The sequence below is a fragment of the Coturnix japonica genome, chromosome Z, assembly GCF_001577835.2.
Source record: "Coturnix japonica isolate 7356 chromosome Z, Coturnix japonica 2.1, whole genome shotgun sequence".
NCBI lineage: Eukaryota > Metazoa > Chordata > Aves > Galliformes > Phasianidae > Coturnix > Coturnix japonica.
The window spans coordinates 27,696,052-27,768,140 of record NC_029547.1 but is presented as its reverse complement, the minus strand read 5'-3'; the positions used below and the strand labels follow the sequence as shown (position 1 = coordinate 27,768,140).

Sequence of the window (72,089 nt, the reverse complement as noted above, 5' to 3'; positions counted from 1 at the left end):
CAGTTAAGAGGTTTGCTTATTTTACAGATGTTCTTGCAAGAATTCAAAAAAGAAAAAAAAGAACAAAAAAGAAAAGAAAAAAGAAAAAAAGGAAAAAAATAAAAAAAAGAAAAAAAAGGAAGTATCTTAGTCTTGCTTCTTATTTTCTTTTCAATAACATCATTTTAAACTAAGTAAAAGTAAGATCAGTATTCAAATCTTTACCTGTGAATAACCAATTTCCTAATTTTTTATTATGATTTACTAGTACATATTAGAAATTATTGACTTAAAATACCTACCTGGAATGCAGAGAGTGTTAGCAGGAAGCTTTTGTTAAAAAGATGTATGTCTGCAATCAACATTTTGAGAGAATAAACCCAAATAAATCATTGTTCTTTTTACTGAGCTGACTGAAGGCTCTCCTCTGTGCATGCACTATGACTAGAAGCTACTCATAGCTTCTGTTAATTACTCTGTTGGGTTTGTTTGTTTGTTTTTACTCCATAGTCCATAAGTAAGACTTTCATGGTTTATTTTTATTTTATTTTATATTTTATTTTATTTTATTTTATTTTATTTTATTTTATTTTATTTTATTTTATTTTATTTTATTTTATTTTATTTTATTTTATTTTTTCTGCATCTGAACTGTCCTCAGGGTAAACACTTAATTTTCTCTTTTGATTTTTAAGTAATATATGTAGTAGGTGCATCAGGAGGAGACACCGTCAGACACAAACTTTTTGAAGGAGTAGTTTTTGAAAAGAGGTTGATGGATATACATCTCACTGTATAACCTGTGCTGAGCTAATGGTGAAATGGTATTGTAAAATTAGATCAGACACTAACCAAGCAAACATGAAAATACAAAACATTCTGTGCTCCTCTGGAATATTTCAGTGACTGCTCTTTCATCTATTTCTTCTGTTACATACAAAATGGGCATGCAAGAGGAGTGGCAGCAGCAAAGGGATTCTAGCCCAATCTTCTCCTTGTATTCAGCTTTGTGAAAAACAAACTGGCATAATTTGACAGAAAATTAGGCACAGTAGTCCACAAAGACTGATCAGCATTATGGTTCTTATGTAGAGCTGAAGCTCTACCTTTTTCCACTTAACCAATGCCTATTTGGTGCAAAAAGGATGCAGGTCCTGGTATTCAAGTGTTGCAGGTGTTGGTTGGACTGTAGATTTCTGTAATTGTTTAATAACTCAGTTATGAGTTTGTTGTAGAGATGAGATTATTTGAACAGTTGTTGTGCCATTGTGCCATTGGCACTATACCAATCCCAGATAATGTGCCTTAATCTTTTCACCTTTAGGGATGAACAGTCAGAACAGCCAAACTGTAGTTCTTTATCCCAAAACTGAGAAATTCAGCAAACACTTTAAGGAAGAGCAAAAGACATGTAATCACTGGTAAGTCATCTAAACATAGACATTGAGGCTATGCTAAGCGAATTTATCACTGACTTCAGTTATCACAGATCCTGGTAAATTACTATATCACATAGCCCATCCCTCCTGGTAAACCTAAAACATTTTCCGGTTCACACTTACAGATCCTTTACTCTTCAAAGTGTTCAAATATAACTGTCAGTAAGACTTCCCTTCAAACTTAAGCCTGGTTAAAGCATGTAATATCTGCAATGTCACAAATTAGCAGGAAATTTTGAAATATCCTATTCAGCAATATTTGAAATGATCCCACTAGTTGCCTTTATGGTTTCACACATAAAAGACTAAAGAATTTTCAATGCCCAGCTGAAATATCCTAACTCTTCGGTAAAGAATCACTACCTCTGTGTGTTAGTGCACTGTATGTTAAGCCAGTAATGTCTGGCACAGCTTTCCTGTAAATCTGACTTGTATAAATCAATTAGCTGGCAGAGACCATCAGAAGTTATTTCATGTGGCTGGAAAAATTCAGTTGGAATTGAAAGAAAAATACTTTAATCATTATTCTTACCACCTTACTAATCTTATCTAGAAAGAATGAAGCAGGAGGAAACTATTCAGGAAATATTTAACCTCACTCACTTTTTACAAAGAATCAGATTTCCAAGTAGGTAACAAAATAAGAGTTCCTTCATTAATAAAGGCCGAAAGTTGGAATCATCCTGTGGTGTCTCACCTCCCAGCTCCCAGTCTGATTAGAAAACCTGACCCATGCTGAAGTTAAACAAAGGTAGACTTTGAGGTAAGCATGAACAGAATAAAAAATGACTGCCTCTACTTCTCTGAGAATATTAGTTTGAGTATCAGCTGTTACTTCAGCCGTTACATTGAAAGATAGACAGATAAAGTAAATGTAAGAAAAATCAAAAGGTAGGTAATAAAACCCACAGAAGTTCACACATACACCACTGAACCATCAATCACAGAAAAGATACAATTTTCAAATGAACCAGTAATTTGACAAATTGAAATAATCAGTTTCTTTGTTAAATCCCTTCAGATTTCTTCAGCACTGGATTTGGAGAAAATTTGAGTCTTCACTTTCATACTCTCTCCAGCTTCTAGCCTTCTTGAGGACAGGAGTGAGCAGTTTGAAAGTAAAGAGGCTTAAGCACTTATTCCTTCTATTTATTTATGAGATCTGTACAGTCATAGAATGGCTTAAGTTGGAAGGAACCTCAAAGATCATCTAGTGCTAGTCCCCCTACTGTGGGAAACATTTCCACCTCTTAGAGGATCAAGTCTGCCCAGGGCCCCATCCAACCTTGCCTTGAACATCTCCAAGGATGGGATGTTCACAACTTTTTTGAGTGACCTATTCAAGTTCCTCTTCACCTTCTGAGTAAATAATTTCTTCCTAAAATCTAATCTAAATCTCCTCTCTTTTAATTTAAGCCATCCTCCCTTGTGCTGTTACTGTCAAACTGTGTAAAAATCTGGTCTCCCTTCTGTTTTTAACCTATCTTCAAGTACTGGATGGACGTGATGAGGTCACTCTGGAGCCTTCTCCAGACTGAGTACACCCAGATCCTTCAGTCTGTCTTCAGAGGAAAGACTTCAGTTGCTATTTGTTTATTCACTGATGAATTCAAGTATGTTGGAGAGTGGCTAGGCAGCCACATCAGCCAGGTCCTTTAGGACCTTGGGATGCATGCTATCTGGTCTACATAGGTAAACGCATGTTCAATCTCATGAGGTAGTCTCAAACTTGCTCTTTCTTTTACAGTAGGAGGGATGTATACCTAAATGTATGGCATATACTTGCAATACATAATCTGCAACTGTTTGTTATTCTGTCTGCCTATGTATCCAATTGTGACATCCTTTAGGAATATGCATCACATGAATTTGGGAACTCCAAATAAAATCAGCTCCAGTGTGTCAAAGCACATTGTATTGTTTTTCTTTTTTCTCCTTTTTTGCCTTCTCTTTTTTACCCTAAGTAGTTCACCCTATGCTGAAGTCCATGGTTCTAAAAGAATGCAGATATCATTAATCAGGATTTTCCCCAACAGATCACATTCAGTTGTTAAATGAACTGTTTTGGAAAATAAAAAGAAAAAGCATAAACTACCACTATTTATTGATAGTGCACAAATTTTCCACTTTCCCTAGAAGAGATCCAATAAACAGAGCTCCAAGGCAGCTGAAAAATGCTGATAAATGCTAGCATTAGCTCTCTTATTTCACCAAAATGAAATGTATATAAATGAGACTAAAGTCAGAAAGCAAGGTTGTTTCATTGCTGTTCAGAGTTCTAACATAAATAACACTGCTCAAGACAGGAATTTAGAAGCAGAGGGAATAACATAATTGTTTATCTAAACAGAACACTTACTCTGGTATGTTCTTCCACAAAAGTTACTTTGGTATTGAATGTGAGATTGTAGTTAGAGAATATTTGTGACTCTGAGAATCCTGAAAGCAGGATTATTTTTGAAAGGTTACTTGATAAAGATAGAAAACTGCAGTGCACATTGGGTGTACACTATATTTTTGCTATGCCTAGCAACTAGCATAGATTATTTTACACATATTTGAAATAGATTAAATCTAAGGAATGGATATTGTTTTTCCTTTTCCCAGCATGGTCAGTCACACACAGATAAATGTGGACAAAACTACTTAAATAAGCAGCAATCTTATATTTTGATTCCAAATACATCAATGCAAAGAGATGCAGCAATCTGGCTGAATGCCAACAGAGAGGATAGGAAGCCTGGTAAAGGTCTTTTGAAAAAGAAGGTGGGCAAAATTTTTTTGGAGGCATTATACTGAAGTGAAACAGACTATAAAGGCTGGAGAGATGGGAATAGGAGAATCTGATAAAGTTCAATGAGAGCAAGTGTAGAGCCTTAAATCTGGGGAGAAATAACCACAGGCATCAATATAGGTTAAGTGTTGACCTACTGGAAAGGAGTTTTGCAGGAAAGAACCTTGTTTTCTGGTGGACAACAGGTTGGCCATGAGCCAGTGGTGTACCCTTGTGACCAGGAGGGCCATAGGTATTTTGGGGTGCATTAAAAAGAATGTGGCAGGCAGGTAGAGGGAGGTGATCCTCCTCTCCCTGTCACACAGAATCAAAGAATGACCCGGGTTGGAAGGGACCTCAAGGATCACGTAGTTCCAACCCCCCTGCCTAGCAGGGCCACCAAACATACACCTTTACTAGATCAGGTTGCCCAGGGCCCCGTCCAACCTGGCCTTGAACACCTCCAAAGACGGGGCATCCACAACCTCCCTGGGCAGCCTGTTCCAGGGCCTAACCACTCTCCTAGTGAAGAACTTCCCCTAACATCCAACCTAAATCTTCCCTCTTTCAACTTAAAACCATTTCCACTAGTCCTGCTATTGTCAGCTCTTTCGAAGAGTTCACTCCCCTCCTGGGAGTAAGTTCCCTTCAGGTACTGAAAGGCTGCAATGAGGTCACCCCGCAACCTTCTCTTCTCCAGGCTGAACAAACCCAACTCCCTCAGCCTGTCCTCACAGGGGAGGTGCTCCATTTTCGTGTCCCTCCTCTGGACCCTTTCCAAAATCTCCACGTCTTTCTTGTACTGAGGGCTCCACACCTGGACACAGTACTCCAGATGGGGCCTCACAAAAGCTGAGTAGAGAGGGACAATCACCTCCCTATCCCTGCTGACCACCCCTCTCCTGATGGAGCCCAGGATCCCATTTGCTTTCCGGGATGCCAGAGTGCACCGCTGGCTCATGTTGAGTCTTTTGTCCATCAGGACCCCCAGGTCCTTCTCAGCCGAGCTGCTCTCAAGGACAACTCCTCCCAGCCAGTACAGGTGCCTGGGGTTCTTCCGGCCCAAGCGCAAAACCTTGCACTTTGCTGTGTTGAACCTCATTAGGTTCACCCGAGCCCAGCTTTCCAGCCTGTCGAGGTCCCTCTGTCTGTCCTGGTGAGGCCAGTTTAGAAATACTGCATTCAGTTCTGGGTTTCCCAATTCAAAAAAGACAGTGATCTCATAGAGACAATCCATCAGAGGGCATCAAAGAAGACTAAGAAGCTGGAGCATCTTCTACATGAGGAAAGGCTGAGAGACTCAGGACTGATCAGCCCAAAGAAGAGAAGACTGAAAAGAGATCTGATCACTGTTTATAAATATTAAAAGTGTGGAAGTCAAATGCATGGGGCCAGGCTCTTCTCAGAGGTATGCACCAACAAAACAAATGGCAAGGAACAGAAACTGGCATGCAGGAAGGAATTTCTTTATGATGTGAGTGACAGAGCACTGAAAAAGTTTGCCCAGAGAGATTGTGGAGTCTCTTTCTCTGGAAATATTTAAGATCCGTCTGGATGCCTATCTCAGCAACCTACTCTAGGGAACCTGCTTTAGCCCAGGGGTTGGACTCAGCAATCTCTAGAGGTCTCTTCCAACCCCTATGATTCTGTGATTTTATGAATGATAAGGTGAATATAAGAACAGTTTTAGATCAAAATCTACAGCTTAGGTCACAGACGACTCCTTAATTGCAAAAACAAACAAACAAACAAAACCACATTTTTTTTTCTTTTCTCCTTTTTATTCCAAAGAGATTTTTTCTGCTTTGTCTTCACAACTTGCTGCCAAAATACAGTTATTCATAGGGATTTACATTTCACACAGTTATAACAGAGTATGAGGGAAAGGAAAAAAGGATTTTAATATATACCATCTTCTGTCCCTAGTTTGACAAAAATTCATTTTTCTTCAGAACATTTTCTGTGACCACATTGCTCATCAGATAGATTGATGCTCTTCCCTCATACTCTGTATTTGGTTATCATGAAAAGTTATGAAGGCACCTTGCTAATACTGTATTTTGGCTATGTATGTGTGTTTCTACAGTGATAAACAGACAGCAGAATAATGAATGTCTCCTAATCGTGATAGCTTTGACCTTGCATTTGCATTTAGTTTTCAATGTTAGTCTGTTACACTGCAATAATACAGTAATCTTAGAAATTACAAATAATGATAAAAAGATTACATTCCAGTGATGTTAATATGAACAGAATATAAGCCTTTTTTTTTTTTTTTTTTTTTTTTTCATGTTTATCTGAAGTATTTAGTGGTTTCAGGTGTCTACACATATGTGAGAAGTTGGGATTCTAATGTTATGTTACAGAATTGTGTCTGCATCCTTCTTTCATTGCATTCAAAAAGTCAAAATGCAAAGTTTTATGTGTATTGTGCAGAGATTAAAACTTTCTAAATAAGAATGTAGCCAGATGACTTCCCTTTTGTTTCAAGATGAAGGTCAGAAGAAATTGTATTAGAAAGGGATGTTTTTATTTTGGAAATCAAATGACTTCATGTTGAAAGTGGTAAGTTTTTCCTTGCTTTCATGTTTTTGATTACTTTTTTTTTTTTTTTCTTTTCTTCTTCTTGGATGTCAGAAACATTTTCTAGGTCATTATTAATTTGAGTGGAAACCGTACTAATATAACTTCTAAAATGTAATTAGAGTTTTTTGTTTTTTTTTCCTAATTAATTCAGAACCTTAGTAAAGATATATATGTGTGTGTGTGTCAAAAGAGAAACCAAAGCTGAAATGATTAAGCTAGTGACTCTGATGAATGTCTGATTACAGAAAGACTATTTGTTACCTGAGATGAGAAAGGGAGATATTTATTATATATATATATATTTTGTTAACTGTCTTTGTTAAACATAAATGACAGGGAGCACAAAACAAAATAATTTTTAATGAGATTCCTGAGAAAAAAAAAAATTAACTTCAGTACTTATAATGAGGATAGATGTAAATAGTAAATATCATTATGAAAAGTTAGTTAGAGTGTGCATTGAAGTCTATTTCAATTTCTAAATCTTCTAACTCCACTATACAACAGCTGGTGTTTATATGACAAGTATGTCCTCCAAGATGCCCAGCTAACTTCATCTTCCATCTTATTTTTCAAGGGACTGGTAATTGTCCAAAAGTCTGAACATTTTTGTTCCCATCAGATCCTCTGCTTTCCAGCCTGTATCCAAAATATAGGGCATCTATCCACAAATAGATTGATCTTACTTTGTCATGATCTAGCTGGAGTGCAAGGACTGAAATAATTTATGTATCAGCAGCTTCTGGACAAACTAATAATGCAATGCCATCTCTCAACAGTTGCTGAAGTTCCTTTAAGCAAAACAAATATTTCCCCCAGATTTAATGCTGTCTCTATTTTTCTTGGTGTCACACAGAAACCTTGGGGATTGCAGCCAGCAGAGGAAAGTTGTGGGCACTTCACAGATATTCTGCAATAAATATGTTGCTTCTGTGCACTGTGGTGTAGTCACTGACCTAAGATGTGAATTTCTGAGGAAAAACAAACAAAAAAAAGGATGTATTGGACTAAAAATTCCCCGGAACTATGGCATTTTACTGACTGAAAGGGCAGCTGTTTAATAAATCCCATATCTGAAGTCCTCATGGTAAAAGGATAAAACTGTGTGGTTTCCCTGTGTAGAACAGATATACATGTGGGTGTACAATGTAATTTCATCTCTCTTTTTTATGAATTTGAAACAATACGTTAAGGCTGTCCAATTCTGGTGCCTCTCCAGTGCTTGATATATCTCATTTTCAAGGATAGTTTCTTGTTTTGATTATTTATTCCACATAGCTATTTGCTGAACATTCTTACTACTCTGTGTATAGTTTCAGTAATGTACATTGAACTGGAAACCCACAACAGTAAAAAATCTCGGAATATTTAGAAGGTCAATATACTGCAGCACGCCATCAGGACTTTCAGATTCATTGTCAAGGAAAACTCTGCAATGAGACTAAGTGTTAAGAACAACCAGTGAGTTTGGTGACAAATAGAACCTCAGTGTATTCCATATAAACAGACAGTCATAAGTGTTGTCAAATGTTAATTCTTCTGTGCAGTAGCCACTGCAGTTGACAGAACTGAATGCAGTACTTAGTTGTAGTCTAAAATAAACACTTAGATCTGTTATCATTCACCAACTGGGCGAGGTCTGATTTCACAGGCTATGATTTTATCTTGCAAATACTCTGTTAATACTACTACAAAATAATTGCTTTGTGTGCATTCTTGGATGAATCTTAACAGGAGAGGTGAACACTGACTATGTATTAAACTTATTTTCAGGCTAAACATCTTGCATCTTGTCTCTTGACCAAGACAGTGAAGACCCTAGCACTGAGCAAGTGTACTTCGTTTGATCAACTCATTACGTGGCAGAAAAAGGACTCTAGATGACTGGAATCATTTTCATGGATATATTTTTTTAAGTGATCTGGTTCATCAGGATATGTTTGTTTTTACTGGGCAAGTGCACTAAAATTAATCTATCTATAGATACAACTGTACGAAGCAGCATTAATTGTTTTTGTAAGAAAGGAATCAAGATTTATTCAAATATATTTATAACAGAAACTTTAGAGCTTATTCAGACTTTGCCTCTACTCAGATATTTGTTTCTGTTTGTCCTTTCACTACTTGCTCAAATGGAGGCAAAGGATTTCATCCGCATCAGTGCTTTTTCAACACAGTAATTGCTGTGTCCTACATTCTAGTCTTGTTATTTTCAATGAATGCCCCAATTTTTTTCAAAAAGTTTTTTTTTTCTTTGAAAAAACCTTTTTGATAACAGATGAGAAACTTCGTCTTTTGCCTTTAGTTTTCTAGCTGTGACACTTGAAAATCACCATAAATTGGAAACAGGACTCAGCCACTGTCATTTTTATCCCTTTTAGAAGTCCCTTTTATCCTGACCTTGATGATTAGTTCTGTGCCACTAGAGAACAGTATTTGGATGAATTGGATATGTAGCTACAATTTTAACTACAACAATTAAAAGCTTTTTTAATGGTGAGTTCCTCATGCCCAGAGTACACAAACACATGGGAAAAGATCTAGAGAAAATATTTTTGAATATGAACATTAAACAAAGAAGGTATATTTATTAATGGATGTTACGTGTAAAAATTAGTAATCATTATACTCAAAGGCTGTAATTTCGAACTACTGTACAAAATATGAGGTCTTAATGTATGGGTCTGAATATTTCTTTGGAGATGACTAGTTATTTCGCACGTCTTTCCCCAACTTCACTCTAAAATCCTTCAATCATGATCCGTCAGACAAAAGAACAGGATTACTTCGCCTTTTGCTTCAGCACAAAGGGCCAGGCTATCAGCCAGGCAGCTCCCCACATCCTACAGGGCTACAGCCTCACCTGGTTCATAGTTTCCAAGTCTAATTAAATCATCCTATATGTTCTTGTGATATTCCTATCACTTTACCATCTCTCCTAAGACATGGCATTTCATGTCCTTCTTCCTTGTTTCTGAAGTTAAAGACCACTTCATGGTTTTCGTGACTTTCAGACAAATCTTTCAGCTTTGGTTTTAGCTCAGTACAATTACAAATCACCCTGCTGTGTGCAACCACAGAATAGGTGAATATTTTTAGACAGAAAATCTCAAATGATAAAAACAATTATTTCCTTCACTTACTGCATTATTTCCTCTTAATACTTTCCCCTTTCTCAGACACAGCTGATAATCTCATTACAGATTTAGATGAGCTTCTGTGCTATCCTGAACGTCTGCCTCTCTGCCACAGATTTTCAACAACTAGGGAAAAAAAAGACCTCTGGTAAGTGCAAAAAAAATACTCACTAAATTCAGGATCCTCGTAGAGTTTCATAGTGATAGACAAATTAACGATGTCACATCCACATTGTTTACAAACTGCAAACACTCTTTTCTATATGGGAATTTTCTGATTTTCCTCTTGCGTAAACAGTGGAGTCCGAAATTTGATCTGCTCAGGAGACAGAGATTTGCCAAAGAACTGGGAAAGAAAAGGGGGAAAAAGTGAAAATGGAAAAGTTAGGAACCTTTTATGCTCTGATTCATTTCACATGTATCTACTGCTTTGAATACTGCTTTAAGAAACCTGGCATCAAAATAGTTCTGTTTTGCCTCTATCTGCAAATCTCTTTGACAAATCAGTCAGACAGACACTATAAAACTCAGGATGAATAAGCTTCTTCAGCAGTGGTATTTCTGGTATTTCAGTGTTTATATAGAGAGGGTTCAGTTCATGTGATGTACTGGAAAGGAGGACTGAGGCTGAGTGTTTTTCAAACATCTAGTTTCCCACAGTGAATTGTGAGTGTTAAGTAGGTAAAGGCAGGGTATGTAGAAACAGTATGTTTATCCAAACTATAGGATCTTTTTTCTTGTCGTATTGTCAAGCCATGCATCAACATGGACACAATCTCCAAACAGCTTAACATGATATTATTTTGAAGAAGTCCTTGAGCGAAGATCTTCTTTCCTAGCACTTGTAGGATACAGGTAGTAGGAGTATATTTAAACAAAACTTCTGGCCAAAAACCAGAACAAACCAAAACAAGTAAAAATCCATCTCTTAAATAAAAGGAAAACAAAATTGAAGTAACTTCTTTTGGACAATAACTGCTCTTTCATTAAGCTATATCAAGTTCATCATGGAGCAACACTTTGATTCTCGGGCTAGTTGTTAGGATCTATTACACCATAAGTAATGTAACATTTACCAATGGAAAAAGACAGTAACCTGTGCATGATCTCCACATGGGGACCTGAGTGTTCTCAAAGTGGCTGCTGATATTAAAAGTCTATCTGCAATGAATATATATCAAATCGGAATGAATACCCTATGATTCTTCACTGTTAAAACTAACTCAGACCTTTTGAATATAATTCACATTACCAAAAGTTTTGCAAAATAAAGTATAGCTGTGAGGCTGCTGACAAGGCAGAAAATGAGAGAAATAAACTAACACAAGCTGCATGTGAAACCTGCTCAAAATCACTGGTTTTGGACAACTTCATTGTGTATCTACAGGCAAATGAGCTTCATGGGGCTGCACAGAGAAGACACTTCTGTGTATAAAGTTGTGTCTTGGAGGAGGGCTTTTTAATCTACAGATTAGATATAATTTTAGGAAAATGTATCCTAACTTTCTTTCACTGTTTCATTCCACTTATGACTTAGTAACTAAAGGTTAAAGTTATCAAGTGCATAACTACTTAAAGATGCATATAAGTGGATAATGATATTTTTAAAAATTGGTAGCTACTGTGGCCTAGCTTCATGATCAAGATTAACTTGATCTTAATCTGGTTCTTAATTCCACTGAAATCTCTTAGAACCACACGCCAGATACTTCTCAAAACTGGACTAGATGACTATGGGAATCTTCAAACACCAAAATTCAATTTAAGCATGTAAATCAATTTTCTTATCTAAAAAGTATCACCCTTATTTAAATTAAAAGTAATGGTGCACTGCCAGTGCACTAATGTAACAGCAGAAAACTATTCAGATCCCTTGTATAGTGATGCCAGCATATTGTAAGGGAGCTTTCAAATATGAGAACCCCATAGTCCTTACCATTGGCTTTTGAAAGTGTTGTGGCTAACCCTGAAGAAATCCAGAGTATCAGAAATGTTTGAAAAGCATTGCTATTAATACTAAACAACTAAACAGTTAAAAACTAAACAGATTTGATGAATGCTATACACTCAGTTTGAAGTGCAACATGGAAACTAATACCTTCTTGCTCTTATGTACAAATCCTCCCCTATGTGTACGCTAATGACTTTTTAAAAGACTGAAATCACTTTTCTAAATAATAGGTTATAAGATATTTTCCTGAAGATACATATGATTCCAAAGGGAATATTTTGGTCATTCTGTTTAGAAGCCCTCTGGGTGGGCTGATGTGGAACTTTACAATAACAAAAGTCACCTGGAAATTTTCAGATTACTAAGGAAACAAGTGGAATTTCTTATATTTTAAAGCTATCTGTTCTGAAGTTTACAGATAAAGAGTGCTTTGCATTTCAGAAGTGTAGTATTTATTAAAAGAGACAACAGTATGTGCCTCAGGTAATGATTCTTGGCAGGACTACAAAGCACTAAATTGTCTGAAACACTGCTAGTGCTTTATTCCATTAGTAGTTAGGTCAGTTGTCAGTTTTCAGTTGCTTTGGACAGTTCTTTTCTTCTTGTTTGCCTACTGCTTATTACTGTCAGATTCACGATTATGTTCTTCATCCTCGACTTTAATTAATCAAAGCAAATTTTGAAACATCTAAACCAGCAGATCAGGATTACCTTGAGTGAGTTTAAATTGTAACATGGTTTTTGAGGAGTTCACTCTTGATTAAGAGTTTCAACATTTACCAAATCTCTTGCTCACTAATCAGTAGTGATTGTCCACATGAAAGAAAGGCAGCAAAGCACTGTGCCAGGTTCTGCTATCTCAGAACTGCAATAACATACATTACCTGGCAGCCTGAAGAAAATACAGCTATCTGAAAATAGCATCTCCAGTACAGAGACTTTCTCATTCTGGAAAGCAGCAATGTTGTCCTTATGAAGGCCTCTGGCCAATTTAGAGGGAGAAAGAATTCAAGTGACATTTGAGAAACATCAAACTTAACTAGTCAGGAAAGTGAAAATCTGGTTACTACCAGAAGTATGACTAGTTGCTTATCAGTCTGAATGCACAAAGTCTTTATTGCGACAAAAAGAGAAGAGAGATGTTTTGCAGACAAAAACAACTTGGCATTATTTTCTGGTAAGTGAAATTACATTACAAGATAGATCCCTGTTACAAACCTTTAATTTTTACATTTTTTCTTTTAATCACAACCCAAAAGTAGGCCATGATTTCTTTTAAGCACAAACAATTTCACTCAGATCTCTAAAATGTGCAATATTTGTATTCTATAGGGGAAAATCGTAAGGATATATTTTCTTACTACCATTGTCTCATTAAATTCTGAGCCTAATGACCCAGGACACATGATTTAAGAAACCACAGATAGCAGAAAATGATCAGAAGGAAGGTTATACAAAAAACTAGGTGAACAGAAAAATACCTCTTACCTTGAGATGGCTGAATAACACATTTAGTCTTTCATCACGTTATTACACTATTGCCTCATGAAATATAATGCTTACAAATGAGCTTGGGTAGGAAGCAGAAAAGAATTTTGGATGTTATCATCTAGAAAATCTTGTTAGTCTTGTAATTTATTATATTTCAAGATTTCAACTTGAAGTTCTACCATGAAGGGAATTTCTAACAAGGTAAAAGTCTTTGAAGAAGTAGCAATATATCATGCTTAGCTCTTATGCTTATACAATAGACCTGCTCTACTGCCCTATTAGAAATTTATATTTCACTTGCCATTTCACAGGGTTATACAAATAAACACATTTTTGAAGATCAAAGATAAATTTCATATGGGAATTTGAGTATTCAGCATTCCAGAGGATGATTAAAACATTCAGAGCTTTAGAAATGTATTATAAAATGTATAATGTAATAAAGATTCATTCCAGGTGCTCCAAAAGCAAACATAAGTGGAAAGTGCATACCCATTTCTGTTTAAAAGTTGCATAAGACATTATTAACATTATTCTGGTTCTGTGCTCTCTTAGTTCACAAGGACTCTGTGTTATAGTTGATTGATCTATTCAATCTATTTTTAATTAAAACTATTTGTTAACCTAGGCTTAGGCTAATCCCAAAGAATTATAGACACTAACAGACATATAAACCAGAAGAGAGAAAACAAAAACTGAGAGCTATTCATACAGTATAAATTCTCTCTCTCTCTCTCTTTTTTTTTTTTTTTTTAAGTTGTCATGTGTGCTTTGGAAGTGAGAATTAATTCACATGGGCACTAGAGAGTTTGTTTCAATCTGTAGTAAATTAACATAGGAGCACTGGAGGTCTGTAATTTCCCTCCTGGCTTGATTTCAAAAGCTACAGCAAACCAATACAATTGAGTGAGCAAGGATGTTCTGCATTTGTTATTCTCTCTAACATTTCTAAACACACTTCCTTGGTGTATAAATAGTCCTGGTTTTGTTCAGGCCTGCTGAAGTTTCAGCGAGGCAAATAAATACACAATAAGCTTATGGGTGGTATATTTCATGGGTTTCTGAATAATAATGATTTTGGGTGTGTTCTGCTTCTAGCAATGTAAATTAAAAATGTCAAGTCCAATGACCATCTAGTCTAAATTGCTTTTGCTCAATGACACTGTAAAATAAAGCATGATCAGATATCTTCTAACTCTGACATGGATCAATTGTGATCATTTTACACAGAGTCATTCCAATATATAACATAATACTATCTATGTTAAAAAACTTTAGTGACTCATGGAGTCACAGCAGGGATGACAGAATAAGAAGATGCAAGAGAAACAGTAAAGCAAAGAACAAATAATAATAAATGGATACAATTTTTAGGGGATATTAATATCCCCTAATCCTATACAAATTAGTAGGATTTAAGTGTCTACTGCCTATTAAAGAAAGTAATAATAACCTAACAGCACGTACTGTTTTACACATATCACAAAGTTAAATGAAATCATTTGGGTAAGGAGCATGTAACTTTCAGGCCATAGGGCCATACTGTATACATTTTTAAAAATTTAAATATGTTTGAAAGAAGAATTCAGAACAAATTTACTTCAAATTCCATTAGAAGAAGATTCAATTTCTTTAGAAAATGAAGAGTTTAGCTTCTAAAATAACTCTTACTTATATTTCTATGTTTACTGCAAAGCACACAGGTTTCAGGATACCAGTGTTGTCTTATTTCTTGTTATTGTTTAGAGTGGAGAAGGGTGAGATATGTAAAACTATCCCAATCCACAATTATCTTCAAAATCCTCATGTCAGATAGTTGTATTCTATGAAAAATGGCAAACTGAACTACAGATATGGGAATGATACCAGCATTTCTTCCCAGGGATTTTCATGGTAGCAGGACTACATACATGAATTACTTCAGGGCAGAAAGACATAAATACATCTTATGAAAAAGTATCAGGACCAGTTATTAAAACGAATCCTTGTTCTTAGTTATGACCTTGCATAAAACATAACTGCAATACATAATTACAACCGTTAGTGCCAGTAGACCAAAGAAGAACCTGTATAAATATGACCACTTCCTTTTTCCTCTTCTAAAATCATTTAATGAAAGCAGTGCAGATGGATAACTGCAAGATGGTAGAGGAAAAGGAGGTCCTTCCTTCTTGATGAGACTGCTATCAAGGAAAAGCTTTTATGTTGGCCAATAACTTGATTCTGCCCTGTGTTAAGATAAATAGCTTCCATAAAACACCCTCTGAAAACCTCTTTGTCTAGTTATTCTGATCAGGTTTGGAACAACTTGGCAGCAAAATTTTTACTGTTTCTTGCCAACATGCTGGCAGGAAACAGAAACATTTGCCACTAAGAAAGGCAAAGATGCTAGAAGGAGAAGTTATTTCTATATTATTTATCATCTTTCTTGGCATAAAAGCTTTTTAAACAATCAGAGAGAAAGACGAGGTAAATCTGATATCAAAGCAATTGAGAGAGAGAGAGAAAGAGAGGGACAGAGGAGGAGGGAGGGAGAGAGAGAGAGAGGAAGAATGAATCTTAGGAAAAGTACCAGTATTGCATGAAGTACCTTTGTTTACACTCACTGCTCTAAAACAACCTTTCTTAAAACCCTGAATTTCATAAAGATGAACAACCCCTGGGCTTGTTAAGGGAATGTTTATTTGTTTCCAGCAGCCACAAGGACTCCAACTACTTATCTTGTTAATTAACCTTTATTAATTAGTGGAAATGTCCTTTGATTTGCAGCTGTGCTAGCAGATGCACATGACCATGAGACCAGTTGTTTCTGGTAGCCCTTCCTTTCCTTCTCTTTTCTTGCTTGTAGGTGGAGGTCTGGCCTACTGACGACTAATTGAGCCTTCAACTGTATATATCAAAGCAATTTACATGCAAACATTCGTTAATAAAGCACTAATGAACAGGGAATTAAGTATTACAGCATATAATTTTTAAATACCCTTATTACTGATTTGGAATACTAAACAAACACTAATCATGCTTGAAGGCAGATCCAAATAGAAATTTAGTATTAATTTACTATTTATTTATTACTTCACTTTCCACCATATAATTAAAATAATGAATGGACTTAAAAACAACACCCTTCAATGGCAATTCAATGATTTTTTTTTATCACTTAAAATATCTTACTGTCTTCTTGTCTAAATTGTTGAAAATGAAAATCTTCTACTATAAGCATATGAAAAAGGATTAAGAATGCCAACTTCTAGATAGTAAATACTTCATAAAGGAAGAAATATACTGACTTCCTAATATCCCTCTATATGTTTATGGAAGACTTACAGAATTTTTTTATTTCTCTTTTAATTGAATATTTAATAGAATAATTGAGTAAGACATCCATAAACAGATTAAAAATCTGTTTAGTTTTATTTATCAAGGTTAGCTATATAAATTAAATAACTGTATTTGTAGAAAGTTCCCATAAAAGAGGTAATCAAGGCAACTATTGCAGAGCTAGTCTTCCTAAATACACTCAAGACATACACTTTATGGACTCTAGTCTTTCTTCTGAAGAACGGCTACTTTTGGAATAACAGAAGAATGTTGTTCAACATCAGAAATGTTTTTACTCTCAAGGAAAGATGGATGATAAATCCTCCTGAAGGTCAATCAGGGGCCTAAGGTCACAAGAAGAAACCCTCCATTACTCCAACAGAATTATGGCTTGAGAAGAGACAGCTCCAGGGTGCAATGCTGTCCCTATGTAAATGACATTTTTCAAGTTCAAAACAGCTTTTTCACAATCTCACCTCTATTATGTCTTTTTTTTCAGAAAACATAAGCTAATTCTGAAATTTTGTTTTGTTTCGTTTTCCAGTTTGAGAGAACAAATCCCATGGGATGTCTTAGTACCTATAATAATTTCTTAATGCTTGACTAATTCCTTCACCTAAACTGGGGACATGTCTACTAGGTTACATGCAATTAGCAGAGAAACTGTTATCTATGTTGTACCTTCAGTATTGTGGATGTCAGAAACAGCACTGCCTGTGTCAAAAATGTGTGGTATTTCTGCACTGTGGAATTCTGTTTCCTCAACTATCTACATCAAAAGTAAAAAGAAATCTGTCACAGACAGTGGAGAAAATGGAACTCTGAAGTAGAACCTGAAGCTTTCCCAATCTACACAGGAGAAATTAGTTTCTGAGGAATGACATAACACTGGTGGTTTGGCACTAAAACTATCATTTGTTTGAATGATTGTGTATCATTTGAAAAGACAGCTTGCAGTGATTTGATAGGTTCAAGTGGCGCATAAACCACTCCACTGTTGATACAGTTCTTTATTTTTAGTTTGCATTCACCTCCACTGTCCTCCTCCTCTTGATCTCTTCAAGGTTGTTTTTTGTTTGCTTGTGTTTTTGTTTCCCTTTTTTGTTAAAATACATAAATCTTTCCCACAAAGATACCTTGAAAATGAGATCAAGTCATGGGTTAATATTCTGTTGGATGATTTGGTGAATTGGTACCTTAAATTTTTTCATGAAAGAAGGGTCTCAAATTTTAGCCAATACAACCAACTATTCAGACTTCAGACTATCTTCATTGACCTTTTCAGTTTTATGTATTACTTTTAAATGTGTCTGTCAGATACAGTAACAGTCTCACCTATTCTGAAAATGTAAGGACACTTTTTCCTCTTAATACTCCTGGAGTTTTCTGCTCTCAGACCATATTAGAGACAGTTCCTTGAGATTCTTTTCAAATAAGAGGATACGCTTTTGAATAAAGAAAACATGCTGTGCAATGGCAAATTCCCATTTTGTCTTTTAGACTGAAGTTATATATTGAACAAAGACTTCATTGACTGTGTGGCATGTTCTCTAAATTAGAACATGTGAGCTAAGATAAAAACAATCTTATTCTTTATCTTTGTATAGCAAAGATATCACTCCACTCTTCAGCTAAGCTTAAACTGTAAAAACAGGGCCTTACTTCTATAATGTACAGTGTTACTATATACAGCTTTTCTTTCAGGCTTCCTATAAACAGTTCTTCAACACAAAACTCGTATGTGCCACAGAAATGAAGGTGTTCATATAAATGAATGTTCATATAAGAACTTTACTGATTATATAGGGGCTACTCCATAAAGGAGGAAATGAAGACTGCCCAACCAGACCTTTCATTTCTATTATTAATAATGGAGAAAAAAAAATGTCAGTAAGTACACATAATGCAATTGTTCACTTAAACATCTTTGGTCTCTTACAGGATCTAAAAGAACAGAACACCAGGTCTGAAATTGTACACACTTTGCTATTATAGCTGAAGCAACACGCAAAACTGTTTGTACTCCCATTTTCCTCAGAAGACATTGTAAAAGGCCTTGTACAAAGTCCAGTTAGGTGATGACAGTTGACCTTCCTTTGCCCACCCATGTCATTGTTTCAACATAGAAGACCACCATATTTGTCAGGCATGGTTTACACTTTGTGAAGCCATGCCAGCTGTGTTTGAGAATATTTGAGAAAGGATAAAGAATTTACAGCAACTGCACACCCTAAAAGGAAAATCATAGAATCATAGAATCATAAAATCACAGTGTAGTTTGATTTGGAAGGAATCTTAAAAGATCATATGATTCCAGCCATTTTGTCACGGGCAGTGACCCCTTCCACTATACCAGGTTACACAAAACCCCATTCAAATTGGCATGAACATCTCTAGGGATGGGCCATCCAGAGCTTGGCTGGGCAATCTGTCACAGACCTACCACCTTCATAAAAAATAGTTTCTTCCTAATGTCTGAAGTAAATCTATTTTCTTATGTCTTTAAGCCATAACCTCATGTTTATCTTTTTCAACTTCTTGTAGATACACCTAATGTACAGGAAACCTGTTACAAGGCTTTCTTAGAACAAAGAACTCTTGTTGGGGTCTCATGAAAGCAGATTGGAAGAGGAGAATTGTCATCTAACTACAATTCTTTTGATGTAGCCCAGGATATGGTTAGCTTTCTGGGTCGCCAGTATATATTGCTGGCTCATGGTGAGCTTTTCTTCAATTGACACCCTCAAGTCTTCCTTGCAGGGCTACTGTCAATCTATTCCACACTCAGCCTATTTGTTCTTGAAATTACTTCTACCCAGGTACAGGGCTTTGTACTTGGCCTCCTTGAACTTCATGAGGTTTCATAGGCCTACCTCCCAGGCCTGCCAAGATCGATCCAGATGGCATCTCTTCCATCCTGCATGTTGACCATACCATGGTATGTTGAGTCACTAAAAAACTTGCAGGTGATGTATTCAGTCCTATTTTCAAAATCACTAACAAAGATGTTAAAGATCACCAGTCTTGATACTGAAACTTAAGGAACACCCACTCATCACTGATCTCTACCTGGACATCAGGTCTGTGAACAGAACTTTGGGTGAATCCATTCTGTCAATTCCTTCTCTTCCAAGAAATCCATCCATTAAATTTTATGTCTTTCCAATTTAGAGATAAGAATGTCATGCAAGACAGTGACAAATATTTTGCATAAGTTCAGATAGACATGCCGAGGTACTTCACATCTAACTGTCTTTTTAAATGTCTTTTGAGGAAAGAAATTCAGGAACATTTTCCTGAAATCCTTTTTGGCATTTTAGAGGTCTTTGACAATCATTCTGTCTTTTCTTCAGTACCCCCAATCTATATCAGTGGTAGCAGCTGATCAAATTATCTTAGCAAGACTTTGTTGTTTCTTGTTTGTATGCTATTAAAATTATTCAATAAATCTATACCTTCAATAAGTTAATCTCAAAGCATTGCCATTTCTTTTTCTTTTTATTTTATGAAAGCTGCATTATATGTTCTTTACTGGTTAAGTAGGCCTTTCAAATATTTGTAGTAATATTCCTCCACACTATTTGTAATAGAATCTCAGATAATATCTTTCCTCTTCAGATCATAGACTCTCATCTGAGCAGTGTTCCTTCTCTAACAAAAAAGTGAAACTCAGACCTATACTTAATAAAACTGACGCCTTCCTACATTCCAAGTAAACCTATATCAACCAACTCCTTAAGAAATAACAAGTCTTTGCACTGTTAATATTCATCTGCAAAGTCTTTACAAGTACTATTATTAAACTTCTTTTGATGCTTGCTGAGAATACGTAAGAGACTGGTGATGTTGCATAGCCCCATCCTTCTTTTTCAACAACACAGTTATTACGGAGTTAGTACTTTGAAGCAAGCCTTGGAATTAGTGTTCCTATGGCCAAATTACCTCTGTAATGTTACTGTTCTCACTGTTTATGAATACATAGCTTCTAACTCATTTGGTAGAGTTCTGTATTTATAGTAGGAAGTTTTCATCTTTGTATTTTCTAGAATTTCTGTTCAGCTGTTTTGTTGTCGTAGTTGTTGTTTTTAACATGATTAAATTGCCTGTTCTCTCCAATGACTTAGTTTTGTTTTGAGAATTATGAAGGACAAGAACTTTGTGTTCATTAGTATGATGTAGTGGTTAAGTCACAAACATCAGAAACTTCGATTTCCTGTTAGTCATATATTCAGTCTTTTTGTACCTCAGTCTTGCATTTGCATTAGGTCAGTAATAATGGAAAGTTAATTACATTTGAAATTCTGAGACTCTTTTATGCTGAAATAATAGCTATACACAAATTCCCAGAGTGCAGCACCTTTATACTGTCATGCCTCTCCATTCCAAAATCATATTATTAATGTGAATTCTCATGTTACCAGCTGCAACAGAAAATAAACCGGGCAACAAATCAAAATATATGCTAGCCCAGGTTCAGAATTTCCCAAGGTTATAATAAAAATACCAATTAAAATGTAATGCTTTAAGTGGCATAATAGTAACAGAAAGAGAGTGATGGTTGAAAAGGAGATTGACCTCAAACACCATCTCATTTAACTTGTTCATTAATGAAATAAAAAGAATGATAAATGGAATATAAATGGATTTGTAGATTATAAATTTTGGTGTTTTAAAGTTAAAGAAGAATACTAAAGCCCGCCGAGAAATGAGAAAGGTTAGAAAATAAGAAAATGAAGTCCAGTCTGGAAAATATGGAGACTGTTACATATGTGTGGAAAACAAAACAAAACAAACAAGAAAAAGCAACAACAGAACAACCTTGAAACACTGTTATTTTACATTGGAATGTTCAGGGAAAATCCCTCAGGGTGACATGAGATCATAAATTATAAGGAAGATTGCAAAGGAACACAGCAACAAGAAAAGCCAGTGTAAATTTAGGCTGTACATGTAGAGGCACAGTACAATGGACTAGAGAGATGGTAGCATACCACAAATACTGCTTATCGTTAAATGCAAATCTAGGAAAAAGCATTTGGACAAAGGATAATTGTTTATCAGAAGAATGCTTTGAATAGTAAGTATGAGGACATTCTTTATAAATCCTTCCGTTTCTCCTGAGTGGTTCAGTTTTGCACAAATTACATATATATGCCTATCGGTAGTGGAATTAAACCTCAGGTGTATTGTTTCCTAGAGGACTGGCTTAATTTATGGACAATATCACTTCATACTGAAATGTCTCGATACAAAGAAATTAGGGTTGGAACAGATATGAATCAAGATTTTCACATCCAATTGTATGAGCAATGATTGCTGGAGAAATTCTGTCTCATTCATTATGAAGATGAGGTATAGCTGCCCATTTTAAGACTGGCTAGATAACTTAGAATCATAAACCAGCACTAAATCAAGTCCCTTAATGCCACATCCACACATCTCTTAAGTGGCTCCACTGATTGGGAATCCACTGCTTCACTGGGCAGCCTGTTGCAATGTCCAACCACCTTCTTTTTGAAGAAATATTTCCTTAGGTCAGTTTAAACCTCTTATCTTGAGACTGTTTCTGTGCATCCCATTAGTTGTCTCCAGGGAAAAGAGATAAAAATCTTCCTTGCTGCAACCACCTTTCAGGTAGTTCTAGAGAGCAATGAATTTTCTCCTTAGCCTCCTGTTGTCCAGACTAAACAACTCCAGTTCCCTCAGCTCCTCATAAGTTTTGTGTCCAGTTTCCCCCACTGTCTTTTCTTCTCTGCACATGCTTGAGTAACTCAATATCTTTCTTGCAATAAGGGTCTCAAAAGTGAGCACAGTATTTGTGCTGCAGTCTCACCCCTAACACATAAAAATGGACAGAAGTGTATGTATGTTCACAAAAAGTCAAAATAAACTCTTTTGATGTCTCCAAAACAATTATTTTAGTTCAATATTAACCATTAACTGAATTAGACATAGATTTATAAACACCTTTAACGTGGCAGTGTTGACATTTCTCAGCAAATATGAAACAAGTCAAGAAATAAAAATAGATCTTTACCATTCCTCCCATTTGTACTGTAAATGCTTCCTGTTCATGTTCATTTATCCAAATGACACCTAAAACTTATGGAGTCTAAATTAATTCTGAATGTGATGGAGTTTTATGACTAATTAATCTGTTCAGTCATGTTCTTCATCAATTGATTAATATGAAGCTTATTGTCATTCTGAACATCAGCACTGTTGATTTAAGGTTGGTAAAACCTTTCTTTCCTAGTGGAAAGATCTTTGATTTGAATGTGAGTCATACAGCTAGCCAGAGTTAAATGATCAGCCAGTGGAGTTCTAGGGGTAGGAATCATAATGAACACTACTGAGCCCACATTTTTAAGCCAATTAGAAAGAACAAGTATTTTGGTCTTTATAATATCTAATGACCTCAGTATGTTTACCTTATTTAAGCACTTGCTACATATTTCCAGACAGCGAGAATTTAACATGTTTCTACCTTTCTGCCTTTTGGTAATACTTTCCACTATTAAGAAAGTGTAACTGCATCAAGCATGTCATTTCCAATTGTTGCTCAGTCCTTTAGGAAGCTGGACCACATACTCAAGTTTGTAGACATGGATTTAATTACTAATTTTTAGATACAGTACTAGGCTGTTGACCTTTAGGAGAAGTTATTCAAGTTGGAGGCAAACTCTCACTGATGTGAAGACAGTAGTTAAGCTGTCTCTCATAGTATTGGAAAGAATATAAATATTCAGCTATTTCTATTGACAGAGCAAGTCAAACAACTGCATAAGAGATTTACATTGAAAAATAATTAACTTTGTACTCCTGTAAAACCACCAGGCTACATTCCATTGGGAAACCATAAATTTCACGCATAGAAATATCTTGAAAAAACAGTACAAAAATTTCAAAGACGCTGGTGTGCCAGATTTTTTGAGAGGAGAGTGTGATAGTTTTCACTTCTTTTTAGCCAAGCAAATAGTGTTTTTGGCTGTCTCCACTGATGAACTTTATGATTTAGTCCTATACTTCTCTGAAATGCCAGCTCAAATACTTTTGTGCTAATCCACAAAGCCTTTCCTGTATAATCAGTATGGAATGTCCTGGAGCCTTTTTATTACAAATCTTTTCAAAATGAAGTGAGTATAAATTGATGCTTTTGTCCCAGTGTGATTATAGATATTTGAGCTCTTGACAGACTAGATCAAACCCTGTAAACATTTAGACAATTCTGAAAGAATTTATGAAATCCATATTATTTTGTCATGAAGATATGATCATATTTTGTCAAGAACAACTGTTCTTATGCTCCTTTCCTCCTCAGTGAGAACAATCAGATCAGATAACCATTCCAAGTGTTTTTCATACTGCTGGGCTCCGGAGCCTGAATAGGATAAAGCTTCAAAGTTCAAATGCTTGTATGCTTATATCCTTTGGATGAAATCTACTGTAATCTTTTATTTTATTTTATTTTATTTTATTTTATTTTATTTTATTTTATTTTATTTTATTTTATTTTATTTTATTTTATTTTATTTTATTTTATTTTGTTTTGTTTTGTTTTATTTTATTTTATTATTTTATTTATTTATTTATTTATTTTTCCTACAGTCATTGATTCCTTCTGCAATGTTCAATACTTATTTAATTCTGTAGCCACAGGTCATTTCTAAATTAATTATTTTATTTTATTTTACTTTACTTTATTTTAATTCTCACACTGTATGTGGTAGAATCCATTAAATGTCATCAAGCTAACTATTCATCTGAATGTCTTTTAGCTTCACATTGAATCCAGTGAGGATTCCCTTTCCAGTCTGGCACTTTAACCTAAAAAGAGAATAGATTCAGTTTACGGTAAGCCTGAGGCACCTATCTGAATTATAGAATTACATAACAGTGAGGATTAAATAGTTGGAGCTTTTCTTGAAAGACAATTTCTCATATGAAATGAAACAGCTAGTATACAGTCAAATTGGATTTGGGCTGCACAGTGAAAGTTTGTGTCTCTTTTCAGTAGAAGACTGGCAGCTTCAAGTCCACTGGCTTCTTCTGAATTTTCACTAAGTGAATGCTCATGCTCTCTGTTTAAAGCTTTATTTTCCTTACCCGATCTATCATGTTCAGAGGTTGCAATATCCATGTGGGAGCTGAAGACAGCATAACTGCATACTGGTCATGCTTTATAGGATTAAACTTTGGTGCGCTGTATGCTGTTTATTGTCACACACTATTCATTCTATCAAATTCAGTGGGAAATACATGAACAAATAAATCTAAACATGTGTAGTGTATCTCTGTTGACAGAAAGAGAGGTAGGTCTTAAGCATTTTCACAGCACACAGTTCATACTAAGATTTTATTCCTATATTTTCATTTTAAATCCCAACTCTGTCTATACATTTCTGCTTCCTCAGCCCTAGAATAACTAACTGCATGCATTTTCTACTTATGGGACTCTAAGAAAGGATGAAGATAGCTAGGACACATTTAAAACATTCTTCTAATTTGAAGAGGAAAAACTAATGTCCTTTGGTTAATCCATAGCCAGGCCCAGAGGCACTTTGTTGTGTCTGATAAAGTCTGAACTTCATGATCAGAAGACACATTAAGTCCTCCATGGTGATTTCAACTTCTTTTGTTTATCGCAAACTAGAAAATGGAAGACGCTTATTTATTAACGTATTTTGTATAGACTGACAACAGCAAAACTACAGTAGAAAAATAATCTAACCTACATCACTACTTGTCAACAATAAATAGAATGAGAATGTTAAAAATAATATAATAGGGACATACTAGCAGTATTCATACTGAGCAGTTAGAGAAATACACATAGATTTGTTTTTCTTTGACACGTTTACACTTTGCTGGAGTTTAATAAATAATGCACAAAATATTTTCAGGCATGAAATTAGAGTTAGAAAATTCAATCTGTAGAGCTGCTCTTTGGATAGGGCACTATCAAGCAAAGACAAAGTGTACAGCGTAGTAGCTTCCCTTATCTCATTCTTAAAAAAAAAGAAAATTGAACTGTGTTCCAGCAATGTGATGATTTTAGAGGCATTTCAGCTAATAAAATCACAAACTGGGGCCTTCAGGAGATCGTTTGATAAAGCTTCATTTGGAAAGAAAGTGTCTACTCTGTGCAAACTGGAAGTATCACCACCAAGATCTGGTTCCTGATTCAGCCAGGCATTTAAGGACATGAACAGTTCTATAGAAGTCAACAAGATTACTCACCTACTTGAAGTTAACCACATACTTAAGTATCTTTCTGAAATGGACGCCTACGTTTGCATAACAGTAGTAGGAAACATGTTTGCCAGAGAGTCTACAGACCAACTTTGTAATGATTGTAAAGATTCCCAGTGCTTTCCCATGAAAGTTAGGTCTCTCCACCTCACTGACTGCCAGGATAGCTAGGGGTAAATAGGTAAAACAGATAAATAGTCCTTTGACGTGTTCTTTAAGAACATTATGCTGGGGCACAGAATAACCTCTTTTCCACTTGCCAAGAGAGCCAATTTTTTTCCCCCCTATACTTGATTTTATCATATCTGAATCATAATAAGTGATCTTATTAATGTAGGAAATCCTCCTCCTGGGAAGCACCTCTAAAATGAAATTAAAGAACAAGTGCCCATCATATTGCAAGATTTGTTAATGCTGTTGCTTAAATATGCCCAGAATATCCCAGCAGTATTATTCAAAAAAAGCTTGAAAAGAAGTCCCCCTGTCACTGTCAGTGATTAGAATCCTCAGGTGAAAATGCTGAATTTGAAAGGGACAATGGCACATTCTTTCTCATTTAACTTAAATTTGAGCCACAAAACTAAAGAATCATTCTTTTAAAAACATCAGAGACCTGACAAATTTTCAAAATGAGGAGGTTACCTACTCAATTAATGACTAACTTATTCAACTAGGAATATATATATATATATATATATATATATATATATGTACATATATATACATACATATATATATATGTATATGACTTTGTATTGTGCTATATTACATTATGTAACATCTTGTTATGTTATATCATGTTGTATTGTATTACATATATTGGACAAGATACTTGGAACACAGAAAGTTTTACACAGTACACAATTTTGTTTTCTTTAGAAGATGAAAATTGTAAGTTATAACAGAGACTGAGGTGCCGATAGCAGAGAACAGCATTTTGCCAGTAAAAAAAAATGGTTCTTGATAAAGATATGCAACTTCAGATACTCTGGGTTTTATTTCAAGCTGTACTTTGAATTTCCCTCATTGCCATGGAAAATTGATGAACATTTGTATTTTATTGCTCCATATAAAAATATAGGTAAATATTTATATTTTATTTACTTTATTTATTTATTTATTTATAGTAATGTGAATGTGTCTTTTGTGTTTGAGTGTTTGTGTACACTGGGAGCCTACAAACTGCTGAATCTTAAATGGAATACAAACTCTTGTTAAATTAAGGAATTACAGAATCTACAAAATTTGACCCCACACCACTAGTTTTGGACTAACACTAAGGCTGTGTTTACTATTCTGTTTAACATACACCAGCATTTTCCAAAACATACAGTAAACAGAAAAGGGAGGGTGGATTCAGTTGTGGTCAGTGCTGTTCCCATCAGGTTTTCTTCACCAAATGTTAAAAGTGGTGAGCTATGGTTTCTTTCGGGATCTTCCGAAGGTAGAAAGGTAAAGAACATTGCAATGAGGGACAGAAAAGGCAAGCAAGTTGTCACATTTTCTGTGATTCTAGAAATTATTCCCTGTATGCATAGAAATAACCAATGAAAGTGAATGGTGTCTTCCAGTTTTATGCCTCCATACCCCATCTTGTGAAGAGCCACAGCACTGAAGTGATGGAAATGAGATTTACAAAATAAATGAGATATAATTCTTTTGCTGTTTCCTGTCATTCATGACTGATCCTGCTTTCTGCTTGTGGTTCTCAGCCACTGTCTGGAACCCACACTGAACAAGTATGTATTGTCATTGGTTTTGTTATAATCCTTTTCCCACTTCCTCAAACTCCCAATCTTTCTCGCTACAGTTGTCTTCAATACTGTACACATGCCAACAGCTTCTGAAATTTTGTATCAAATAATCTGGCTCTGACAGAAATGTGTGTTCCTTTTTGAGGCCTAGTAAGAAAACTCAGCAAAGCAAGCCATGAGTTTTATCTTAGAACGTGGCTTCTATCCAAAAACATGTCAAATTTGTCAAAAGTGTCTGAGTGAAGCCCTTTATTATCATATGCTGGTGAAATGATTTGCCTGAAGGGGAAACAGAGCATTAATAAAATGAATGAATTGCACATTGTTCATGCAAGACTGTAATGGTATGGTCTTCTGTGTATTGTACATTTCAGTAACCACCCTAGGCCCTATCTAATTAATATTCATGTGCATAAAAGAATAAGCATCAACTTTGAATTGGTAGCACAAATCAGCCATTCCTAGGATGCCTCACAGAATGTATTTCCCAGGCTAGATCATATACTTGCTTGTGTAAAAACATAGCAATATATCATTTTTATATTGTGAGTGGTTCATCATGACATGGTAAAACTGGCAAGCTATGCTTTAAATATTCCTGTCACAATATCAAGATTAACATACACTGATAAACGTGGAGAAAACCAAACATAGACTTTTTAAGGCACCAATTACCATGTAATTTGTTTTCTAAGAGAACTGACGACTATTTTTGAATGTTTCTGTCTTCCTAAAATAATATTGCATCTTTATGAATTAACAGTTGTGCTAGAATTTTGCAGGCCGAATAGTATAAAGGGAAGAGGAGCAAAACTGTGCAGTTTCTTGTATATGAAGAGAGAAAAAGAGAGCAACAAAACTAAAAGAATTATGTAGAACTGTAAGGAAACCTTGGTATGAGAGTGACTTTTCTGGTAAATCTACTTGAAGTCTGATTTCCTATTGGGGAAAATAATATATATATATCTATACACATGCCTATTTAAAGGCATAGAGACGTCAGCCTTTCAACAGACAGCCCAACTCTAGCCATACTGCTGTGGATCAGCATTATTCAGTGAAAGTCCTAATCTGAAACATTCTGAGGAGCTGCCTTTGTACTGGCCCTGATAGCCAAGCAATTGAAAATACAGACAGAAAAAGAGATTTTGTTTCATAAGCCATGTGTTCGTAGAAACTGTTAAACTATTCAGAAAGAAGCTCACACCAGCCAAACTGAATCAAAACAAAGAAACAAACAAACAAACAACACCATTTTCTACCAGTAACACATCAAATTCCCTACCCTGTGTAGGGAGCCCCTGATCAGGGCTCTATGTGGCTTCCAGGACCTTTACTTATTTGTAGTTCATCAGCACCAGGCCACTGGTCTTCTCATCAGCCAAGTTATTCACTTCACATTGACTACCTTGTGCATATGTCCCAGTTCATTGATTAACTAAAGAACTGGAAAGGTTATATCACCTCAAAGAAAATACTGAAAAGTATGTTCCTTTTACCAAATTCAAAAGTATATTCTGAATTTGAATTCATTCCAGAGTAAAAAGTGCAGTGATAATATTGTCATAGCTATTATTGATGCCCTTCTGGTTTCCATAGTTGCCACAGTAATTTTAGCCACAGCATGACCATTGGACTAAGAAGACAGAAATCTGTATGTTCACCTTAAAGAATGCACACACATATATATAATAACAATCAAAAATCTGCTTCTTCTGGTGATAATGCCTCCTGAAGAAGCAGTCTGCTCCATGTGCAGTTGAAAATTAGTTGGTAACTTCCCATACAGAGCTCTGACTCATTTTGGAAACGTGTGCTGATATCAGCATGTCACATGCCAGAAAGAAAGTGATCGAGCACTGGCTTTGGGTAGCTTCATAGACTGAAGCAAATATTTACATTACTTTAGGCAATGGGGAGGTGGGGTAGCACAATGAAAGCCATATTTGTCCTGAAGATTATGTCACTGTTCCAAACACAGCCTCTCTGTGCAAAAAACAAGGAACATTTTAATTGCCCTTCTCCTCCCCCATCATCAAAATATTTTTAGGATTACTTGGCCGTGCAAATTGTTTGATAGCTAGTTGTTAGGAAACAAAAGACACTGTATTCCTGAGGGAAAGAGGCAGCCTTCAGAGCAAAGTTGCACAGAAGGTGAATAGGTACTCCCAAATTTAATCATTTGTTACATCAGCAGGAAGTTAATAACTTTGCCTAAATAACTTGATTGCAAAATATATAAATACTGGGAGAATGCTCCAATGTTAATGGGAAAGTCTGTCTTTTACAAAAAATGTGACTTTCATATAATGAATAAGGGATAAACAACAAATAAGTGGATAACAAATATACTAATAACAAATTAAATACCCTTTTATTAAATACACATATTTTTAATACTTTAAGGCAACGGTAGCACTTAATCTTCAAACATCCGAATGGTCCCCTGGAAATCAGTGTGACTTAAGAGATACCTATGGAGTCAGATTGTCAGCTGAGAGTCTCAGCAATTATATTTCATTGGTTTAACTAAAAGTGAAAAGTAGACTACAGAAAACAGTTTGCAATGTTAAATGCACAAGAGGCATTCAGATTTGTTTAGGCTACCTCTGCAAGTATGATGCCATCATCAAACAGATGATTTGGTCAGATTTGTCTTTACCTATGAGATGCATATCACCAGGTGTACAGAGGACTTGGCTACTGTTCTCCACTCTCTCTCCCCTAGATTTTTCATTTGTTTTTGTTTTCTTGACCTCTTCCCTCTCACCTACACAACTGCATTACTGCAACCAGCACTTCACACTGTATAGCTTAATTGTGTTTTTCTTGGTAAGCCTATATATTGTTCTTTACATACATATTCAGTAAAACCAAAGGAACATTTGAAATAGAACATAGATTTGAAATTCTATTGTGTACTTTGTCTTTTGAAGTTGTAATTCACAGGCAAAATTCAGTCTGCTCTATCAATACATTTTTCTTAACAAAATCACAGCAATATCCTTTGTACATTTAAAGTTTCTTGAATGATAAATACGATGATCACATGAAAGAGTCTTAATGCACCACAGTGTTATGACTGTTAGTTATAAAACTCTGGATCCAGCAATGGCAACTAATTTGCATCTGTGATATGTGTTCTTGGCTCAGGCTGCTGCCTTCTTTCCACATAGATGTCACAAAGAAATTCAATTACAAATAAACAAACAAACAAACAATAGCAACAAAATAGCTCAGGGATATAACACAGTTTCTGCAGCAAACTAGTGAGGAAGCTAAATTGTGCTATTTATTTTCAGACATTTTTATCATCAGGTCTTCTAGCAGTAACTAAGAGACTACTTTTTTTTTGAATTTTTCTGTCACGACTGAGTCAACAAAGCTAAACAGGATGGTAATATCAGTCCTGAAGACAAGGTACGCCTGCTGGAAAAGCATACTTTCAAAAAGACTTCCCAGCAATTATGTTATTAGTAGCATGCAACAGCATACAAAATTCCATGGGGGAAATTTTTACTGTATATATGTTCTCTGCCTGATAGAAAGCTCAAATGTAGTCAGCATTAATCACTTTTTAATTAACATGTGGGAAAAAACATCTGTTTCAGGACAGGGTATTCTTACACTGTTTCTATAGAAAATCGTCAGCTATTCTGGGAAAGACAAACTTTCTGTAACAGAGCACGGTTAAAATAAAACAAAGCCTCCTCTACTGCAAGGTGATGGATGTTTTCAATTGATCCCAAGTTTACTGCATGCACATTAAATCTTTATATCAAAGACACATCCCTTAGGCTTGGTTTAGAAACACTGGCAATGCAGAAAATACTAGCATAGGATTTCTAGACAGCTTAGTGTCTGCTTAAGATTAATAAACAAAAAACTCACAGTAGATTGTACAGGCTTATCTGAGATACCGCTACATGTTGTAACCAGACATTATTTCAGACTGCACTTCAGCTGCCCTCACTAACTAGTCCCCTTCTTCAAAGGGAAACGCAGAGAAAGATTTTGAAACTTCAAACTTTCAAACATTTCACCAGCACTTTGAGCCCTTGAACGGATGCGTTTTATGACTCCCTGTAAAACTCACAGCTCATTTTAACAAGATACACCAGACTTCAGCCTTTTTTATCATCCTATTCCAATTTGCATGGTAATGATAGTGCCCCTTCCGAAGGCAGAGATGCTGCTTTATATTCAGTTGCCTGGTACATCATTTGTGGCCTACTGATGAATACAAGAGCTTCTGATCAATTTTGTGTACTTTCACAGCATTTGTGAAGACACAGTCATGCAAACTTGAGACCAGTGCTAAACCTGACAGCTGGCTGAGAGTTTTCAAAGAATTTTAATTGCTCTTTTGGAACTCAACAAAACTTCACATCTACACCACCTTTCCAGAATCTTTGAAGCACCAGTTTTCAGATGTGAAAGTCTGAGCTTTTATTTCTCTTCTCAAGTTGTTTGTAAAACACAGCACATGCACTTACTACCTGGTTCTTCTTATTATCTGGAAACAATTGTTCTAAAACAGAAAGTGTACTGAATTCATCTTCTGTATTGTCCCTGATTGTGTCTGAATTACAAAGCTTACATAGCAGAATGTCTATCAAAGACAAAAAACTACAGCAGCATGGAACAGGTATTGCTCATTGCCTGTGATTTCACAAATTGTCTCAAAATTGTCTGTCCTGACTAGACACAATCTAAATGACAGGAGAACTTAAGCTACAAAGAAGTAAGCAATAACAAAAAAATAAAACTCTTTTAGCCACTTTTCCACATACCTTTTAAAAAGCAAATAATCTGCCTTTCTACATTTGAAACACACGTAGGATTGTAAAGTGCTTTCAGATACTGTGCCCTATGCTGTGTTATTTATTATTATTATTATTATTATTATTATTATTATTATTATTAATGTAAATGTTTAGTTTACATAGATAGTTGAATCAAAAAAGCACCCAGCTCTGCATGAGTTAGGCATCACTTTTCAATAGAGAAAGACTTTATGAACCATGGCTGATCAAGTCAAAAGGAAGCTGGAAAAGCTATGTAAACTGCTTAAAAGCAAAACTAATTTTCCAGTGGTATATTTTGTTATGTATCATTGTACTTTTGCAATTATCTGTATAGGGAGATTTTAGTTGAACTGCACATTATCGGACTCAGTAGGAGATAATCAGATTTCAGTTTGTCTTAATCTGGAAGCCAGAGTAAATTATTACCTTCTAGCTATGAACTCTAATTAAATGCAGTTAAGAAACCTAAGTCAAACATAGATCTTTGAGGTTTTTATGCTTAAATAAATAAAAAAGTCAAGGTGTTCTTGTTCTTAGATTCAAGAAACATATTTCTTCCTGAGACTTTCCTGGCATCTCTGTTTTGTCATTTGTACTCTTTCTCTACTTCCAATCAAGATACATGCAGAAATAAAATACACGGAAAAGATACAGAAAGAGTATTGTTTCACTGTTTCTACTAGTAGGCTTTTTTTTTTTTTCAATTTCTTTTTTTTGTTGGTTTTTGTTTTTTGTTTTTTTCCCTACCAGCTTTAATTCCCATGTAAATGAACTTTTCAATTATAATATGATAAATCTATCACTGATGTAATTACTCTTTATCCAGTATTACAGCTGCAAGTGGGTGGGTGACAGTTACAGCTTGTGTTTTCTTTGAAGATACTTCAGCATAACTGTAGGGGAAATTTGAGAAGGTATGTTAATAATATTTTTTACTTTCCTTCTGAGTAGAAAGATTTTATGTGCACCTTGGCCTACTGCCCAATATCTCAGTTGGACAAGAAAAGACTACATATATTGCACATTCATTACATTCAGACGTAGTATACATCCTGACATTTAGCTTCTATGCCAAACAAAAAGAAGTAGAAATACTCATCCAAAAGACTCACAGCTTTAAACTATGGTGTTAGTTCTGTTCCCAAGATCCATATAACTTACAGTAATAAAACCTATTTTGCATTCACAGACAATGCTGTTTTGTTATATACTGAAAAATCCATTTTCCAAGATTTTTCTTTAGCTTTTTTCCCCAAATCACGTCCAGATGTCATAATCTGGATTGGATGTTGATAGAATCCAGACAAAACAGGTTCATGGAACAACAGTTTGGAAGAACAGAACCTTATTGGGCCATTTCTGTTCCTCAGAATCAACCAGAACAGTTTTGATGGCTGCATTATTGACTTTGTTGCTTCAAAATGCATAAGCAGTATTTTAAATAGGCAGTCTGGCAGGATTCTGGGCAGGATTTTCATCTCAAAGCCTGAGAATTCAGTTTCTTACCATTCCTCTTCTCAAGTGCTTCCAAAGTAAAAGACTAGCTATAGCTCTCAATTGTACTACTAGGGTAAAAAGGGTTAGAAGAACCTCATACTCGTAAAACAGGAAACAAAAAGACAGCAGGCCAATACTTTCTCTTATTAATAATATTTGGAAAAACCAAAGTGAACTTGTTAAGGATGGGATGGGAGTGTGCTTAAAGAAGCAGAACAGGATATATCTTTTAGCTAGTGCCTCCTGTAGAATAATTCACCAGTACATACTAAATCTTTCAAAATTTCAAGACATTTGACAAGACATAAATAATTCTGCTGAGTGATTTTGGCCCAGTATCCAATCTATTAAATTCAGTAACTGAATGTCGGATCTCCCTACTTTTTCTTACAGATACACACCATCCCAATAAAACAGCGGGTTCAGTGAAAAGGAAAGGAACAAAGCTCAAAAATACCCTCATGCAGAACCATTTCCAGCTCTGGAGTGCACTTCAAGACAAGAACTAATGACCATAATTAGACAAGAATTAGAATATTCAAGAAAGAAACTCCACACAGAAATGTTTAGAATAACTTGTTCTTCCAAAGACACTGAGGTTGAATAAAACATCATTAATTAAAAGAAGACACTATTCTCTAGAAACATCTTCTAGATTCAGATTTAAGGCTCAGTAAGAATAGCATCTTTGGAGTCGCTAAACTTTGTAGTCAAGAAATCTTTCCACAGTTTTTATTTATCAGAAGATATTTTATTGTCAACGAATACAAAATTGATGCTGTTATCCCCTGAAGTCTCATTTTAAAGATAAAGCTTCTCCTTCACCACTTTTAAAGACTTGTAAATACAGTAATGGAAAAAAAAAAAAATAAGGAAAGAAAAGCAACAAGAAGAAAAATTGCAACAATAAATTAAAAGAAAGAAAAGGCGAGGAGGAGAGGAGCAGACAACTTGCTGAGGAAGAAATGTGTTAGAATCAACAAAATAGTTCTGAAGTGGAATCAAAATATCATAGTATATTTTTCTTCCAAGAGAGGTTTGGGTTTTTTGCATGTGAAACAAAATAGCAGCAAAGAAAAAGGATAAATACAAGTGCATGTATGTCCCACTGGAACTTGCTTTTATTAACCAAAACAGTAGTACTCATCTGAATCAATTTTGGGATGCTTATGGACAGGCTGTGAGTCTTCCATAACAGAAGAATCACTGAACTGGTCTACATCAGAAGGTGTCTCATGACCAGGAACATCATCAACTAAAGTGTCCAAGTAACTTCCCACTGATATTCCATCTAGACCATCACTACAGTCCTGTAAACTGTTACAACTGCCATGGAAGGAAGTGTCCTGACTTTCCAATAAGCTGCACAGGCTGCCACTCAAACTGCTCCCTCTGCTGGCAATGGCTTTCTCTTCAATCATCCACTTGATTGATTCAATACTTTCATTGATGATGAGTAGTTGTCGCATAAGTTTCACATCAGTGGCTCGGAGATTAATCTACAAAACAAAAGCAGTAAAAAAGATTACTGATTTTCTCTAAAATAAAACTCCAAACAACAGGCTGGAGGCAATTGATGGATTAAAATCTCACATTCAACATCTAAAAAAAATCTACTTAAATACTCAGTTTATTTTAAAAAAAAAAAAAAAAAGGAAAATAAAAAGTTATTTCTACACTTTTATAGAATCATAAAATCTACAGAGTTGGAAGGGACTCACAAAGATAAGTTCAACTCACTGCTCCACTTAGGACCATGTAAAAATCAAACCATATTTCTGAGAGAGTTGTCCACAAGTTTCTTAAACTCTGGCACATTTGGTGCCATGACCACTGCCCTGGGGAGCCCGTTCCAGTAACCTACCACCTAATATTCAGTCTGACTCTCCTTTTCAGTGGCATTGAAGTGGAAATCTGATCAGGCTATGTAAGCAGTCCATTCATAGGAACAGTAATCAACAAGACTTGTACACATGCTACTACAATATTATTAAATGAAAAAAAGTTACTATGACAATTTCTGGGGATAACTTTCATTATTCAGAGAAGTAAGACAGAAACCCATGTCCACTTAGAACTACATTCAGCAACTGAGCATATACAAGCAGCTAGGAATTTACCTCAGATTCTTCTTGGTATGCCTACTAGGGTAACCTAAAATTTTCAGATGTGTGTTATTTGGAAAAAGGCTTATGGATCCTTAACATTTATCCATGCTGAACCACAGCTCACGTTGCTGCAGTACAAATTCCTGAGAGTAGAAACATATGCACTCACTTATTAAAACTGTAAATTTCAAGTTACTTAAGCTCATATTTGATGAAGGTTATTAGTTCACAAAGTCTGCAAGAGTGGCAATTTGTGCAAAATAGCTAAATAAAAATACACACAAAACACCGAGTCCTACTTTGCAATGTAATTGTTGTGGATGATGCACAAAAATAGAAGAGATATAGGTAAAGGATTAATGGTAATGCCTAATGCCTATGCCATGTCAATGGTAAAGGCATATTACAGTGCTGCATTTCACAAATACAATTAATAAACAGTCTTTATGCTTTTCTTATTAGACAAATTGAACAAACCACTTTTACTGAAATTTCCAAAATTAAATGACATATAGAAGTGAGGCCTTAGTGTTTAATTAATAATTTATTTCTTCTTTGTTATCTGAAATATGACCAGTGTTTGCAAAAGATTTCTCTGGAATCTCCTATTTACCTCATGAAACAAGTGATAACACTGAAAAAAAATCTAACTAACTGAAGATGATTCAGGTTTTGCCCAAGGGGTCAAGTGCGGAGAGCCATTAGGTACTGCCATTGTGAAACAACTGCTCAGTCATACAAGTGAGTCTCAGCTAAAACTTGATAAGAAAACAGTGCTAGCCTATAACCTCACCAATGCTGCTGCTCTTTCCAGTAAATGTCTGACATATCAACAGAACCACTTCCACAGTGTTATCCAGGCCTAGATAAATCTTTGCCACAGTGTCAACACAGGGCATATTTGTTTAAAACCACTGGAAAGAGACTTGATGAATACATGGGGTATCACATCCAGCATGTAATTTGTGTCATATTTCATCATGTTCTTTAATTGTACTAATCAAGCAAACTACATGCTTGATACATCAACAGTTTAAGACATGCATCGAGTATACTTCTCTACATAAATCTGTGCCACAATTTCTAATACATTAATATACACTGCATATTTTTCTTGCATAGATCAATAACAGCTTTCCAACAACTCAAGAGACAAAACAGTATGTTGAAAATGTGAATAGCTTTAGTCAAATGATATACAAGGAAAAAACAAATATGATCATTTATGCCAGACAACAGACAATTTATGATATTCTCCAATTCGATGATTATTACATAGGAGTCAGGCATTTGTATTGTTCATACACAATGGACTGGAAATGAATCAGAGTTCTCAGTAAGAAATGGCACTATCTTTTCCTGCCAAGAGTAAAATTTGGATGTGGTTCTTTCCATACTCAAATGCCAGTTCTTCTCAATGTCCCAAATTACACTGACATTATACGGTTTTCAAAAAAATATTAATGTATTTTTACTCTGTTAGATCCAACAGAAGATTGCACTGGCTTTGGTTGGGTCTCTTCAGAGTGCAGATAGTCTGTTTTAGCTCAGTGAGCAAAACAGAGTACCAATGTTTTAGCTATTGCTGAACAGTCTTTTTGCAGTGTCAAGACCTGATCTATTTCTCACTAGCAAACAGGCTGGAGATGGTCAAGAGGTTTGGAGGGGGCACACTTGGAACACTGACCAGAAATGACCAAAGGGATATTCCAGGCCATACAGCTATGCTCAGCAATGGAAGGCTGGTTTGGTTTTCCATGTAGCTTTTGCTTGGAGACTCTCTGGGCATCCATTTGCTTGTAGGAGATAATGAGTGATTACTGTCAAGCTTTGCTAGTATCACACTGTCTGCATAATTTTCAGATGTATTCCTGGTCTTCTTGTCCAGTTCCTTAAAAGGTTTCTGTAGTAGCCTCACTCCAGTACCAGAGAATTTAACGTAGCTAATCTGGTACTGTGCAAAATAGCTTTAACTTTTACTGTATTAACAATAATGTTAATCTATCACTGTTTCAGATGTGAGGTTTTGAAAACAGATTGATCACTTTGTATCCTTCATCTTTAAGCGAGTTCTTCTACTCTTACCCATAAATCACTATAAATCATGTGCTCAGCAGCAAGGCTGTTGTGACAGCAGCAAATTACCCAGCTTCCCAATTGCAACTGTAGACTTCAGTAATTTTGTTGTATATAAGCATATTTGGAGACCACAATTTCTCAAAAGGCTGATTAAGATGAATTTTAATGGAGCTAACACCAATACACCACTGATCAAACAACTACTTTTAGATACGATGCACATCTCATATATTTCAGATTCAGTTCAGAGGAAATAATTTCTTGCTCTTAAGATACCCACAGCTTCAGAATTTCTGTGCAACAGCTTTACTTGAGTAACTCTTTGCATTCCTGTTAACTTGATTCCTTCCTCCAAACTGACATTTAGTCCTAAGTATCCTACACCATGAATGTACATTTCCTAAATCTAACACTAAAAAGAAGTCTACCAAGTGTAATCTTTCTTTAACAATATTTATCTCATCTATGACATTTCCTGCCTCTTATCTGCTTTAGCCCATGCACAATCACGTAAGTTGGTGCTCACATACATAGCTGCAACTTACACGTGTACTAGGGCAAACAACTCTGTTCCAAGAGAGCTCAATTAGAGGGCCTAAAAACAATACAATCTCATGACATTTGAGAGCTTCATTTGTCATGCACAGTCACATGTGCACTTCAGAAATAATACAAATGGATTGAATTATACCTAATATAGGTATTCCAGAACAGTTCAATGTGTCTTTTTAATCTGTTAAACCTGTCTGCAACACTAGTTCCCTTCTGCACTTTCATTTAGATTCCTGGAATCATGTGCTTCTCTTTCTTCCTGTAACTACAGCAAATCTGCAGTGACATTAACAACAATTATAAACTGTGGTCTGAGGAAAATATATTTCAACGTTTATTTAAAAGATATTAATTTCATTTTTTTTACTCAACACCTTTATGCTGTGTGTTGCAATGAGTCCAACAGTAAAGGGAAAGAAAACGAGTATGCCTGTTCAACTAAGTGTTCCCTTTGAGACTGATCATTTAGACAGAGCACCGTGCTATAAGTTGTGGTAAGACAAGGAATCATAAACTTACAGTCTAATGGATTTGAGGCATTATTTAAGTCTTTCAGCTCCGACACCCAGCTCTGCACAGGATCCCTTGCAGGACTTAAACACTGATCACAGACTGGATAACATGGAATCCATCTTTTTGAAGCAGTGTAATTTTGGAGAGGTACTGCACAGTAAGTGGGAATTGCATGAGAGTAGTAATTGCAACCAGCATGGTGGCTCAGAGCATGAACAGACTTGTAAAAAGAATTAACACTACTAAAGGTCAGACTAAATGTGTACTGGAGCTAATTCCACCTGTTGTTAATACTGACACATCCATCTGTATTGCAGTTTTTACAAACAGAATTTAAACTAAAAGAATCTTTCCATGCTACACAGGCCTTTTAACTACTACAGTTCAGGAGTACTGGTGTTACTGCCACCTGACTTTCCACGGGTGTGCCAGGGACAGCTTTCTGCTCTCAGGAGTGTCATTCAGGATAAAGTTTTAGTTACCATCCTATGCCTACAAGTCCTTTCTTTCTTTATCTCAGTTTTCTATGGAATAACGAATTTCATGAATTTATTTGAGATATAAATATATATATGACAGTGTACAAATAATAACTTATTTTGAATCCTGAGAAGTCAGCTTCTTCATAAGAGCCAAGCTTATTTAGTTCAGAGTGAGCCAGAATAAACAGACCAAATTCACCAAGCAAATACAAAAAGTTGTAAAATTCAGAAGTAAAACATCAACCAGTTCTGTGAGAGAATTTGCATAACAAGCTAGAAAGACACTGAACAATTTATTTGAACTCAGAATATCAATTAAGTTACTTAATCAGAATCACTGAGCTCACACATTCACAACAGGGTTGAATGTGGTCACACACACAGGCTTTGTTCATTAAGCAACCACCACAAAACGCTGCACATACCACATGAAAGTTAGCAGGCTCAGAATGATACTAAAAAAGCTTCTCAACAACTGTGAGAGAGTGAAATGCTTTTCCTTCTATTTAGCAGATCTGAAATAAAACCACCTATTACATACAAGGGTAAAATTTCTGATCCTTAAATATACAGAATAATTAATAGGCTGAGCATGAGTTCCAACCCACTTTAATTAGTATATACTCATGCAAGATTTTAAATCTCTTGCCTGCTTCAAAACTGCCTAACTTATTCAGGATGTTTGCATGAAGTTCTTTACATAATTAAAACACTTTGGGCAACGGTGTCTAGTCTGACTCTTGAATGTGAACACAGTCTTCGGCATTACCTGTCAAAAAGCCAGGGAGAATTTACATCATAGAGTGCAAGCACACAAGTTAACCATCCCCAGCCTGAAGGAATCATCTACTCACAGGTGAAACTGTAACTTCTTGTCAGAATGTACCACATCTACCTTATCACAAAGTGAACTAGTTTACATTCATTCGAGCACTACAGTGGCTCAGTCTAGTCCAACCAGCCTGATACTGTGCGAGCTCTCTCATTTAATAACTTTCTTAATACACATATAAAAATGAGGCAGAAACAAAAGTTCAGCAGAGATGAGATAGTCAATAGGTTCAGTTAGATGCTCCAGTTCTCATTCATGCCATGTGTATCAGACTGTAATTTACTTCACAGTGATCTGTGTAAAACATATCCCATTTTAAATTTCAGTCAATAGTTATAAATGTCTGAGGGCTGCTCTGAAAGTAATGCCTCCTATTTTATTATTTTGGCCCCCAACATTAGAGCCATGCAGACCTTCGCAAGCATGGCATGCAGGCTTTTGCTTGTGCTGGTGAAAATGCACAGCTAATAGTGAGGATTATGTTGATAAATATTGTTTTGTAATTGAGGATTTCCTTCATCAAGTACTGTTATTGTGGTCTTTGTATCTATTGTATTTTCCATGGAAATAAATAGGAGGCATTACTTTCAGGGTGACTTAAATATATTAATAGCTTACTGCACTTCTAGCATAGACTTGAATCACAATGAATTGCTGAAAAACTTTTCCACTTCTTCCTTGTGTTTTTCATTGTTGTGGTGATCTCCAAGCAATACAAGGCACATACAAAAGCTACCTATACGAATTTCACTTTATCAGATCTGTCTTTGATTTGTAGTTGCAGTTTACTGATCAAGTTTTATTTCTGCAAACAGAGAAAATTACACTGACCTTTCTCAGCTGCATTTTTGTAATGAGTCACTGTAAAAACATTCTGGCAGGTAACAAGCGTTCTTGACAGCTTACTTTTTCCATTCTTTTGCAAAAATTATTATTTATTTTTGCGTTTCTCATAAACACTCCAAAAAAATTAAAATTGATAGTATATTTCTTTGGCAGCACTCACTACAACCACTGAAATCCCAGCTGTTAGAAAACAAGCAGTTATTAAGTAAGTCTTCAGCTTCTGTCAGTGCCCTTGACCTTGATAGTTTAAAAAGGAAGTTCCAGACTAGTCATCATCTCTTTTCAACCTGCTGCAATTCCAAAGCAATTCTGCAGCAAGCATTTACAATACATTTACAGAAGGTCCTTGTATAAAATTTGGTAGCAACATAACCTATCTTTGCAAACAAGGTTTCTAAACTTGGAGGCAGAAAGAGAGGCCGTGTTATCTGACATCAGGTAGAAAGCATTCTCCTATAAACAGAATTCTGTATCTCAAGTCAGAGGAAGAAAAATCACCTGGAACCCAAATCTCATTACCTAAAACAAGGAAGTGGTTAGGTCAGACCTGAGCCACCACAAAAATAATCAGGAGGCAGAGCAGCTCAGTAGGCACCGAGAGTAAGTAATTCAGCAAACTAGTTTCAAAGGAGTGTCTTGCAAGTATATGAATAAAACAATATGCTAGTACGATTAACTTCTGATATAGTAAATTACAGTACTGGTTATTTACATTTCTCCTACATAATCCTGCTTTCATATGTGAGTTTTCTACATACTACTTGATCCCTTCAGACATGGCAGGGAAATGCAAACCATCAAGTTGTGCAATTGTTTAATTACATTACCTCTCTAATAAAAACATGGAACATAGGATCTTTTTCCTCCTTTCTGTTATCTACATTATACTTGCTTCTGCCTGTGTGCAGCCCATCATTTGCGTCAACATACAGTAAAGTCTTCATGATTTGGAGATCTTTTTATCTTATTGTGAAAAAGAAGAAACTGAGCATAAAATCCAAGTAAATATAGTGACTGTTATCAGAAGGAAGGAAGGAAGTTGGTTAAATCTATACTCCCTGCATCAATAAAATAAAGGCTAAAACAGAACTGTAAGTATTGAAGCACTGAGAGAAAAATCAAGACTCAGAAGGATGAGTGAATAAAAAAAACCAACTTGCTCCAGATTATTTTAAAGCTTAGCTTTTTACATGAAAGGGAGCAGCGAGGAACTGTAACAGTTTGAGTAAAAAGCTTCTAATCTTGCATGACATTTTCACTGAATATTTCTAACTATCTCACACTGTAGTCACAGAAGAGACATCTGACCTTGGAAATGTATCTATTATGACAGAGGTGAAAGTGTCCAGAAAAAATCCATGGTATGGACCCACATATGTTGACAGACAAGATAATGCCACTACAAACATCCAGGTCAATAAGCAGCACTAGCAAATAGTGTCAAAAAGGGTTACAGTAGATAGATGACAATCACAGCATCATTGTGATGTGTTCTAGGAATCTACCACAACACATGACTGTACATTTCCTCTCCACCAGTGTGAGACAGTATATTGAAACAGATTCTTTTTCCCCACCGTCTTTCATTGTCTGCCTTACTTATGCTTGTCATGACCAAAACACGATCCTAAAAATGCACAGTAAGCATTGCAAAAAATACCTGTTCATTTCTGAATTAGGCTAGGTTGCTAAGGACTTTTGCCCTATATTCACTCCTTTAAATTAATTATTTTTAATACTAGCACTGCTTAGATATGCAGAAAAATGCAGAAGAAAAGTGACAGGAGACAACAGGTTTTTCTTACAGGCTTATGCAAAATTTGAAAACAATGCTTGTACATAGACAACAGTGATCCTCAACTTGTTACTATTTATTAAAAAAACAAAAACAAAACCCAAACCAAACCAATGGACCAAACAAAACCACCTCCAACAATACTTCTTTTATTCAAGTCAGAACTGAGACATGACAGTATTACTACTGGGAATAAATTTAAACTTCCTTGAAATTCAAGTCTAGCTTTGCCTTATTACCAGAGCAATACAAGATTAAAAATAAATAGATAAAATAAAATAATATTAATAATAATAATGGTAATAGATCAAATATTTGTTTGAGTCTCCCCAGAGATGATGGTTGGATTCTGTTTGTCAAAATTCTGTGGCCTTAGAGATGGGGTAGGTTTTATGAAAGCATATTTTTAATCAAATAGCCAAATCTTTACTAACAGCAAAACTTCTGTCTCATTTACTGAATGTTTATCTGAATAAGAATAAAGAGCTTCAAGATAGGCTTCAAGATAGCCTTGTATTTGTAAGTCATCTCATATTGTCTTAGAACTGCTTTAACAGAGTAAAGAAGTGAGATGCTGATCTGTTTCTTTCTTTGTGAAAGAGTTACGAATATTTCTGAGCTAAATCTTTTAAAAAGTATATAACTAAAATCACTGCACATCATATAAATTGAGTCCTCCCCTCTTCCTTTACTTAAGTTTAATCTGTGGATTATAAGCATTTCAGTGTTTTTCAAATTCAGCCTTATTTTTTACTTTAAAAGATAAACTTCACTCATCACTGCAGTCAACATCCTGCAAAATTACTCTTTATTACTATACATACATTATCTTTATGTTCATCAGAAAGCAGTAGCAAATTTGAGATATCTTAGATAAAATGAAGCAAAATTTCCTATTCTGAGTTTTTTAATTAAAAATATGCTTCCACATTTCCAGATACTTATAAATAGTTAACTTCTTTTATCTCTTTCTTACTCATTAAGACAGGGTTGAACAAGTAGCAGCCAATCTGCAACTGGGATCTCAAGGTTAAAAAACTAAAAGCAAACAAGAAACTAGTACCATTTCAGCAAGTCAAAATGTTGAACTTGGCCAGTACTACTAGCGAAGTAAGCTGCTGCAGTCTACATTACCTGCAAGTTCTTTTTCATAGGTATGCTTCTACGTAACACACTGAATTAATGTGTTCCGGAGATTGCAAGGCATGCATCAGTACAGGTTAGCTTCTAACCTTCTGGAGAGATGTACAGAGAAGGACTCAGGTGTTCTGGTGGGCAACAGGCTGGCCATGAGCCAGCAGTGTGCCCTAGTGGTCAAGAAGGCCAAGGATATCCTGGGGAGTACTAAGGTGTGTAGCCAGCAGGTCAAAGGAGGTGATCCTTCCCCTCTGCTCTGTCCTGGTGAGACCACATCTGAAGAACTGTGTCTAAGTCAGGGCCTCCCTATTGAAGAAAGACAGGGATACTCTAGAGAGAGTCCAGTGGCTCTTTGTGTCCAGCAACAGGAGAAAAGGCAATGATAACAAACTGGAACACGAGGAGTTCCATATGAACATATGGAACAAATTCTTTACTTTGAGGGTAACAAAGCACAGGAACAGGCTTCCCAGAGGTTGTGGAGTCCTCCTTCTCTAGAAATATTCAATATCTACCTGGACAATTTCACACTCAAATTGGACTAGATGACCTCTAGATGACCTTCCAACCCTGTGATTCTGTGATTATCCAGGTAAAGAGAGAGCATATATTAAAAATCAAACCAACAAAAATTCTATGCTTCTAGCTCAAGATAGCTCAAGTTAAGGTGGCAGCAGTTAAAAAACAAAACAAAACAAAACAAAAAAACCAACTTCCATGGCACTGTAGATACCAGTCTTTCCACATTTTTTGATTCCTGTTCTGGTTAACCATCACCCACACTACCTGTTGCAGATTTCAGCTTCTCCTATACCACTCTGGCTCAAGACATAATGTGCTTTTAATACCTGAACTTGTTCTTAGCAAAGATTTCTACATAACAGATGACTGGTGCACTGTGGCTTAATCCTAGATCAGCATAGAATATTAGTCATTAGTACTAAAAGCAGTTTCCAAAAGTGAGAGTACAGTGGGAAGGAATCCAGGCAATCGGTTACCATTACTCTTGCTACTGAGGAAATACTGGCTTGTTGGCGCGCATTACATGGCTAGGGAAAGCCTTTAGCAATAATCAGAATGACTTGAGAACTAGGGAAGTAAATCTGGGACACAACAGTATTGGACTGAGTTAGAGAAACGTGGGCTTATCTTAAAAGGGTCAGATATAGTTCTTTTAATGTAATTTTGTTACTGAAGTTCAACAGAGCACAAATTAAAATAAACTAAAGAGAGAAATGACCAAGCAAAAGAAAAAAAGTTTAAAATATGAGACGATGTTGAGGTTGCTTTACTTTTTCATCTGAAATGGGACAATGACTGCTGCTCTGCACTGATGAATGTATAACTATAGGAGCTGATGGTCACTGTGAGTTAACTCATCTGACTATATAGAAAACAGCAACTGTCTCCACTGTTTCAGCCACAAACAGTTAATGCCAGGAACTAACAAAGGAGTAAGTACAATCTATCGATATTTGGTGTGGAAGAAAATAACTGTTGCTCTGGTATGCTAGTAATGCTGCTCTTGTCTTGCAAAGAGACTTTATTCTCTACTTTTGAAGGATTTACAGTTTTCTTTTACAAACCCTGCAATTCTAGGAACGTGCCACAGGCCACCACTTCATTCCAAAGTATTTCAGTGTCTGGCAAGAGTCAGGCCTACTGACAATTACAGGGGTTGAAATGGCACTGCAAAGGCCAAATGCACTTGTAATCATAGATCAGGTAAGTCCTCTAAGACTTACTACTTTGGTTTCATGTCCACTCCTCTTTCAACTGAGCAGTTTTGACAAATTTACAACAATAGTCTGAAGACTTCTGAGTCTACAATGACTCCTGGCATGAGTTCTAAAATTGGATATGTTTTTGCACAGACTAAACCAAACTTATTTTAGTTAGAAGACCTTGCTTCCACAGAAAGGATACTTCTGTACAAAATTACATAAAAACATTGTGTTGACACAGTTGTATTTCCATGACTGCTTTGTTTTAAATACATATTGTTTGGCTTTGACCAACAGAAACAAAAGTATGTGTTAGCATCCTGAGTTAGAAAACAAATTTGGGCTTGCAATAGAACTGGAAGAGCCACTGTTCTCAAGGCACCTTTCACCTTGCTTTGTTTTCTGAAGAGGTAGCAAACTTACGTAGATCCCACTTCTGCTTATATAAAAATGCTTCACAGTTCTCTCCTTGTTATTAGGTCTGTTTTTCCTGTCATTTTTTGGAAGAGTCCAGCTCAGAATGTGAAGCTTTATAAACTAAAACATCTTTTTTTAGCAAACACCTGCTATTACTGGAGCTGTGTACAGTATTAGCTTCACCTCGTAAACATACATCTTAGTCACAAAAAGGAGTTCAAGCATTTCAAACAGAACATTTCTTTAAACTAGCAGAGATTCTGCAGAAGATCCCCAAAAATCTATAGGACAGTTTGCCAAAGAGGCAATGCAGTACAATGACTCTACCTTTGGAAGCATTTTAGTCATGAATGCAGCTGGTATCTAGCAACAGTGAACAAAATTACAAATTAAGTCAGTAAAGTGTTCATTAAATCGGAATCCCAGTATTTGATCAGCAGTTCAATACTGCTTCACAAGTGTTGAATGTTTTCACTTCACCTGGTATTGCACCCAGCAGACCCATACAGTATTGCAGTTAGTTTGTTTTACAGCACAGTAAACGAAACATTCAGATAACTTACCCTGACAGCTTAACGTGCCTGTGCTTCCTATTACCTAACGAATTTGCCGTATCATTTCTTTGACATAGTATTAAGAACTGCCAGGTTATTGGGAAGGGAGAATTAGACTGGTAAGTACAGAGTTGCATAGCTGTGCCTGCATTGCTCTTCTCATACTTATGGAAGGACTGGACAGTCATGAACAACAGAGTAGCTAACAGTAACGTTTGGCATATACACAACACTTGAAAAGCTCCATGTTCTTTCCTCTTCTCTTATGGAAGGAGAAAAATGTCCATTGGAGCAATGTTAAGGAGGAAATCCTCAGCTGGATTTTCTTTTTTTCTTGTTGGAAGACAAAGACACTCATTGCTGGAACATTGTGTACAGCATTTCTGAAAGAACTGACCATCCATGTCTGCCTCCAGATTTGATAAAACCTTGAGGTAAGTTTCTCATATCCCTCAAAGCTCTATAAATGACGTCTACTAGAATTCATCCCAGCTGGCTATAATGAACTCTTAACAATAAAGAATCCTGTGGAGCTTGCAAACTACTGAGGGACTTGACTGAACAGCTTTTTGGAACTGGAAGACAGGATCACAAGATGTGTGTAATGGATCCCTTGCTCACTTTGGACATAATCCAGTTATCACTAGAGACAAAAATGGACACAGAAAGAAAACCACTGATGCCTAAGCTGCACACAACCAATGACAAAATGTTTAAAAACTATGAAAAAGAGGATTACTTCAACAAGTAAAATTACTATTTTTCTCCAGAACACATCCTTCAATAGTAGTTACGTTATAACAAAGAATCCAGATGTTGAAGGTACAATCAACAGAGATGCCTTAATTTGACAGAAATTACTACATAGTTGTGAATTGAACAATTACTGAATTACTAAGTATTCCAGTCAGGCATAAGAACATATAGCAATGCAACTAGATTGCAGTGTATGCATTTAAACAGAAACACAAAAATACTCTCTATCATCATAAGTTCTACTAGTACAGCTACAGCTTGTAGACACAAAATAAGAACACAGATCACTCTAGAGATGGCAAGACCTTTTATATGTCCACATAGCTCTGGTACAGAGCAAAATAAGCCCAAAACATACCTACTCTCAAGGCAAGAATTACTACTTGATAAGCAGCATTACTATGGTGAGTGTAGGCAGAAAAGTCTTTCCAGCCAGATCTGGCTGGTAGTTATTCAGCTGATAACAGAACAGAGCACCAGTCATATCCTTAACCACAAAGAATAGATGTACAAGAATGTTTTATTTTCTACATTAAAAAAACATAATTGTTTTAATTATTAATATCCCTCACCGTTCTTTCTGCAGACAGTATTTCAGAACAAATACTTCAACTTCTTCCTCAAATTCTACAGGCATCACTACCACCAAGTTCTCTTAAGTCCTTCTCCAGTCCTTGAATAACTTAACTTCTCTGCCACAGAAAAGTTAGTGCTTATTAGGTGTCTTGAAAGGTCAACATTCACAGGTTTAAAACCTTTGGTATTAGATTTCCCTTTTGTCATTAACTGAAGTTATCCAATGACAGCAAGGATAATTCTGAACAGTGCTTGAAAAAAACAAGGCCACAGCAGTGCAGGATGAACAGCTTAATCTACCAAAGTACTCCCAAGACTTTCCTAATGAGAAAGCCGGACACATGAAATGTCTTACAGAAGTTATTTTTCCTAATGCACCCGGTAAACTTACTAGCCCAAACTGGGTTATCCTGTTCTTTATAATTGCTTTGTTGATAGATGCCCTCACACTACAGTCCAAATTCAAGTTTGTCCTGCTTCCTTCTAGAGTGTTTTGGTTTTTTTTCTTTTTTTAACAACTGTAATTAACAGTTCTTCAGCACTGAAATCGCACTTAACAGTTTCCTGATATGCCTGCAAATAGCCATTTTTCTTGCAGTTATTTTGGAGCTTGGTCAAGCTACTTTTGGTCATCAGAACTTGAAGAGTCACAATTTTCAGTGTGTCTCCAGTACAGAAGGTCTGCACCCATGAAAAATATGCTAAGTTTCAAGCTCTGCCTGTTACCTATGTTTCAGTTTGAATTTACAAATAACTACATAAAATTAGAGATTTTGTAGAATGACAGCCCTCTGACCTGAGGTGATCTTAGTATTGCTATGCGTAGAGATTTTACAGCCTTCTAAGAGTCCAAGTCCCCCAATCCCACTGGCCCCAATCCCACATTAGTAAGGATTACAGCAATTGAAGCCGAAATGTAACAGAAAAAACAAAGAACATGGTGGCAAAAAGTAATCCACCACTAGAAAATCCACCACAGACTAACAGTCCCACTTATAAGGGTAAGGACTTTAAAGGAAAGGCTACAAGACTACATTGGTACCTAAGTTTTCTCCTTTTTTTATTCCAAGATCTCCTACAGAATTTTATGTTTGGATAACTTTATCTTTGCAATTAGTAATCTGGGAACCATCTTTTATAGCTGGTTATATCTAAGATGCCATAACTGTTGTGGTCATAAATGTAGGTGAAAATCCAAGACAGAAATTGCACTTAATCACATAAAATTAGTATTACTTTTCAGCAGGTCCTATATTCTCTCTTTATACTCCTGTGTGTTCATTGTCATTTGCTCCAGATTCTAGAATCTGGTCTCTTTTCTAGGATGTGGAAAAGAATGAAACTCTTAGGAAATAAACTTATCAAATATTGAAAGTTCACCAGGCTTCAAGCTTGAAAGCAGAGACCAGACAAGCAATCTTGCAATTCTTTAAAATAAAAAAAATCATAAATTAAAAAAAAAAGTGAAAATGCATTATTACTATATATTACATATTACACATTACATATGATATATGATACATTATATATATATATGATTCAAATATACTACTATTATTATTTATTTATATTTAATATTATTTATTTATAATTGTTTAAATATATTATTATTATTAATAATAATAATAATAGTAATATCAATAATAATAATAACAATTTATTTTTAGGGATCTCTTTTTTAAAATAAAAATTAAAAGTGTGTTTACAGGCCGGTCATCTCTCATCAGTGTAGGTATTTTGCATTTCAAGCTTTTCCAGTTTAGAAAGAAGAGATTCTTTTTAACTACTGTTAGTCATAAGTATCCACACAAAGTCATGTTGTTCTGATTTCAACGGAAAGTTTCCCATCTATTTGCAAAAAGATACTATAAGTCGTTAAACTGTAGAGCTCTGTGCATATGCAAGCCATTCAGCTTTCAACAGAACCCCACATCTTTTCATTATGAATTGTCAGTAATCAGATTTTAAAGAACAACTTCAAAGCCAAAATTCTTCCTCCATCTTTGAAACAAAGTAATCAGGAAAGAAGCATCGAAGCATCATGAAATGATAATGTACATCACTTCAAATCAGGGCTGACAAAAACTATCATCTGTAATTTGACAGTCTAATTGGATCTTCAAGTGTAGTGAAGTATTCATAACACTACTGTCTCTGTCTCTTTGTAATTAATTTATTTCATGCTGATGCTGCCAGGTCAGCTATCTGCAGAGTTTCACTGACGCCTGGACTAGCAGTAACTAATAAGGTAAGCATACATGCTTTTCCTGGGGACTTAAACCCTTCAGCAGCTGGTATGGCTGAATAAGAATGACCGGAAGTATGGACTGAGTGCAACATGGAGACATTCCAGAATTCAGGCCCTTTTATCAAGGATTGCATGAGTTTTGCTAATGGAAATACATTTAGGTATGAATTTATAAGTTAAACAAACTTCTCTACCTCTTCCTTCTGAAGATGGTCTTTAAAGACAGGAAATTCTTGACAGAGTTGGTCATTTTCCCAACGTATCAATCTATCAGTCTATAAGTTCCTTTCAACCAAAACACCCTGCCCACTCTAATGCTACCTAAAAATTACTAAGTCGTTCACCACACAGTGCAAATCTGAGAGAGAACTTGTTAACAAGATCAAAGACTATCACCATTTTCAGTGAAATTCCATTGGACCCATGGAAATAAGTTGATTTCTGTTTTCTTTCTAGACCTAAAAAGAGCCTCACTTCAGGGGTTTACTGAGTAATTGCTCCCTAGGAATAAGGTTAATCAGACTTCCTACCCAGGCTCGAGGCTTAGCCACTAGTAATTTTATAGTTAAGATTTTATATTCAATCAAGTTTTTAAACAAAAATTCCAATTAAGCTAATAAAAAAGCATCATCTGATACAATGCTTTGCACTGACTAGACACACTAACACAGACCTTGGCTTCAAGAAAAGGAAACAGTAAACACAGAAGCCTGTACCTACAGCAAGTGTTAAAGAGACATTTCAAGTCACATAGTTTACTGTTTCGGAATATATTTTGAAGAGTTAATAATGGCAGAGTAGCCACAGTTACGGATCTAACAAACCAAAGGAAAACTGAAATTGCTCAAAATCTTCAAAGCTAGTAAAAGAAAGTTAGAACAGATCTTTAATATACACCTTCATTTACATGCTAAGGATACGTAAAGGTGCTTTAAAATAAAATAAAAGAAAGAGAGAGAAAGAGGAAGAAATGACATTGCAATGATCATATTTGCCTTAATTCCAGTGAGTATAAATACCATTTGTTCTGCTTAATTTTGCCAGGGCTTTGTGTTAATTAGCTTTTAAAATGGTTATTCTATAACAGAACTATCAGAGAAAAGAGAGAGAAAACAGCTAATGAGAGTTCGTAACAGGACTGTGTCAAGTATTTTTATCCCTTCTCCCTAAAAACAGCTGCATTCAAAATAGCCAGTTTGGCCTTCACTCATTAACAATGTCTGATCCTCAACAATGGCCACCAGAAGGAAAATCATCTAAAAGTTTCTCTCTCACTTCCAAGATATGATTCATCATTTTTTCTGGCACCAAATATTCTTATGCACAGTTGGTAGTGTTCTTACTGCATGTAACACAGACCGACTACACTCTGATGAACTTTTTTAGCTTTCAAAGACACAATAGACTGTTAATTTGGGGAAAAAACAAAAACAAAACAAAAATAAACTGAGATAAAAAAAATAAAAAAATCACACTACCTTGTTTCAAAAGGTTTTCTTAAGAAATTCTCCCTTTGAATAAACACAGAGCTTGTAAAAGAGAAAAGAGGCTTTTGAAGAAGCAGTGGGAGTTAAGGCTTCAGAACGGACTCTGTTTATTACTTACTGGAGTATATAGCTGCTGAAGCTACATGCATTGAGTGTTGAGCACGAGACAGAAGAAATAGGACTGCAGTTATAAGGGATACAAATATTCACCACATTCTAGGTTCTAGGTTGAACAGAGAAAAGCATTTTGACCCATGCTAGCAATTGTATCTTGCTTTTCTTGTTACGCAGTGGCTTTATGCCTAAATGGTTTTCAGGATTATCAGTGCAGCAGCAACCACAGCCTTGGCTGGAAAAAATGAAGGTGCCCTGACACTGCAGGCCACCTGGGCACACTGCTGGCTCACATTCAGCCAGATGTCCATCAGTACACCAAGGTTCCTTTCCATCAGGCAGATTTCCAGCCACTCCTCCCCAAGTCTGTAGGGTTGCCTGGTATTGTTGTGAGCAAAATACAGGACCTGACACTTGGCCCTATTGAAACTCATACAGTTTGCCTTGGCGTATTGATCCAGCCTATCCAGGTCCCTCAGTAGAGCCTTTCCACCCTCAGGCAGATCAGCGCTCCCTCCCAACTCGGTGTTGTCTGCAAACTTACTGAGGGTGCACTCAATCCCCTCATCAAGATCAATAATAAAGATGTTAAATAGGAGTGGCCCCAGTATCCAGCCCTGGGGGACACTGCTTGTGACTGGCCACCAAATGGATCTGACTCCATTCATTGGCCACAACTCTTTGGGCCAGACCATCCAGCCAGTGTTTCACCCAGCAGAATGTATGCTCATCCAAACTGTGGACAGCCAGCTTCTCCACAAGGATTTTGTGGGGGACAGTGCCAAAGGACTTTCTGAAGTCCAGGTACACCACATCGACAGGCTTACCTTCATCCACTAAGTGGGTAACCTTGTCACAGAATGAAATCAGGTTTGTCAGACAGGATCTGCCATTTGTAAACCTGTGCTGACTGGGCCTGGTCCCCTGTCTGACCTTTAATTGATCCATGATGGCTCCTGAGATTATTAGTTCCATAACCCTCCCTAGCACTAAGGTGAGACTGATAGGACTGTAGCTACCAGGATCATCTTCCCAACCCTTTTAGAAGAAAGGCATCACATTTGTCAGTCTCCAGTCCACTGGGTCATCCCTGGTTGGCCAGGACTGTCAAAAGGATGATGGAGAATGGCTTGGCAGCAACATTTGCCAACTCCCTCAGCACTCTAGGGTGAAATCCATCCAGCCTCATGGACTTGTGAGCATCCACCTTTCTGAACAGGTCCAAAAACATTTCATCATGGATTATGAAGGGCCATTTTGTTTTGTCATGGCTACACGAGAGGAATATACCAACACTGTCAGAGCATGCAGGAATACACAGGGATACAAGGAAGACTAAGGCCTTCCCACTTGGAATCAAATCTGCTGAGAGATGTTGAGGGAAATAAAAAAGGCATATTTAAGTACGTCAGTAGCAAAGGGAAGGCTAGGGAAAATGTGTGTCCACTGTTGAATGAGGTCAATGTCCTAGTAGTGGAGGACATTGGGAAGTCAGTTACTGAATGCCTTCTTTGCTTCAGTCTTCAGTGCTAACACTGTCCTTCAGGAACCCAAGACCCTGGAGGTAAGAGAGAGAGTCTGGAGAAAAGAAAACTTCCCATTAGTTGAGGAGGATCTGGTCAGAGATCATCTAGGCAAACTGGCTGCACAAAACCATGGGTCTCAATGAAATGCACATAACTGCTGAGGTGATTGCCAAACTACTCTTTATCTTTGAAAGGTCATGCAGAATGGGAGACGTCTGAGAGATGAGGGAAAGCCAGTGTCACTCCAGTACTGAAATAGAGCAAGGAGAGGACAGGAAAATACAGCCCTGTCAGCCTCACCTCCATCTATGGGAAGATGATGGAACAACTTTGGATGTCATCATAAAGCAAGTGGAGGAGAAGATAGTTATTGGGAGTAGCCAACATGGATTCACCAAAGGAAAATCATGCTTGACCAACCTGGTTGCCTACCACGATGCCATGACAAGCTGGGTAGATGAGGAAAAAACAGAGGATGTTGGCTATCTTGACTTTAGCAACTTGATAATGGCACCTATGACTTCCTTATAGGAAAGCTTAGGAAGTGTGGGATAGACAAGTGAACAGTGAGGTGGATTGAGAACTGACTGACTGGAAGAGCTTGGAGGGGTGTGATTAGTGGGTATACTCTAGTTGAAGGCTGTAGCTAGCAGTGTTCCCCAGGGGTTAGTACTGGGTGTGGTCTTCTGAAACATTTTCATCAGTGGCCTGGATGAAGGGAAATAGTGCACCCGCTGTGAGTTTGCAGACTATACAAAGCTTGGAGGAGTGGCTGGCGCACCAAAAGGATGTGCTGCCTTTCAGTGAGATCTGGACAGGCTGGAAACTTGGGCAGAGAGGAACCCTATGAGATTCAACATGAGTAAGTGCGGAAGCCTGCAACTGTGAAGGAATAACTGGTTAGGGATGACCTGCAAGAACAGAACTCTGTGGCTAGGGACATAGGTGCTCTGGTGGACAACAAGTTGGCCATAAGTCAGCAGTGTGCCCTTGTGGTCAAGGCGGCCAATGGTATTCTATAATGTAGTCCTTCCCCACTACTCTGTTCAGGTGAGGCCACATCTGGAGTACTGTGCTCCGTTCTGGGAACTTCTACAGAGATTCCAGCACAGTGCTACTGAGATTAATAGGGGCATGGAGCACTTTCTTTATGAAGAAATGGGGAGATCTTATCAATGCTTAAGAATATCTAAAAGTCAGGAGTCAAGCGGATGGGGCTGTGCTCATTTCTGCAGTGTCCAGCAACAGAATAAGGGGTAATGTAAACAAACTGGAACACAGAAGTTCCATATAAGCAGGATAAAAAATTCTTTACTTTGAGGGTGACAGAGCACTGGATTAACTTGCCCAGAGACGTGGGAGAGTCTCTCCTCTGGAGAAAGTAAACTTCTACCCGGACGCTTTCCTGTTTCATGCAAAAATCACTAAGTCAGACATTAAAATGAGAGAGAACAGGAGAAGTGAAGATGCTGATACTAAAACATGTTCACTCTGTGAGCTGGGGGAAAAAGGCAAAAAGTAGGAAGTAAAAAATCAGGAAATTGAAGATTGTGATGTGAAACTTCACATGTAAATTAGGAGACCAACTTATAAGGAAAACACACTGAATGCAAGTCGCTTGATTTTTATCCCTTAATAGGCCTGTCATTACATGTCTCAGTAGTCAAGTTGGGAACTCTGTCTTATTTTCTTCCTCTGCAGCTCAACTCCGCTAAGAGTTTTACACTGTAACCTATACACAATCTGCAATTCTGATGCAAGTTAGAAATTCTGATAATTGACATGAAGGATGCTGACAATGTTTGAACTGTGTTAACAACAAATTTACAGTGAACGTTGCACTAAAATGAATCAACAGCTCTAGTTCGTGAGCATTACTTAAAGCCCATACTTAAAGGCACCAAAACACTAAGTGTGATATAAATGACTCCTCAAGACTGAGGTCATAATCTTGGCTATTAACACCTGGGATATCCACTCGAATTCCCTTTCCTCCTTCCTTGCCACCTATTATTTAAGAACTCCTCTAACTACCCACCCACCAGCACTGTGCTTACACATACAGCGCTTGCATCAAGTCACCTCAATAAGTTGCCAGCAAAGTCTTCATCCCAACAATGAAATTGTATAGAACTTGATCAGGTAAGCTATGCGGCAAGAACCACGGGAAGAACTGCCACCTAAAAAAATGTTTATTGAGATCTCACATAATGGTTGTACTCTTGAAAAGAAGCACACACACACACAAAAGCCCAAACAACAACGAATATCACACGTGTGAACTCTAAATTGTCAGAACTGTACCTACTAACTACTCAGCATTTGCTGACTTGCTCATTTGCTTGCAAAGAGTGCAATGTTTTTTGGTGTTTTTTTTTGTTTGTTTGTTTTTGTTTTGTTTTGCCTTAGCAAGGCAATTTCATGGCACCGCTGAAAAATTTCTTCTTAAGAGGTGGCTAAGCTTGTTTTAAGGCAGAAAGTAAGCAAGAAGTTCTGAAGTAAGTAGCCGCAAATAAAGTCACGTTATAAATAGATATCTGATGAAGGATTACTGTATGAAACTAAATAAACCTCTGAAAAAACACTGTCCAGAACTGGAATTGCTGAACAGCGTACTGAGCTTCCAGCTCCAAGACCTCTAGAGTCTCTTCAGATATAAGACGTCACCAGGAAACAGGTGCGATGCAGAAAATACATTTAGAACAGAGAGAGAGAGATGAAGGTGTTATTTTGTTTATTGATACACCAACACTCAGGGCTTTTAACTAGCCGACCGTGGAAGGGCAGGTGGCAGTGGCCCATCCACCACTTAACAGTCACTCCGCAAGAAGCCCGGAGACCCTCTCTCCCTCGGGCCGCCCAGTTTAGCGGCCCCTCACTCCGGCGCTCACCCGGCCGCACCGGGCCACGGCCAGGTCAGGGCCCGCGGCGCCGCGCAGCCGCTTCGTACGGCCCCGCCTACAGCACGGGTGCGCTGCCCGCACGGAGCGGGTCGGCCCAGGGGAGCGGGGCCTGGGGGAGCCGCTGCGAGCGCGTCCTCGGAGCTCCCTCGGCGCCCGGCTACTCACCATCTCCTGCCTCAGGAGGCGAAGTTTGGTCTCCAGACGCGCGAGGGCGGCGGCGCGGCGCCGGCCGGGGGCCGCAGTGGGGCCGCGAGCGGGCTCGGCGGCGGTGGCTGCGCGGCCCGGGTGCTCTTCCCCGCGCAGCGGCCGCGCGAGGCTCTCGGGCACTTTGCGCCCCAGCTTCTGCTCGACGTCGCGGAGGTCGGGGGCCGCGCCGGGCTCCATGGCTCGCCTCGGAGAGGCCGCGGCGCCGGACGGGGCTGTCACTACCCGCGGCCGCCCGGCCGCTCCACGGGCGCGGAGGCGCGGTAATCCGCGACAGCGCCGGGGCCGGCGCCCGAGCCGCGCGGGTCACCTGCCGCAGACATGAGGTTTCCCCCCCGCGCAGTGACCTCCCGCCTGCCCCCGGCCCTCTTGCCACCAAAAATCTAGCGAGGGATAAAAAACCTCCCCCGAAGTTACGGGGTAGGACGCACTCCGGCCCTGCTCCCTCAGCGGAACCGCGATACGCCCTGGCGGCTGCCCGCCCGCCCCGGGCTGCGGGATCCGAGTCATCGCGCGTCCCGGCCGGCTGCAACTTTAAAGCCCGCTGGCAGGTGGAAGAGGCGCGCCCCGGCCCTCCTACCGTAATGCCTGGAGAAGAGGCGCCACTGCAACGCGGCGCCCCCGCACGGCCAACGGGGCAGCCCGGCCGGCGGCTTGCGGCGGGTCTCAGAGACTGCGCTGCTCCGGGGGAGGGAGGGAGGCAAAGCGAGTTTTCTCAGGTAGGGAAAGGAAAAGTGGAGTAAAGTGAGAAAAGAGAAGGAACGAGGAAGAAAAGAAAGAGCGAAACAACAACAAGAAGAAATTAAAAAGGAAAATTTAAAAAAAGGAAAAATAAACGTGAAGGAAAAAGCAAAATAAAGGGGGAAAAGAAAAAAAATGAAAACAAAAGGGATAAAAAAAATTAAAAGAGACAAAAATAAACAAGGCAGCTTGCAGAGCTCTGTGACCTTCAATCACTTTCTGACAGGGCTAGGAATGTATGTACAGAGTGAATGTTATTCCTAGTTCTTGAGCAGGTTTCACTGCTGGCAGGCTGATTTCCCCTTATTCCACCACACTATTATTATTTTTGTATCCTCTTCCCTTTAAAAAGCAAAGTGTGTTAACTGCACAGGTGACTGCAACTGATAACAACTTACTTGCTAGCTGTACTGATAGTAGAGCTAGAAGCTCTGTGTCATTCCTTGGCATGATGTGTTGTTCTGTAATGCTTTTACAGCACTAAAAAACTTTACACAGGAATCATGCTGTCTGACCAGACCCATCTGTGGGGCTACTTCTTTCATGTTAGGGGTGCTGAGTGCAAGGCCAACCACTGGTCAGGTCCCTTATAGCAAGTAGCACCACAAGAAGTGTTGTGTTGGACTTGGGAAAACAAAATATTGTTACAACAATCTAGATATTCTTTGTCCACTAATTCAATCAATATGTTAAGAGTTATTGATCAGAGGACTTTGGAATGGTTTGATACAGTCAAGCAAAGATCTTGCTGCCATGAATGAGAACTTCACTGGAGTATTGATTTAAGGCCTGAACCCTAATAGTCAATATAACAACAGCGTCTGGAAATCCTTTAATTGAGATGTAAGCAAAGACATTTAATGGCCCTTGTGTTTTCTGCAACTGTTTAGTTCAGATGACAGGAAAAGCATAAATAATCCTGTCAGAAAAGAAAACCCAAAACAGCCACATGCAGAAAAACAGAATTGTCTTTACTTCTTCCCCCTGCCCATAATGTGTGTTCTAAACTCTTGTTCTAATTTCTGTCTGCTTGGAGAACTGTTTTTACATATATACTAATCAAAATGATTTGTACTGTTTTGTAAATTAACAAGGACTGTGCTGAAGATCTTCCTGTGTGAATTATGAACGTGTTGTTGAATGGAAGTTTATGTTACTGTTGCCACTGTACTGAACTATGAAAAGACTTTTTGTTATATGGGAAGGTCATTATAAAAAAAGGCACGGCTCAAATATATTTGAAATTTACTTTAAAAATGAAAGATATGAGAAGAAACAATCCAAATTTTCATGTTAATTTTTAGTAAGTGTTGCTATATCCAGATGAGCAACATTCAGGCAGTAAAGGGTGTGATGCAACTTACACATTTATGCTTTACTGTCTCATGCTGTGATTCTCACCCCTTTGCATTAGTATACGAGTATGCAAATCAAGGGCTTTACTCTCAAATTACAAAGGTAAATATATATACATATATTAAATCCACCCTCTCAGATCCTCAGGGTTATCAGATAGATTGGTAGACTAATCTATTTTTCAAGGAAATAAATAGATTTCTTCTTAAGTAAACAAAAACAATGTCTAAATTGCATTTTCAGTCCGTGGGATAGATCCACTATCTTTGTTTTAGTACTATCTCTTCTGCACATTCTCTTCTGCACTGTGCCTTCCACTCTTCAGGTGAGATATGGCATTGCTCTGGATCCTTTGCTCTCTGAGTAAGGCCATGTAGAGCAATGTTTTCTAGTGTTTTCAGTGTTTTTAGCTCCTGTAGCTCCTCCTGCCACTTCTTTATTTCTTTATTCAGAAATCTTGATAGTTTTCTCTTTCAAAGAGTGAATATTTGTGTATACAGGAAATGAAGCTATCCAGCCTCTTGATGGATAGGCACTCATCTCTCAAAGCATTTCTTTTGCCTCTCTTACTGGATATAAGAGCCAAGGAATAAAAGTTAATTCATATTTCTTCAGAGAGCACTGCTTCAGACTTCCCTTAAGTCATACCATGGTTATGTATTTCCTAAAATAAGAAGCTGGAGAGTGGATGTTCTATTAAATGCTTTGAAAATAAAACAGTGGTACTAAAATGATTCTTCTCTGTACTTTTTATTGACATCTTAAATCTATGAGATCTGGAACATGATACTGGTTTTGTCTAGATGGATGAAAATATTGTAAGTAAACCCTAGTGCCATCACATGTCATGCCTGAATTTTCCAAACATCACATTATCAACATGAGCCAGGTTATTGCTTTTCAGCCTGTAATATTAGATCCTTATTTGTGTGACCATCCTTTGCAGGATTTTGCTCTTAAATGATTGCTGAGTCTGATCATACAGGAGGTGTATGGGCAAAGGTCACTGAACAAGTCAGGAATGGGCACTGTGAGGAGGAAGAGTTTTTCAGTTTGTGCTTTCCTCTCTACAAAAGATAGTGTTTATCTATTTACAAAGTGAAAAAGGAACTGCAAAACAAATGCAAATTCATTTACAGGCATGTTATGCATAAGGGATGGGCACTATCAGTTTATTTATATTATCAACTTTAATAGAAACATATATTTATAACACATTTCTTTTTAACTTGTCATAAACAAAGTATTTAAGATGACTTAGGGCTGAGAAGTAGTTGGAATATGATCCTGCAGTGCAGGAATTTTGTTGAAGCCATATGCAAAAAGGGCATGTATAGTCAGGCCTTCCCATGACACACACCTAAAGTGCTATTCAAGATGAATTTGACTTAATGTTGCTGTAAAAATTAGCTTAATTGAAAAACTGCTCAATGGTTTCCACTCAGCTAGATGAACTGTCAGATGGATCTGAACTGTGGGCCACATAAAATGCTTAGCCAGACTGAGCCAGTGCTCGGACATTGTCAGCATAGGTTTATAACTTTATGGAAGTTATACGGGAAGAATACCTTTTAAAGTGCTCAGCAAGTATCTAGGGTCCAATTGGGTTTTCTGCTTCCTTATTCTGCTGATTATATCAGGCAGATTCCTACAGTACAGCAAAATGTTTGGTTGATATTTAACTTGAGGTTACGTCATCTCACATCAGACTGTGGATGAGTAACGACTGAAAGAAAAAAAAAAAACAAATTCTTGAGGACAGTCAGTTTCATGGTGGTTTTTTTCCATGATGTAACAAAATGGATTTTTTTTGTTTTAAATTGTTAAATGATTCTCATTAATAAAGGATGCTTCCTATAAGTGTTAGAATAAGACAACACTGTGTATAATGAGAAGAAAATGTTTCTTTTTTTCTTTTTTCTTTTTTCTTTTTTTTTTTTTCTTTCATTGCTCATACCAAAGAGCTGTGAATACTGATGAATAAACCATAACAGATGAGTTTTTAATAAACTAGGTTCTGAACAAATCCTACATTCTGTCTGAAGTAAATAAGCCCTACATAAATAATTTCTGTTGTTGGACCGTCCCTGGAAGGTCAGAGCTACTGAACTGGGGCCTTTGTCTTCTCTTCAGAGGTTGCAGGAGATTTAAAAGAGTTCCAGGTACATGAGAACACAGGGTGTGGTAGACTGGAGTCCTGCCTTACCTGCTTTTAAGCAGTTACCTCACTAATGACGATATTCTTTGTCAGAAGATTCTAGGAAGCAATCGTTATTTGTTTATACAAACCTTGTCCAAAGGAGGGTGAGGTGATTTTATCTGGATGTTCATTGGTCATAGCTTTGGTGTCACATTGTATGACTCCTACTGAGGCAGGATAATGCTGAGTTTCTCAGGTAGGTCCATTAGGGGAAATGAAGGTACTTGAGAACTGAAGAAACACTGCAGATGAGTAAGGCCAAATGAACTAACAGCAGAAACCTAACAATAACCACTAAGCTACCTGCATTATTTAAATCCACTAACTAAGCCTGGTTCTTGCTTACAGGTCATACCAATGTTAGTACTTTCATCTGGGAAAATGCAAGAGGAAGTTCTTGGGTACTATGCCACCAAACAGGATTTCCCCAGATTTATGACTATACTCACTTTTAAGAAAAAGAACTGTGAAAGTCCTTACTGGCAATCATGGGCGTCCTGCATGTGAAAATGCTGTATCTCAGCAGCAGCTGGAGTACTGCTGCAATACATTGTTTTCTGGCCAAAGCCGTCTCAACAGAGGAACATTGTTGGAGGTGTGGAGAAAGGAGCAGGACATTTAATCTCTGTCAGTTTTCACACGTTGTCTCAGTGATGACCTCTAAAAGAGATTATTCCCTTTTTCTGAGCTCCTTGCCATGGGCTAGCAAGAGAGAGCAAAAATGAACATTTATGAACACAGCTTAATATTTTGTTGGCTTTGTATAAAGGGAGGAGGTGAGACTGCTTCACTTGCTGTTTCACTTACTTTTAAAAGAAGCCAAATGAGTCAGAACTGAAGGCAGAGGAGATCCAGTTTTTAAATTCGTTCACAGCAATTTGTATTCATACATCCTGCTGACTTCAGAGACATTAATTACTGCATGTAGAGAACATGCAAGAGTCTCTACTGCCTTGTTATTCTTTCTCTACTACTTTGTACATGTACATATATTGTTTCATTAACTATTACAGCCACTGAGCAGAGATTGTAGATACCAGTTATATGTGGGTTGCTCTGAACATAAATCCACTTATTTATTTCTATGGAAATGACATCAGATACAAAGAGCACAATAACGCTATTTGATAGAGAAAATTATCCACTACAGAACACTATTTTTCTGCATAGGAACCACTATTAGCTACACATTTTCACCAGCAATGAGCAAGAGCCTGCATGCTTTCCATGTAAAAATTTGCAGCAGAGGAGGTGACCCACCATTATGGTCACCACTGCTGGAACAAACCACCACAGACTCACTGTGCTCACATCCACTGTTTGGTCCCCAGAAACATCCAGAAAGTGCTGATGAATATCATTGGATTCCATTTTATTTCACATAGAGGAATTATTACATAGCTTTGCTTCATATGTACTTTTTGTTACCAAGTGCCATTTGACAGACTGCCCCTCTGCTGCTATCTGTCACGTGGCAATAGCATGTAATGAAATGTTGGTGGAAAGGTTCGTCCTCGGCTGTCATATCACCAACATCCGCCTTTGGTATGGGCCAACATGATAAAATAAGAGGCATTACTTTCAAAGCAGCCCTCATCCATTTCAATCTTTACTTGAAAATATATATATTGAAAGTGAATTTCATCTTTGGTTACACTTAGTATAAATGCCTTAGGGGTTCTGGTAGGCATATATCTCAGATGTTACTACCCTCGAATGCTATAAGGCTTCAAACAATAGTAAAGACAGTAGAATTGTGGGCAACATCCATGAACATGCAAGCATCATAACAACCTCTAAGTCTAGTGTTTATTTATTTACTTATTTAGCACTTTTATTACAAAAATAATGTTTTCCTGCCAAATTGTACATCGTGGTACAACAGCTTCAAACCCACTAGCCGTGCTTTTTGCAAAACAAGCCTGTTGCCCCCAGAGCTGTGCTCAAATCCTCATATCAGACTCAAGTGTTGGATTGCATCATATCTACTGCAGATAGCAGTGGGATCAGGCACATGAGGAAGCAGTAGGAAATCAGCATCCTGTGAGTCATGCTCATCCTTTACTCTTTTGACATGTCACAAGAGGAAACGTGAGAATTGCCAAGGGGAATTTCTAAATACTTCATTTGTCTTTCTTTCTAATATCACACATTCACTGTAATGCAACAGATGAGTTTGAGGACATGCTTCGCTGTGAAATAGAATGTTACTGTTTTATTCCAATGCAATTTCCAGACAGTGACACTTTGAAACTTTGGAGCCATTTTCATTTTTATTTGCTGCTGAGCAAGTTACATGCACACAAGCACCACTTGCTTTATTCTGATTCTAGTATCTACAATGAAACATATCTAGCACACTAGAGAAAACCTGAGAGGGTAATTTTTAGTTTCTGCCATACTGAAGTAGAAATCTTGCTTGAAGATGTCATTGGTCCTGGAGAAGTAAGAGCAATCAAGAGAACAAGCTAGGTGCATCAACATGCCTCAGATAGCCTAAAAATACTGGCATTCAAGAGACCTTAGTTCAGTGCTCAGGCCTTCTGAACAGTGGGAGAATCACTTGAGGTCTGTTTGTACCACATCCCTGTCTGTAAAATGAATTAAGTGGGGGATGGGTGGCCTCATTTAGGAAGCTGTTTCTAGTTAGGGTAGTTTTTGCTTGTCCGGATGCAGAATAATTAAGAGCATTGTTATGGTAAGAGATTATCATTTGGTTTCAGGCGCCTTGCTTCCAAAACAAACAAACAAGCAAACAAAGAAACAAATAAATAAATAAATTCAATCTATCTTTGTCTACGAAGTTCAGGATTTTCAGTGATACTGAAAACTCACCCACCTCTTTGTGGCCTAGAAATCCATGGTCTTTACTCGGATGATTCCCACTGATTCTAATAAAAGCATTCCATGTATTTCATACAAGAGCCAAAAGTACCCTTCCAAAATGGCAACAGCTTTTGTTTAACTTTTATGAGAAAAGAACAACTTCCAGTCCTTCTAGCATGTTATACTGAAGCAACAAAATCCAGTATGCTTCTCAGATTTTCTTGTGTAGCAGCACACAGAAGAACTGCTCAGCTGACTGACAGCTCAGTAGGGTAGTTTCAGAAACTGTGTACTTTTTCATGGTGCTTACTCTAAAAACCAAAGCAAATAAAACTAAAAAAAAAAAAAAAAAAAAAAAAAAAGGAAGAACCTGCCTTGTGCACTTAGGAACACGTAACTCTTCCACCACTCTTCGTAGTTTTCTTCTTGTTGAAGTGACAGCAACCTTGCATTCTGTTTGCAGCCTTACACAGCTGAGTTTTGGCCACACGCAGTCCTATGCTTTTACATCTCTGATAAACTGTTGCTTTGCTTCAAACTGTTGCTTTGCTTCAACCTCCATTTCTGTAATATCAGCTTTCTACATTACTACATTTACTGCAGCTGCTTCTGGTCCTACTATGAGTATAGGAAATATTGCACTGGAGAAAGACTGGGGAAGTACACTACAGAACAAACATGCTCATGCAAATGAATCCTTCAAGGTTCCCTTGCTCACCATCTTCAAGACTGGCACACATGACCAAATAGTAGATCTATGTAGTGCATGATGTTTCCACTTCTTTGAATGAAAATGTTCAAACCATCCACACTACATTTGTTGTTCTGCAAATAATTCCCATGGCAATTACAGCAGCTAAAAAGAATGCAATAACATTATTTGATAGAGCAAATTCTCTGCTACAAAGCAACTTTTCAACATAGTTTATTATCTATCTATCTATCTATCTATCATCTATCTATCTATCTATCTATCTATCTATCTATCTATCTATCAACATGTTTATTATCTATGCATTTTTGATGGTAATGAAGAAGAGTCTGCATGTTCATTAAAGTCTGCATGGCTGTCCAGAGTGTAGCTTGTCTTTCACATTGCTGTTGTCACTCCTGAAACTCACCACCCACTTCATCACTATGCTCACATCCACTGTTTCATCTCCATAAATATTCAGCAAGTACCTATGAATGAGAATGGGTTCAATTTTTTATTTTTTTCTAATTCAGCACCTTTGCTTCAAATACTCTTCCATGTCAGAAGCCATCTTGTCAGACTGCCCATCTGCTGCTATCCGTTGCACAGCAACAAAATGTAGCAGAATATTGGTGGGAAAGTCCAGCCTCTACTGCCATTCCGCCAACATCTATGTCAGTCCCACAGGACAACATAATAAAATAGGTGACAATACTTTTAGATCAGCCGTTGTATATTACTGAACTTAGTGACTCGACATCTTACTTCAAGTACTTGGAAAAAATATATATATTTCCTGCTATGACAACTACAAGTGAAGGGCCTTACTGGAGTACTTGAGTTTCTACTTAAGATTTTGCCCTCCTACCCCACTCTTTGGAAACAAATAACTTATTTCTCCAGAGGATGTATCCACTTCAGTAGCAGTTCCAGAAATCAAGTACTGGGAAGTTTGGAAAGTGTTGCAAGAATACATATATAAATCTGAGCAGGTCAAATCTAATTGTCTTGCTCTGTGCTTTATTTAATTTTGTGATTGCAAGCTTTATTTTCACCCACATCTGACCTCTTCCAATTCAATTACTTCCTGACTTAGCATTATTACTCTCTCCAACATCTTTTAGCTCCTATTCTCAGCTTACTTGTTAGAACTGAACTCACTGCTGAAAGTCTGATTTCCCTTCTGCCAATTAAGTCTCAGTACAAATCTAACAATATCCCATTTCTCCTTCTTTCTCCTTTCCAGTTAGGGAAGAGCCAGCTGCTGTATTAGCCATTATACATCTCTAGCATTAAGAACTATTATATAAGCTCAAGGCGCCCTTTGTTTTACATCTTGTCTTTTCTCTTTGCTCGATCTCTGTTCCTTTCCACATCAGTTTCCAGTGTTTGTTGTGCTCTGAATGTCCTTCACTTTTCATGTGATAGTTCTTTATTCCCTTGTCTTTCACTTGACTTCCTCGCTTACACTCAGTCTCAGTCCTTAGTCTTCAGCTGATTTATTATGATGGTTATGATAATTGTTATTATTATTCCTTTTTTTTTTTTTTTTTTTTCCCACAGCATATAATCCATTTTAATTCCCTTACTTCCCGAAGTTCATCATGACAGGCTCAGTAAAAAAAGGAGAGGGTAGTTTTCTGCTTTCAGATCTTGCACTTGGGTCCTCATTGTACTTGCTAAAAGCAAACATCCAAATCTGTACCAACAGTCAGTGACCAATGTAATGTTGCATATATATTCTCAATGGGTATACGCAGGGCAAGGGGACAGATTAAGCTTCTCTTGCCCTGCTCTCCGAGGGAGTACTTTACATGAGGAAGCATACAAGGAAGCATAAATTACTGATGGCTTTATGAGTTGAGAGTGGAGAAAGCCAGAAAGCACAGGTGAGTTACTGTTCTCAGCTTCTCAGCAGCAGTCAGGTCTACAAGATATGGCAGTATATTATACATGTTTTAACTGGAAGGCAAAGAGGTGCTAGTAGAAAAGTGCTAGAAGAGAAACAATAGTTTTCAAAGGAAAAAATAATGCACCTGCCTATCTAAACATAAAAAATGTGCTTGTCCCTCCCCAGTTCTTCCCACTCTTATTTTTATTTGTTTTTATTTTTCTTTCTACAAGTGAAGTGTTAGATTGTTTTCTAACTCTTGATTGAGTTTTCCTTTCTATCTCTACCCCATCAAAAAAGAAGGGGAATGGAGAAGGGCAGGGGGGAGGGGGAAAAGGATAGACTTCACTTATCTTATTTCATTAGTTGCCAGGAAAATCTACCCTTTTACTAGATGTCAAGCTACAACAAAGTTGCCTGAAGCTGTTGCAGGTGGAGAATGCTCAGAAGGCCAAGTGGGCACATCAGTGCCATGACCAATGCTCCCTGGCAAGCCCATTGTATTATCCCCTTCAGCTTGTTTCCTTTTTTAAGGGTGCCAAGATTGTCAAATGTCTGGTGAAGTTGTTTTAGTACTGTGAAACAGTTAGAGTTTGTAATGAATTTACAGAAACAGAAATCTTGCTGTTATACATTCATCACACAATCTTCACAAACTTCGTTTACATTAATAATAATAATAATAATAATAAAAAATCCCAATACCAGAATCAAAATTATCACAACACTGACAAGAATAAACAACTTACACATATTTGACCCCTCACCCCTTCACTGTATTACAACAGTACAAATTCTCCACCTGAAGCCATTGCTATGGATTTATGGATTTAGGAGTCATGGTTTGACCCTGCGAAGTATTACAACAAAATAACCTAAGGTGTTGCTCTGTGATACAGTGGATTACTAAGGAGTTGGCCCAATAACTTTTCTCAAAATAACAACGATTTATTTATTTATTTATTTAGGCCAATTTTATACACATATTTTCATATTAATCTACAGGCATTTGCCCAAGTTCAGTGGTGTTACAGAAGAAGGGTTATGTCTGAAGAAAGGTCTATCATTATTGCTAAGCACAGAACTTAGCTGGAGACAATTTGAATCTAGTCAGAGCTTCCAAAACTGCTAAATAGAGATCATATACTCACTAAACTATTCCTGGGAGGACAGCCATTCTTGTACTCAAGGGAAGTACCAAAGAAGCCAACTACAGTTAGGTTCAAGCAGATGTCAGTGAGGTCCGATATACTGGGCACAGAAAAAAATCTACAATATCTCTTCTTCCTGAGAGACCTTTTCATCTTAAATTGAAATGAAATATAGCAAAATAGTTAAATAATAATAATAGTTAAATCATGTCTGAATTGGGAGGTGAAAAGAGAAAACATGGGATGCAAAATGATTAATAGAAAAAACAGCAACAATAATAATACATACTTTTGTGTCAATTCAACCAATAAACAGAGAGTAATAAAAGACTATAGTTATTAGACTGATTCATTAGGAACACCTGACTTGCAAAGCCATTCAAAATCGTTTTGCTTTGTCTTGGCTGGACAGGGAAAACTCTGTGGTTTTATTACCCAGTTACAGTGTTTTACTACTTCCTGGCACCATTAAGACATCTAGGATCCTGAAACTTTTGTATGACACGAGACTTAGTCATTTGAGGGTGTATATTTTAGGTTTCAGGGAAAGCACAGTAATCAGATTTCTATTTTTATTGTTCCAGCACTATATGTGAAAGGTATTTCACATGTTAATTGTGTTGAGAAGTGGAAGATAGGGTTGCTCTTGCTCCAAAATTATGTATTCATCAACATCATTATGCTCATTTCTAGTCTTCAAAGTAGAATGTATTTCCTAACAGCAGGAGTTGGGCAGATATTCAAGGACAAACTTGACCAAAAATAAATAAGCAAACAAACAGAAAAACAAATAGGAAGAGCCATAGTTACAGTAGACAAAACTTCATCATTGGAATGTATATAGTCTCAAATGCAGCTAAAACACACTGTTGAGAGATTCTATCAACTCAGACTCAAGTTAGGATACCCATCAGTTCCTTTCACGTAAATATATTTTTTATATCAAAAAAGTCCCAATACACAGAATCTATAAAAGTACAGCTTGACACTTTGAGACCCACCGAGACTGCCTAAATGCATTTAGAATTGGTTCCTATCATGTACCATCCATGCAAAGCCTGCTGGATGCCATCATTTAGGAACTGTATCCTTGATTCTCTTTCCTACTCCCTCTGCCTCACAAAACTACTGACCATTTGCAAAACTACTTCCTTTGCTATGTTTGTGTACTCAAAGCTTTGGGCTGCTCTTGCAGGGCATTGGCTCCTAGATGTTATCTGAAAAGATTGGGTGTGTTTTGAACCATGTTTAGTTTCACTAAAAGAGTAGTAGTATATTCTTGGCTATCAGCAAGAAACTTCTGTGCAGGTCAAATTTTCACAAAAAAAAACAGTGTCCACCCACTCTGGGAGAGCAGAGAGGTGGGTGCAGGAAGGAAGACTCAAGGGTACAAAGTGCTTTTTATGATGTCAGAATTTGTACAGTTTCTTAAGGAGTACATTTTACAGTCTACCTCCAAATATGTAGTTTCAAGTATGACAGATTTACCCTCTCTCCTCCCCCCGCCACTGTACTTGTAAATCAATAAAGCTGTTTCATTTTCAAGATATTGTATTGGGTTTATTTATTTTATTTATTTATTTATTTTGTTTTAAATCTGTATTATGAATTAATACAAATATTTCAGTAATTTAATATGTCCGTTTTGGCCAGTAAGTTAAATATGCCCCTGGATTTCATAACATACATTAAACTTCTCAGTTTATTGCTAAGACAAATCTTAATTCCTTAGAAAATTCAAGGTGATAACAGAAATGCTGTCCCCTGATCTAAGAAAGCAGATCTTTTGTTGAGAGCACATTCCTAGTTCTGCTACCAGTTCTGAGTTTTGTAAATAAGTACGGTCTCCTAAGGAGAGGGTAGCAATCCAAATCCAGACCTGGCACAAATCTTCTGGGCCCTCCTAACAAGGATACAACATTCATTATTCATTGTACAGTGCTTCTCACCCTCCCCAGTCAAGCAGTGCAAGAGCATGGGAGGTCAGGAAGTACATGTAAAAAGGGTCATGAATGCTGTCCTACTTTATCTTGCTGCTGAAAGATTCACTTTTGACATTATTTATTAAAGATGGTTTGTGCATCTTCTACCCTTTTCTCCCTTGCACACCACTTGATGTCAGCTCGTCTTTACTATTAGATAAACTACGCAGATGTTTATTCACTGGAGGAGTGGCTATGCAGACAGTCTCCAGACTCTGCAAAAACACCATGAGCTCTGCTTAGGTTTACAGTGATAGAGAACACAAGGTAGATGTCAGTGAATGTGGTGTTGAAAGCTGATTCTATTCATTGTTGGAAACAAGTAGCATTTTCACAGCTGTCGGGTATAAAAAATTCCTTTATTACAGATAGCTTGGATATCTTTTGGAGCAATGAAACAAAGTAAATCCATTTAATTATTGGCAGGAATGACTCCTCATCTTCCCCAGAAACAATTATTTTAAGTGCTGGAAGGAGAGGAAATAGCTCATTATTTTAAGTAGCTTAAGTATGTTTCCAACCCTCCTGTTTCTACTGGGAAAATATTCAACATGGAACAAACACATTGGGATCAATAGCTTTCCTGTTGTCAGCTTTTTACAGGAACTTCACTAACATGTATGGGCATGGATCAAGTGGAAAAGAATTCCCAGACTGAATTGTCTCCTCCCTAGATGGGTAAAGCATACCCAAACTGTAACACATTCCAGATTTGATTGCACACAATTTTCAGCTGATATTTTTCAAATTATGCACTTGTGAAGGAGAAACAAACAAGCACCACCATGCACCAGTGTGCACTCAGCTCAGCCTAAATATCCTTATCCTTCAAATCAAAACTTTGCTTTGATGTGAAATGTAGGTCTGTTCCTTTCTCACTGAAGAATATTTGAAGCAGACCCCCAGTCTCAATTCACCTTTGGCACTGTGGCTCTATTTCACCATTCAGTCAGCAAGTTCAACCAGGATTGTAGTAGATCCAATCTAATAGCCTCATGGACCTTTATTTTGCCTCCCATTCTCAACTTCATTCCCTGACTGAATCTTTTCCCTAGTAGTTAGTCATAAATGATCTTTAGCCACTCACTTGACATCCTGAAGTCTAACTGTCTCATTTTATCTGAGAACAAACACATTCATGATGTAGATTTAACTTGTGGGTTTTGTTTTGTTTTCCATCTGCTAAATCAAGTTCTGCTAACTCAAATTCCACCTGTCAGATCAGCAGATGATTTGTTATTGGTCTAAATCCTTATACCACGATAAGCGAGTAATTATCAATAGTTCTGATGGATTTTATCACCAGGTTTAATTTCTTTAACATTGATCTAATCTAATATCATTTACTTTGGCCAGACAACCCAATTCAGACAAGGAAACCTGTTTCAGACATTAGTATAGTACTTGCCGTCCCCTTAAATGTATTCACTTTGTCACAGACTCATCAAACCAAGTCAAGACCACAGCAACCAATATCTAAATGCTTCTTTATGGCTTTGGCCACCTAATCTTCACAGGCACCTTCACCAGACATAGAACTAGACCTGAAATATCTTCTCTTTAAAAAGCAACTCTTACCACTTTTCTGCCCTACCAGCATTAATGTTAATCCCTATACTACCATTGCTTTAGCTAATCAACTGCCTAGAAATTTACCTTATGCCTTTAATCAAGTCAGAATAAACTCATAAAATCAATTGAGTTGGAAGGGGCCTTTAAAGGTCTTCTAGTCATAGAATCATAGAATCAGTTTCTGGAAGGCCTCTGTGAGGTCTCCCAGAGCCTTCTTTTCACCAAGCTAAACAATCCCTGCTCCCCCAATCTTACTTCATAGGTATGGTACTTCAGCCCAACTCCCCTGCAACTAATAGGGACATCTACAGACAGATCAAGTGCTCGGAGCCTGATCCACTTTTACCTTGAGCAACCAGTTACAGTGCCTCACCATCCTTACTGTAAAGAAAGTTTTCCTTATATGTAGTCAAAATGTTTTAGTGTGAAACAATTTCTCCTTGTCTTGTCACAAAGACTTTGCTAAGAAGTTTCTCTGCATCTTTCTTATAACCTCTTTAGAACGGCTGCTGCCAGGCTTTGTGGAGCCTTCTTCCTCCAGGCTAAAGAGCCTCAGCTCTCAGCCTGTTCTCACTGGAGAGGTGTTCTATCGGTTCATTTTTTGTGGTCCACCTCTGAATACTCACCAACAGGTCAACTTCTCTCCTGCTCTGAGGACTTCACATCTGGATGAAGTACTCCAGGTGCTGCCTCACCAGCACAAACAATAGGGGTGGGTTCACCACCCTTTATCTGTTGGCCATACTTCTTTTGATGAAGACCAGAATATATTTGGCTTTTTGGGCTGCGAGGACACATTGCTGGCTCATGTCCAGTTTGCCATCCACCGATGAAG

General features: G+C 37.2%; 1 protein-coding gene and 1 long non-coding RNA gene across 2 annotated transcripts; both read right to left on the bottom strand.

Moving 5' to 3' along the window:
• Positions 1-6,454: 6,454 nt before the first annotated feature.
• LOC107306128 lies at positions 6,455-10,740 on the bottom strand. Its single transcript, XR_001552004.2, has 2 exons — positions 10,086-10,740; positions 6,455-7,748 (listed from the first exon to the last, which is right to left on the bottom strand). It is a non-coding gene; the product is annotated as an uncharacterized LOC107306128 (long non-coding RNA).
• Positions 10,741-35,081: 24,341 nt separating this feature from the next.
• LURAP1L (leucine rich adaptor protein 1 like) lies at positions 35,082-57,074 on the bottom strand. The gene is made up of 2 exons (XM_015848999.2): positions 56,803-57,074; positions 35,082-35,487 (listed from the first exon to the last, which is right to left on the bottom strand). Exons 1-2 carry the CDS (start codon positions 57,019-57,021, stop codon positions 35,113-35,115), a joined length of 594 nt encoding a protein of 197 aa, XP_015704485.1. The 5' UTR covers positions 57,022-57,074; the 3' UTR covers positions 35,082-35,112.
• Positions 57,075-72,089: the final 15,015 nt, after the last annotated feature.

Excerpts from the sequence above, each read along its gene's own strand:
- LURAP1L (XM_015848999.2), bottom strand. The coding sequence starts at position 57,021 with ATGGAGCCCGGCGCGGCCCCCGACCTCCGCGACGTCGAGCAGAAGCTG. Across the intron at positions 35,488-56,802 it reads GCCTCCTGAGGCAGGAGATG|ATTAATCTCCGAGCCACTGA; the intron begins GTGAGTAGCCGG and ends TTTGTTTTGTAG.